The sequence below is a fragment of the Sinohyriopsis cumingii genome, chromosome 17, assembly GCF_028554795.1.
Source record: "Sinohyriopsis cumingii isolate HCF-2022 chromosome 17, ASM2855479v2, whole genome shotgun sequence".
Taxonomy (NCBI): domain Eukaryota; kingdom Metazoa; phylum Mollusca; class Bivalvia; order Unionida; family Unionidae; genus Sinohyriopsis; species Sinohyriopsis cumingii.
In genome coordinates, this window is record NC_142977.1 from 27,005,632 (window position 1) to 27,057,360 (window position 51,729).

Here is a 51,729-nt window from a genome sequence, read left to right on the forward strand (position 1 = left end):
AGATTATCATCACTTACACGTTCATAACAGGGCTTTAAAATACTAGATTTATGAAACACACTAGTTAATATTTTTTCAGGTAATTTTTCAGTTTTAATATTTCTAATATCTTTGACAAAACCTTCCTTCAATTTTTTAATCAATTTAATGTTTTCTCTTATTGGTTTAGGTGCAAGTTCTTTTCTCACGTCGGCGACTTCAGTACGAATTTTGCCAATACCTTCAAGTATTTCTTCATCGGCAGATGGAGGTTGAGCTGCAGTTTTTTCAGTTGGAAGTTCTCGTAAAATCTTGTTTGTTTTCTTAGTTCTCGCTGCTATTTTTTCAGTTTGTTCAGCGGTCTGTTTTGATACTGGAAGGAGATCCTCCTTAACAGCCGTTACGACTTTTTCAGTAACTTTAGTAACAGGTTTAAATAACTGTTCTGTACCTTTTGCGTATTCAACTTGTGCTTCTTGCCGTTCTTGTAGGTTTTTTCTGAAAGAATCTCTCACGGGGAGAAATTTCTTAATTGCTTTTTAGTCACTCTCGAGCTAACCGGGCAGTATAAGATTCCGGACGAACCATTATTTGATATAACAATTTTTAATTAATAGCAGCAACGAGGACGCGACCTCGATAATGCATCATCGTAGTAAAACTCACGTGTATACCCGAACCCCGTAGAGAGACTCACTCTCGGAAAGTTAGAGGCCTCGGTTTCACGCTTTTTTCTTTCGTTTTTGTAATAAGGGTTAGTTTACCAAAATAACGCTTATAAAATGAGGTGGGTTCGCCCCCTCTGCTGCTGCCCCACGTGTATAGAAGTACTTAGTTCGAGTTTCCTCTGACCCTTGCCACCCCATTTTTGATATTTGGACATTTATGTTGGGATGCAGGGTCAGAGCGCAGTCCCTATCGAAAAGTTGGATTTCGCCGACACCATTTGGTGTCGGCATAGGGTAGCCGCTTTCTAGCCGACCCAGCAAACTTGAAGGACCTTTCATCGAGATATACCTGCATGAAATCGATAGGAATATGATTTATTTTCTCAAAGATCGTGAGCATAGCGTTCGACATGTCTTTAATCCGCTGACAGACGAGACGAAAGTACGTCGTTGCTGAAATTTGCCCTGGATCTGGCCATTTGCATTCCGAGTCACATGACTATACAAATTAGAGAATTTTTAATTCGTAATCTACGAAGATTCGAACCCAGGTCCGCTAATAAAAGGCACCCATCTCCTTGCCTGCAAACACCAGCCCATATTCCACGAGTGCGAATAACACAGATTAAGTAGCATCATTTTTGGTGATGTGTGCATAGTCGTAATAAAGTATATATATATGGTTTCAATGCTAACTATTAAAAGTAAATAAACTCACCGTTGTTCACAGAAATGAACCGGTCTCCCTACTGACACAACTTAATCCAACTACAATATTTTTACGCGGTAAACTAGCTCAAACGATGGATTATTAAATGTTTTTCCTTTAACAGCAGGTTCCTGTATATGAAAATTCAATATGAAAGAAAAAGGATTCATAAGCGATAGATTTTCACCAGCAGAATTTAGCTTTTGGTACGTACTTGAATGTGGAGTCAAATGATCTGACAGACTTAAGCTTTTGATATGTACTTGAATGTGGAGTCAAATGATCTGACAGACTTAAGCTTTTGATATGTACTTGAATGTGGAGTCAAATGATCTGACAGACTTAAGCTTTTGACACGTACTTGAATGTGGAGATAATGATCTAACAGACTTAAGCTTCTGATATGTACTTGAATGTGGAGATAATGACCTGACAGACTTAAGTTTCTGATATGTACTTGAATGTGGAGATTATGACCTGACAGACTTAAGCTTCTGATACGTACTTGAATGTGGAGATAATGACCTGACAGACTTAAACTTCTGATATGTACTTGAATGTGGAGATAATAATCTGACAGACTTAAGATTTTGATATGTACTTGAATGCGGAAATAATGATCTGACAGACTTAAGCTTCTGATATGTACTTGAATGTGGAGATAACGATCTGACATACTTAAGCTTCTGATATGTACTTGAATGTGGAGATAATGATCTGACAGACGACAGACTTAAGCTTAAGTCTGATTTAAAAATTTCACACTCAAATGTCTTAATGCTCTTAAGGTGGGTCACACAAGTTTGGATAGTTGTATCCATGGTAATACGACACCCCAGTTGATTTGCCCTCTGCTTTCGTCATAACTCAACACATATCTCCGGCTGGTATTAACTACGGACTTCATCAGGACTATTAATCGACATAGTGTCCTTACAAAAGGCAATTAATGCAGGCGCATGTAACGTAGTAATTAGTGTCATGTTTATATGCATTTCAATATATAAAAAGCATTGTTGGTAGGGCTTTGTTGGTTTTATCAGCAACAAATAAACTTGTTAACCGGTTTTATGACCAGACTTTGACTACGTTCATATCTGCTACCGGTTTCTAATTTGTTCACTTTCAAAGAATGATGGAACTGCATTTTATAATTTTAAAGATTTTGCAATTTAAGAACAAAATAATGGACCGTACTTTTAAAAACGTTAACATCATAGACATATGAAGTAAGGGTAAAAAACCCAAACAATTTCTATGGAACACCTTTTACATATGATTTTCTTATGCTAGGGCATATCTTTCGTTCTAGAAATGCAGAGGGACATTGAGCTGGGAAGTGATATTACCATGGATGGAAACTATCCAAATTCTTGGGATCTGTCCGAGGAGTATTATGCGAATGAGTAACTTTTAGAAATACTTTCGGAAAACTTTGGACTGGTGTTCGGATGTGCACGCCAGGATCGTTTCGGTTTATATTCATTTAGCAAAAGTATCATCAATCGTTCTTATCTGTTTTAAAAAAACCATACTCTCCTTCATTTAAGGATACATGGCTTTTTCCAAGGAGATGACGAGGATATGTTTGATTGGGGCGGGTCCCAGCGGTATGTCAATGCTGTACAACTTAGCCAAGATAAAGGAACAGGGGAAACATATTCCCGATGTCGTCTGCTACGAGAAACAATCGGACTGTGGAGGACTGTGGAATTTTGATTGGAGAACGGGTAAGCTGAAGTTTTGTAAATATAGTGCGAGTAGAAATTCATAATATTCAGATACAGTCAGTAGACTGGCGACATCTTGTTAACCCTTTAGAATCTTTTATGAAGACAACTCCCTTTTTCTTATCAGCCATAATTACTACGCTGATGAAACGCTATGAAAATAATGAGTTTGAAAATAGACTGATTTAAATTTCTTTTAAAACTTTCAAGCACTTTTCTTACGTTTTACTTTTACCCATTTTAAAATCATATTGGAAGGTAGCTAATGCATTATTACTGGTTTTTGTATAACTGACATTGTCCGATATGGTATTTCAGGTCTCATAATATTTTTTATAACATTTCCGTATCTTCAGTTCAAGGAGCCCTGGTGACCGATTGGTCTAAATGCTCGCCTGTACAGATCCCTCACATTTCACCTCTGTCAGGGTTGGTTCAAGTCTCAGACTCGGCCAATGTGGGTATGTGAGAAAGCATGGCAATAGTTTCGTGTTGGTCAGTCGTTTTCCCCCGGGTTCTCCCGGGTTCTTCCTCGAACATATATAATGGCCGCCATGCATAGCCTATATATCTTTATATATCTTTGTATGTGTTGATTTACTGGAGCTCTAGATTGCGACAATTATTTTATCGTGTACACCTCAGATCCTTACCTTCGCGGAAGCTAACAAGCTTCGTCGTTAACTTCCTCCCTCCCCATGGTCCGAATATGTAAGACTTATTATGTTTAGTAATCCCCCACCCCCAGTTTATGTATGTATTAAGTGTAAATGCTTTTGAAATGCTAAATGAATTTTACTGAACTATTTTGATTGCAGTGATTTTTTTTCTCCATATGACATAGATCCCTGTCAAAGGTTTCCATTTTCTGTCCCTGTAGCCTTTGATGTATTTAATTTAGATTTGCATAGGTTTCTACTCCTATCGACCATTTGCATCCCTTTGTCGAATTTCCTAGCATTTCTTTTTTTAATAATTTAACTGTGATCTTTTCCAGACAACTTTACTTTTCGCCCCTTTGATCTGTTCCGATTTTCTAATATATTTGTGTATTACTTATTTGTACAGTTGCTAAGGGTTTACTCTTTCAAATGTATTACGCGTTGTTTACCTTAAGGTAGAAGTAAACAAAGAAGGAATAAGAACTTAAATATGTAAGAACTTTATTTACCCTAAGTATGCATGACAATCGTATTTAAGAGTTGCAATAGTATGCGCATGCTATATCCAATGTGATTTGATTCATTATGGAAAGTTTCCATGGTAATGTTCCTACTTTTGGATATTCCTCTGAGACGCTGTCTGCTTATAGTCTCTGTATATGGACAAACTGGGCAGACCCAGAACGGCTGTTATGCACCCATGTATCAGTAGGCCGGTACCATGCCCACTTCAACTCGTTACGAACGTAGGAAAGAAGGCCGGGTATCAGATTTTAATTATAATGAATTCTGTACAGTACAACCGATAGACAGCAATAGCCATGTTTAGTCCGAGGAAATGAGATATGGACTTTCTAGTCTACCCCACGATGGCATAATCTCTAACTTGCAACATCCGCTATTTTGTAACGAACTGTCTGACCTTTATAACTGCATCTTTAAAATTAGTCTCCATCCGGAATGACTGTGTAGATACATGAGAATTAATTACTAGGTCGTCATGCGAGTGTGTCTGCTACACACGAGTGCATATAACACCGACTGAGTAACATCATGTTTTGGTGATCTGTGCTTAGTCGTGAGAAAATATGGGCTCGTCTGTGCAGGCAATGCGATGGGTGCCGTTTACTCGCGGACCTGCCTTCGAATCTCCGTAGAACACGAATTAAAAATTCTATAACCTGTATGATAGTATCATTTGTATTAAAATATTATATTAATTCTGTCTACTATTTTTAAGCATACACACACACACACACACACACACACACACACATATATATATATATATATATATATATATATATATATAGAGAGAGAGAGAGAGAGAGAGAGAGAGAGAGAGAGAGAGGGAGGGAGGGAGGGAGAGAGAGAGAGAGAGAGAATTATAAATAAACACCAGACAGAACAGATAGTGTTATTCCTGGATTCTTATAGAAGAATGCTGATAATAGTAGGCAGAATCAATATTATTAACACAAATAATAATATAAGGGTTTATTCTTCATCTTTGACTTCTTTATTCATTATTTAATATTAAAGCACATTAGTTTTTATTTCGTTTTGCTTCTCTTTGTAGGTGCGATACGTTTGGGTTGCATTATTGAATTATAATCCTAGTGTGTCCCATTTTTTGATAACATTTGACCGTTCTTGCTCAAAATTATTTTTGAAAATTTTATGTATTACATTTTTGTACATATTTCTCATTATGCAAAAATATATTTATTGAGTTTCCAATGGTCTGAGATCTTCAATTTTTAAATATGGCATTTTTTTCTTACCTATTACATAAAATGTGTCCAAAGTAATGCTATTATTTGTATTATATAGTTGTATGTATATGCAACTTCCAATTATTATTCTCTATATGCATCTTTTAACCGATTTTTTTATTACATTGCGCACTACGATGAAAATTCCCAACTCATCGTGTCTAGACCTGTTACTTCTATTTCTTAACTATTCTTTATATTATATTTGTTTCTATGCAGGGTCTTAAACTAGTAAAAGCAGCTCCCACAACCGAACGTCGTCCTTTAGATTAAGCGAGAAGCAAGGAGGATTTGTTCATTAGTTTCTATCATTCTATTTCATTTTCATCTATATGTCTTCCGTCTTCTCATATGTCTGCTCTCTCCGTCATCAGAAATGTCTCCTACCAATACCTCATTTTCTTGTTTGGGATCTGTTTTGGGGCGTCCGTAGCATATCTCGGAAATTTTTGTTTGTAGGGAACCGCTCCGGTGGCCTAGTGTTTAGAGCGTCCGCCTCGGATGCGGGAGGTCGTGGGTTCAATCCCCGGCCGAGTCATGCCAAAGACTTACAAAAATGGTACTAACAGCTGCCTCGCTTGGCGCTCAGCATTAAGAGGTTAGTGTTAGGACTGGTCGGCCTGGTGGCAGGATAATGTGACTGGGTGGGACATCATGCTGCGGCATGATGCCCCAGTGCAAAACATCACTATAAACTGCCACACTGTAGACATCGTAGCGATATGACTGAGAAATTGTTAAAGCTACGTTAAAAAGATCCAAAAAATCCTAATCCTTTTTTTGTAATTTGTGGATTAGGGCAATCCTTGCCCGCACGTCTTGTTTGCGTATATCTTGGACAGGATTCATGGTATATGTTACCAAAATATCACCTCTGTAAGAGAAATCCAGTTAAGTAGCAAGAATGTTAACAATTTGTTTGGCATCGATGCCTAATGTGGTGAGTTGAGCAATTTGTTTGGCATCGATGCCTAATGTGGTGAGTTGAGCAATTGCCATCAATACGAAAAAGCATTTTGTTAGAATTGATGAATATATGCTGTGTATTTAATATAAAGGACACTTCCTTCCACGCAACACATTTATATTAAATGTTTATCAAACATCAATTCATTATCAAATATTCATATAATTATGAACATCGATCACGCTGGGATTTGAATAAATAAATATGGAAATGCTAAAAACTTTTTTATTGCATAAAAGATAGTGTGACCAGCATAAGTTTTTCTGTGTGTTGTTTTTACACATAGAACTACTATCTACGGAAGTGTCATTAAGACCATCTAATATCAATATAACAACATGTTTACTGTCCTATATTATAGGACTAAGTTTAGTTATTTAAGGAAGTAAGATTTTTATATAGGTTTTAAAGAGAATATACATTTGTATATGATTCTCTACATTCTCTTGTTAAATTTATTAATTGTATGTCTATGATAAAGGAGTTCATTTTTATTCACAGTTAAAATTAGTGGCTGTGATTCCTGTTAAATATAGTGCTATCTTTAACCACTCAGGCCCAAGTGGGGTCATCTTACAGTTTAGTCTGACTGGTCAATGAAACAAAGCCGTCATATTTGTTGGGTTGTGTGTTTATAGACTTACAACGGCATAAGTAGAGTTTGATAGTTACAGTTTAATTAGGAATTAATTAGCTCATAAAGATACATTTTAGAAGTAATTTCCTTCTTAACGTAACAATTTAGGAAATTCCGATACATCGTAGATGTTGCAAAGGAGTATGTGTGGATAGTAGCTATAATTTTGTTATACAACATAAGTTTTGTGCATTTTGATATGTAGACAAGGGTTAGAAAAGGGGTCTGCAGTTAGCACAATCAGACCATAAGTTCACTTCTTGAAAAAGTAAAATGTCTTCAGGGAATGCTTTCACTGAAGTCCGCTAGGATCCTTTATAAACTAGGCTCATAGTGCAGTGAATATTCAACGATTGGTTAATTTTTGGAATTGGTGTACACTTTGTACACCAAATTCAAACTTGAATGATTCAGTAAAGAATGTTATTAACTATATTTGATTGGCCTAATTGTACACATTATTGGCAATAAAGACCACTATTATGATAACTGGGGTAGATTTGACAATAAGTACGACCTTAAGGCGTTCAGCGTTCTGGTCGATGTTTGTAGTTTTCCCAGCTCGTACTTCCAAAGACGAGTGTGTGGGCCGATTCCCATTCGTCTAGTCATCAGGTGCTCCGAAGAGCATGTAAGAACGGAACCGGAGTGACATCGCAAGGGCTGTGTCCAATCACGCCTGACGTCTCGTAATGCAAGAGGATACAGTATTATTATGAGTGTGTGTTGGTACGATTCCCACTCATTAAATTATACAGTCGCTTTAGGCTTCATTGCCCCGAATATACGACTGTATTAAGAAGTATACCTCGAATTCCCTCCCGTACAATTAATGAAATATCCCACTTTGTGGGAATTAACTCGTCGCAAATGTACAAGAGTGCGAAAGCGATGTTAATTCAAGATGAGTAGTGAAGTGATATTCGCGTGGAGTAAAAGTCAGCGTGCACGCCGCGGTAGAAGCAAGCACTGCAAAACAAAGCGTAGCCCCAATATGGCCGGTGTAGTGTTAAATTTTGACCCTCGTTGAATTCTGACCCTCCGGGTCTGCTTTTAACGTTGAAAGTTGACCCAGGGTCAGTTCATAACGTTGAATTTTGATTTTCGCAGTCGTTGAAAACTGATCGCAGCGTTGAATTTTGATCAGATTTCCGGGTCATTTTTTAACGGATATTGTTTTAAGTTATTTCATACATGGGCTTATGAATCGTCAATAAGGAAATGCTTATATGTATAAAATCAACAAAGGCAATGTAATGCAGTACATGTAGCAATGAAATTATGAATATAGTTATCTTCCATATTTGAAATGGATATAATGTAATTTTGTTTGTACTTCGCCTGCTGCGTTCCATCAAACAATCAATGACCCTCTTCGAGCCTTAACAAAACAAAATCAACCATGAGAATGGAGTGAAAAACGATAAAGCGTTTGAAAATCTCAAACAGAATTTAATAAAATAACGCAATAATAGCGTAATTCGATCCTAATAAGGAAACGCAATTACTTGTACATGCAATTCCTGTCGGTCTAGGCACATTATTAACTAATAATGGAATGATTATTGCCTACGCCTGTAGAACACTTTCAGATGTAGACAAACATTTAAAGAAAGACATCAGAGTAGTATAGTGGGACGATATGGCGATAATGGGAATTAGCATTACAAACCACCCTGGGACGATATGGCGACAAGAGTTATAGCGACAATGGGAATTACCATTACAAGGTCCCGTGGGACGATATTGCGACAAGTACTTTGAAGTACAGCCTGGGCCTGTATAGCGTCAAGGGAAAATTAACATAGGAATATATCATGGGCCTGCCTAGCGTCAAGGGGAAATAAACATGGGAATATATCGTGGATTATAAACACTGATACCACATTTAAAAAATAATTTTTTGGGAGGGTTAGGCATGAAAGTCATTTGGTTCTTCTGCTTTTTCTTCTTCTACTTTCTCCATTTCTTTACCCATCTCCTAAATTTTCCCAGTATTCCTTTCTTTTTCTGTTCCGACTCAGGAATCCAGTCTGGATGACCTATCGCTCTACATTTCTCCTGGACATTCATCCAGTTTTTGTTCATTCTCTCAAATGCTTCTTTTTTCTTTCTGTTCTCTTGTTCTTTCCTATCTTTTGTCCATGTGTCTTTAACGTTCTTGACTTCTTCTTCCAAGACCCTTTTCATCATTTCTTCTGCTTTATGGACTTGGTCCCGTCCCCTTTTGACAAAAGCCCACTCTGTCAAATTGAAGATATCAACCAAAAAATACCTGACTTTGATAACAATTTCAAGAGACTGCTTCAATGTTCCGACTCTTACATATTCAGGCGAGATGAAACCTCTCATCTTCTTTACCTCTTCTTCTATCATCCCTTCCATGTTCTCCCTGGCTATTTTCAGATTGTTTGCAAAGTCCAAGCTGCCTGGGAACTTCCATTCTCTTTCAGGTCTTTCCACTACATACTCTGGATCTATCATCCAATACCAACTCTCCTTCAAATGGTTAAACAAGTCAGATACTGCTACCATCTTCTTTTCGCTTATTCCGCAGAAGGGCGCGAATGACGGGCCTTTTTTACATTTATATCTAAAGCACGACGGTGAAGGAAAACATTCCCTACTTTTGTCTTCTCATATTATCTACTATTCACACAAAGGTAATAAGACAAAACCTAACCACATTATATACTATCCACACATGTAGAGATGCCAAATCAAACCCCAATATCTACCATCTACACACGCCAAGAAGCAGAAACAAACCCACCATTTACTATCCACACACGCAGAGATGCCAAATCAAACCCCAAAATATACCATCCACACACGGGAGAAGCTAAAAACATAACCACTATCTACTATCCACACACGGAGAAGCAGAAACATAACCATAATATACTATCCACACACGCTGAGAAGCCAAAACATAACCACAATATACTATCCACACACGAGAAGAAGCCAAATCAGACCCAAAATTTACCATTCACACACGTCAAGAAGCAGAAACAAACCCACCATTTACTACCACGCAGAGATGCCAAATCAAACCCCAAAATCTACCATCCACACACGGGAGAAGCTAAAAACATAACCTTAACATACTATCCATACACGTGAAGGTTTAAAAAACCATACTCTCTACTATCTACACAAACGTACTTCAGCGCTTACAAGACCCAATAATATATCATCCACACAAACGTACGTGAGCGCTTACAAACACACACACACACACACACACACACACACAATTACACCAGGAAAGGAGGGAGTGTTTATATAAACACTACTCCACATTCTCACATTGGCAAATTGAATAATGTTTTTTTTTTTTCTAGAGTTTTTGGTTAGCCCTGAAAAGGGCTGTTTTTTGGAACTTCACAAACACCTGTTAGTAATGGCACTTTCCAGGTCCTGCTCCACAAACACATCTTCTGCTCCAGTAATTATCCAAGTTGACTGTAGTAGATGGGAGTGCAGAGGCTTGATGATTAGCCTCAGCATCATAATCTTCTGTCTCTGGGATAATCTAAACTTCCCTCTCTCTTCTTCTGTGTCGCAGTCTAGGATGTTGTGGCCTCCTTATTTCTTCTTCCAAGCTTTCAGATGAGCGAACCACAGGTAATTGTACTACTGGTGGAAGAGTCTGTGGCTGTGGTTGACGTTGTGGTACTGTTACTGTTGTTTGTGGAGGCGTCCTCGCCTCAGGTTTCACCTCACACTTAGGTCTCATCATAAGGTGAGACCTGATCCCTCTCTTCTTTTCCTCCTCTTCTTTCTTTCTTCTCTGCTCCTCATCCTCTTTCATTCTTCCTTCTTCTACAATGGCCTCCGCTGCCAGCTCATTCAGGAGGCGCCTGGCATATTACAGGTGCATCTGGAGTTCCAACAGTTTGCTTATTCTGCTACTCATTCTCCACTGATGTCTCGTCGACAATGGGTAGCCAGACTGACGAGTGTTTCCGTATATACTTGAAGCACGGACGTGAAGGAAAACATACCCTAAGACCCAAATCTTACATTACCTATATGATTACAAAAAAAAAAACAAAAAAAAAAAAAAAAACGCTCGGACCTAAAAGAAACACTCAGTTTTTTCTACTAATAATTACTTATTCAACATTCCAAAAGGAAATCAGACAGGAACCTCATAGCGGTATTCATAGATATTGAAAAGGCATTCGACCTAGTGTGGACTAAATGCTTATTAGCGAAATTAAATCACCACGCCATAACAGGACGAATGTACAACTTCATCGAATACTTCCTAACGAACCGCAAGATAATAACCAGAGTCGGTGACACTCACTCTGATTTATAACCCTTAGAAAACGGAACTCCACAAGGGAGTGTACTCAATCCCTCTCTGTTCAACCTCATGATCAATGACCTAGATAAGAACTTGGCATCTGACCTAACTGAAATATCGCAATTTGCGGACGATAGTGGAATATGGAGAGCGGGAAACCTCTCCAACCACAATATAATTAAAGACTTACAAGATAGCTTAAACAACATAGGAAAGTGGGCTGACAAACGGGGTTTCAAACTAGCACACGAAAAACTATAGCCGTAATATTTACCCTAAAACGTAAAATAAACAAACATCTCCCTACACTGACAATACAAAATCATGAAATTAAGTACGAAAAATTTGCACGATTCCTGGGAATGTATTACGATGAGCACTTAAGCTGGGGACACCACATCAAAGAATTAATTAAAAGATGTAATAGGGACATCAACCTCCTCAAAAACCTTAAAGGGACCGAAAGGGGATCCAATCAAGAAACACTGCTAACCCTATACAGGGCACTGATTAGATCCAAACTAGACTACGGATGCCAAATATACAACTCAGCACCTAAACAGCATCTTAAAAAACTAGACAATATACAAAGAAAAGCCCTCATTACAATCACTGGCGCGCTACAATCAACTTCTCTAGCAGAACTCCTAGTACTAACCGGAGAACTCCCGCTCTGTCTCCGACCACAAGAACTGATTCTAAGATACGCAGCCAGATTAACATCCCACCCAAATTCCCACCCCACTAGAATAGCGATAGAACAATGTGACAAACCATTTTTCAATAAACTGCAACACCTAACCCCTACAGGGAAATTAGTGAACGAACTTATAGAACAACTCTACATTGGAAACCTCAAACATAAAACAAACAAGCACTTCGGAACCGAACCTTGGACCAACGAAGAGCCAAAAATCGATATCTCCCTCACCAAATATAACAATAAAAAGGATCAAGAACATCAATTACACACCATGGCAACAGAAGAAATTAACACCACCTACGCAAATTTCCTTAAGATATACACTGATGGATCAAAACCTAAAGGACCAGACAAAACGGCAGCCGCATTTGTCATCCCTGAATTAAACATCAAAGTAGGACATAGACTACCCGACCACTGCTCAATATATACGGCAGAATTCTGGGCCATAAAAGAAGCACTTAAATGGGTCGAGACTAACAACACTCCGATGACAGTAATTATAAGCGACTCACTTAGCGTCATCTCCTCAATACTTAACAACAATACCAGATACGGAGAAAATGTTCTGAAACAAACCAACTTAACGCTAAAAAGCTTAAACAACAATAAACAGCACATAGAATTCCTATGGATTCCAGTCCATATAAATATACCAGGCAATGACCTAGCAGATTCAATAGCTAAACAAAAACTTAACGAAATAGCCACGTCCAATTAGACTACAGTGTTAGCGAAATATACAGCCTAACAACATCATTAATGACAAAAAAAAATATCAGCAAAAAAAATGGAATGACAGTACCCAAGGTAGGAAACTTTACAACATCATTAATGAAGTCAAAAGAAACAGTAAACCACCCGTACTCCAAAGTAAAGATCAAAAGATAGCTAACAGAATAGATACAGGTCAAACCAAACTGGCTACCAGTTATGACAAGCACATAGGACCATTCCCACACAATCCTAATTGCTATTATTGCCGGGTGCCTGAGGACCTACCGCACATATTCAATGTATGCCTTAAATTTAAAAAAAAAGGAGATATGCAAAACAGATCAAAATAAAATAGGATCCCCAGTTACCTTCCCAGAAATCCTAAACAAATCCAACCCTAACCTGACTAGTACCTATGCAAATATAATAGCCTACTTACGTAAAACAGGTTTAGATAAATAAAATATAATAGCCAATCATCGATATATCAATATCAGTAAAATAAGGAAAACTCAATAGGGACCAACCAGATTAGATGTCCTTGAACCCTCTTAGAAGGTTCGATTAATCGACAAGGATATCTATCTGGGACTAAAATAATTCTGATCAATTAACTTCCCATAGGGCACAATTAAACTATATATCAAAACCTATTTTTTTTAAATAAAAAAAAAACAATTTTATCATACAAAAATACTATAAAAATACTATATAAAAAAATTAATAACTATTCATATCCATTGACATAACAATACAAAATAAAATAAAGAAAACGCAATAGGGACCAACCAGATCAGATGTCCTTGATCCCTCTTAGAAGGTTCGAGTAATCGGCAAGGATAACTATCTGGGACTAGAAGTAATCTGACCAATTAGCCACAAATAGGGAAAACACATATTAATACCTAAAAATAAAAACATCATAATAATAAACAACATAAATAGGAATCAGGACAAATAGATAGAGGCTACCCAGATTTAAAGATAGGGAACCAACTTAAATATATATATATATATATATATATATATATATATATATATATATATATATATATATATATATATATATATATATATAATCACGTTGAAAAATTACCGACCGGGTCAGAATTCAACGAGGGTCAAAATGTGATACTACATCTGGGTCGTTATTTAACAGGACATTTAAAAAAGGGTCAGATTTTAACGTGAAATTTTGATCACGGTCGTTGAAAAATGACCCGACGGGTCAGAATTCAACGAGGGTCAAAATTTAACACTACACCGGCAGCGTATAAAGTGATACCTACCGCGGCACTACGAGCCATTAGGGCCCTATGTAAGGCTCAATCTACAAGTTGGAGCCTGAGATTCAATATGGGAAGAAACGAGTGAGGAAGTGGTTCAAGATATCGTCGGACTGGAGATAGCGGTGAGACTATACAAGAAACAGTAATAGGAAACGTAAAAAGAGGAGGATAGCAGCGCTTCTGAGGGCTAATAACAACTCAGCTATGACGCCTGGACCTTCATGCAATACACGAAGAATCACAGAACACTCCACCATCTGACTAAAACCTCCGTGGCAACCCAGACCAAATCAAGGCAAGACAACATGAGGGACACGGAGGCTCAAACTCGACATTACAAAAGTTTGAGAGTGTGCCCAAGCAGAAGCTGAAGCCATGGTTAAACCAGAAGCAGAAGTACATTCTCCAGCTCAACAAGATAGAGATGAAGAGGAGGATGAAGATGAAGGTGAGACAGAGAATATAGTTGAGGAAGATGAAAACTATCCCGACCGGAAACGGCTTATGGATCTTGCCCTAGAGCAAGCACTTCATAACTCTAAGAAGGCCCACCACTTTGTAAGTGCGGTGAAGTACTTAGCCTGGAGTCAGTTAAAAACAAGGAAGCCAAGACCTCAGCAATGACAATTAGGGGTACGTATTCTCACGCAGTATTATGAGGAAGTGTACCAACAATATTCCCTGACCACCCTTATTGAAGTCGCAGAACAGCTTACCCATATCTTCAAGGGTTTGAGGCATTCCCGTAACAGTGGTTCACAGAAAACCACGGAGTGCAGCAAAGATTAAATAAGAAGACCACTACCAAACTTTTGGACTGTCGTCTTAAAAGCCCTTCTTAGGACTATTAACAAACTGAATCAGTTTGGCTTGAAAACCCGACCTGATAATACTCTAATACACTAATTAGTTCCTTTGTTCACCGTCCAAATGTTTTTGAATTTGTTTAATTTATATCCTAACATTGGCAACAAAATTCAATAGTCACTTTGACTCATATCGTTTTTGGGTAATTTTTGGAAGAATTATGTACGCTTAGTTCACCAAATTGAAATTTAAATTGAACAGTAGGAACATTTTCAACCATGTGAAGGCGAGTCCAGGGACGAAAACTAAACGCAACTATCATCCTAATGAGTTGACTATTTTCATCACCAACAGAGACCTACAACTCAACAACACCAGCAATATCGGGGAGAACTAAGAATAATTAGAACCCAAAAGCCAATTATATCATCCTCTGTTGTAACAACAGCAAAACTAATGCAACTTAGACGAATCGGACGAAGAAGTAACATTAAGTAGACATTCAGCTTGATAACACAGGAAATAAAAACATTTGAGAAAACCAAAACAAACCAGCAATCACAACCGGGAACACCGAATCCCCAATGAAATTCAAGAAGGTCCTCAAGCTAAAAGGAATATCCCTGAATATGGACAATATCCAGATAACAGAAGAACTCAGATACTATTGAACCATCGTCTCCAAAGCGTACCGCCTACTCAATAGGAATGGCTACGAATCGAACGTAGCAGCATTCGAATTTAGATCCACTCTCCTATTAGCAAGGCTAGGCCAGTGTGGAAAATCATACCAACTTGAGGAATACAAAACCAAACCCAGATTCTGCAGTAGGTGCAAGTGGTGGGGATACTAAACAGTCAGGAGTAGTTACAGACCCACATGTGGAAAATGCGGAGGCAATCATACTGGAAAATGCAATTAAGATGGACAAAAATGCATCAACTGCTTAGGACCTCACCAGCCGAAGTCATGGGATTGCCGCATCTCCATAAGATGATTCAAAATAGTCAACGTTATGACTAAACACCACCTAAATTACAACAGAGCCAAAGACACACAGTAAAAGACTAAGCCCTCAAAGAAGAGTACCAGGACCATAAATACCAATCCAACGATAATAATGTCAACGGGCGACTGAGTTCTAAACAGTAGAAATATTCAGGAAACCAAAGAAACAGAAGATCCAAAGATATCATCACCAACGAACAACAGCAAGGATAACAATAACCGCAAAGGTAATATGATAGACAGTTGCTAGAGCAATAGTAACAAGAACAGCAATAATAACAGCGATAACAATAACGGTTACAGTGAAAACAGCGATAATAACAATAACAGGATCAGCAGTAGTAACAGGATAGGGAAAAGCAACCAAAGGTTAAATAATAAATATACAGGAAATACATAGATCAAGGACAAATGAGGAACAACAGGAAGAAACGAAAGGTACAACCAATTCATCAACTTGAGTAAGCACATGCAACAAGGATCAACCACAAAGAAGAAACTATAATAGGACAAAACATCAAGAGTCAGAAGAGAGAACGCAGATAACTACAAAGACGTTTTTATCCAAACAGAGAATACAACTTGCGAGAGTCTGGAGTCGTCTTTATCAATATTTAACTTTGTCTCACATATTTTAGATTTATTTGATGGCGTCCTTAAACTCATCGTTGATGACAATATTCCAGTCTTACAGGCTTGCAAACGTTTAAGCCATCTGTTGAACACATACATTATAGATACCAAACAGGTACAATTACGCCTCAACATAACGAGTAAGTATTAATATCAAAAATTGACAAGGAAGACAGAAAGCAATCTCATATTTAAAAGTGGAACTGCCGGGGACTGATAAATTAATCATCAAGCTAAACAAGGCAGCAGACAAACGAGATATTATTTGCATTCAGGAAACTCACCTGACTCCAAATAATCATGATATCCCCAAAGTCCCTAGTTACGCAACATCTTTCATTAAATACAGTTCTAACGGGGAAAGGTAGGGGGTCTGGTTATATTAGCCAGTGACACATTAGCTTAATATAGTTCAAGGGCGAGCTCCAACACAGAGTGAGCCCTGTGATTCACTTCAATACCAGTCAGTCAAGTTCAAAATAGGAAACACGGAATGAGAAATTTTCAATGTTTCTGACCCGGAGGGGGGATTCAATTACCATTAACACCTATATATCCATATTAAGCACATCCGGTTGCATACTATTATCAGCGCCAATAGCGACCAGTGACAATTATACAAGGCAAGATTGGTTAAAGATAGATTGAAATCTGGTCCATAACATTAGATGTAATAAGGTGATTACAAGCCCCAAACAATCAGATCCAGTCGCACAATGTGGCGCAATTTGAAAACAAGCAACTTAAAACTCCAAACCTTGTCAAAAGTAAACAGCTTACCCATTTCCATAATTCCTTCTTGCCAGCAACCGACGTTAATCCAAAATCAGTCAGTCAGTAGTGCAGGGAGTCAGAATGTACAAGAAGGAGTATTAGAAGTTAATTAAATGTAGAAAAGAAAAACCCTCTCTGGTGACTAATTCCCCTTAGCGCAGTTGCATCAGATTATGTGCTGCAACACCTATATCTCACGCACAACGCCTGACGGTCAGGAGATGGAAGATACATTTTCGGAAAATTACACTATCTGCAGATATGCGTATTAGATGTCGATTATATTTTCTTAGCATGTTGTTTTAAATGATTCCATGGGAAATATACAGCTACAAAAACTTCTCTAGAGCATGATACTACTAATACTACTACCACTAATTTTCAGGTGTGGATGAGCATGGAGAACCTATACACGGCAGCATGTATCATCATCTGTGGTCCAATAATCCCAAGGAATGTATGGAGCTTCCGGACTATACTTTCGACAGACATTTTGGCAAAGCCATTCCGTCATTTCTTCCCCGTGAAGTCATCTTGGATTACTTGAGTGGTAATTCTCTAACTCGCACGTTTGTACATACGATATTGATTCTTCAACTTATCATTATCTGATTATTCAATCATGGGCGCCGGTACATAATGGCAAGTGTTCCCCTCCCCCGATTTCAACACTGAACATGTTTTGGCCCAGATCCGTAAACTTAATGGCTGACCACTACATGTTTGCCCCCCTCCCCAGAATTTTCTTCGCCGGTGCCTTTGTATTCTATGCTTGATTTAACTAAATACTTTATATGAACCATTTGTTTTATTCAGTATTTATTTTCTTTGCAAACCTTCTCCATTAAAGTTTTATTGTACCATATTGTTTTAAAGCCAGCATTTATTTGAAACGCTTAAACATATAAGAAAGACAAGAAAACAATGGTGGTCAAACGTTTTGATTGGTGCTTGTACATATTACTGATAATTATGAAAAATGACGTAATGTTACAATAATCCATCAGATTGAAATTTTGTTTTCTGTATTGATCAGTTGTTCTTACTTGTAATATTTGGTTATGGATAAAAATTGTTTATATTGTTAACTCTTTGGTATTCTAATTTTACGAGAGAGAGAGAGAGAGAGAGAGAGAGAGAGAGAGAATGAAAACCCAACATTAATTTTTTTAACTAAAAAAGTAATCGCCTTGTAATCTCTTAATAACTAGGCAATTTCAAGGTGAACCCGATTGAAATTCTCTAAACAAACTTTAATGAATTAAAATGTATTATTTTTCCGGAGATGAAATAGTTCTGATCAGGTATATGACATTTTAGATATCTTGCATGTTTTGAGCAATCTTTCGATTATTCAGTTAAAGCAGTTTTTTATTCGGCGTATATTTTCTTTCGTTTTCCATTCCTTTTATGGATAGTACTATGTTTACTGTTATCTTCTTTATGTTTCCATAGGGCGATGGAAGACGGTCAATGCAAGAAAGTTTGTTCGCCTCAATACTATAGTAAAACACGTGGTCTACAATCCTGACAAAGATAATTTCACTGTCTGGGCTAGGGACCAAGTTGAAGAAAAAGACCTACCCCAGGAGCAGTTTAGTCATATTGTAGTGGCCACTGGACATTTTTCTGTCCCTAATATTCCCTACTTTAAGGGGGTTGAAACCTTTCCTGGAAGGGTCCTACACAGTCATGACTTCCGAGATGCGCGCGAGTTCAAAGGGAAACAACTACTAGTGATAGGATCCAGTTACTCCGCTGAGGATATTTTACTCCAATGTATAAAATTTGGGGCTAAGAGTATCGTATGCTCCTCTAGATCGGGACCCATGGGTTTCAAATGGCCGGCACAAATTCAAGAGCGACCGCTTCTGGAGAGCATAGAGGGACCAACTGTTTACTTCAGGGATGGTACCTCGACCGAAGTGGATGCTATAATTTACTGTACAGGGTACAAACACACTTTCAGCTTCTTGCCAGACAATCTCCGTCTGCTAACGGAAAACAGATTCTATCCACCAAATCTGTACAAGGGAATTGTTTGGATCAAGACTGGCAACAAGAAGTTGATGTATATCGGTATGCAGAATCAGTTCTACTCCATGACCATGTTTGACATCCAGAGCTTTTGGGCTTGCCTCGTCATTTTAGGCGAGAAGACCTTGCCGGACGAAGAGATGATGGAGGCAGATATAGAAAGATGGACTCAGAAATTAGAACGTGTGACGTCCATCGCTCAAGCAGTCGACTTCCAGACAGAATACGTGATGGATCTCTGCCGAGATAGTGGATATCAACACAACTTGGACGTGAAGGATATCTTCAGTGACTGGGAACAGAAGAGGAGGGAAAACATCATCACATATCGGGACAATGTGTTCAAATCCAAGTTCACAGGCACGATTTCATGCAAACATCCCCTGCCATTCATGGCTGCTTTTGATGACTCATTAGATGCATTTTGTAAGTTAAATCTACTGTAATTTGTCTAAAATGTCCCAGTTAGTGAAAAATAAATATCTGCAATGCTATGAATTAGAAATGTACCTTGCTACCTTGTGATAGGCTGCACAAATGCAGGGACGAAACCTATCTGAAACATCCCATTGGTCAAGATCTCGTGAATATGGGAAATAAATGCCGTAGGATTAATGTGATAGAAACGTCTCACAAAACGAAATGATACAACATGCCACCCCAATATTAATGGGTTACGTGATCCGGGGCAATTTACTGAAATTGTATAACTATCTGAAAAAGAAAACATTACAAAATATGGAGTCTTTAAAGCTTCTTTTTTATTTGAAAAAAGCAAAGAAATTATTATCGGTTGTACTCATAAAAATGAGCATTTATAATAGGTTAGTTTCAAGAGTGTTGTCATGCCAGATGAGAAAGCATATAGTGGATATGTAACAAAAAATAAATACTAAAAATTCCCAATCTGTGAATGCTAGCCATCCCTCTCGCATTACAATCGCTCAAAATATTAATACTTCACGTGTTAAACTTGAGAGTTTGTTTGCTTTTGTGCAAATGTCAATGAATAACTGCTTTGTACATTACACAGTTTTAGCAAGAGCAAGTTTTTCTGAATTCCTTGAATGTACGTAGCTTAATACTGAACCACGTTGATATATTATGAATTGCCATATTCTTTTCAATATTTCCTCAACATCGCAGAAAAAAAGGCTGGTGCTCTGTTTCAGTTCTTCCACAAAAATAGTATGTTGAAATTAATCTTTAATTTTCTTGTCTTTACTAGACAGACATATTAGATTACCTGCTATATATAATATATTGTCTGCCACATATATTAGATTACTTGCTATAGACATTAGATTACTTGCTACACATAATATATTGTTTACCACATATATTGATTACTTGCTATACACATTAGATTACTTGCTATACACATTAGATCACTTGCTACACATAATAAATTGTTTACCACATATATTGGATTACTTGCTATCTACATTGGATTACTTGCTACACATGGTAGATTGTCTGCCACATAGAATACTTGCTGTACACATTAGATTACTTGCTACACATACTAGATTGTTTACCACATATATTGGATTACTTGCTATACTCATTAGATTACTTGCTACACATAGTAGATTGTCTGCCACATATATTACTTGCTATACATATTAGATTACTTGCTACACATAATAGATTCTTTCCCGCATATATTAGATTCTTTCCCGCATATATTAGATTACTTGCTATACACATTCGATTACTGGCCACACATAATATATTGTCTGACACATAGATCACTTGCTATGCACATTGAATTACTTGCTACACATAATAGATTGTTTACCACATATATTGGATTACTTGCTATACACATTAGATTATTTGCTACATAATATATTGTTTGCACATATACTAGATTACTTTCTATACACATTAGATTACTTGCTACACATGGTATATTGTTTGTCATATAGATTACTTGCTATATACATTTGATTACTTGCTACATATAATAGTTTATTTCCCAGATAGATTACTTGCTATACACATTAAATTGCTTGCTATACACATTAGATTACTTGCTACACATAATATATTTTTGGCCAGATGTTTTAGATTACTTGCTACACATAAAAGATTGCTTGCAACACATACTATATTACTTGTTATACACATTATATTACTTGCTATACATATATTAGATTGCTTGCAACACATACTAGATTACTTGCTACATATAACAGATCGCTTGCAACACATACTAGATTACTTGCTTTACACATTAAAGTTGGTACTTTCATCAGTAATTATGAGTTCTGTTTCTTACTTTATTTAATATTTCCTTTCCTTTGAGCTTGATGTCCTCACGTGTTGTGAAGCCTTCATTGTACTTATCATGGTGGAAGTAAATTTCATCTGCATCACTAAAATCATCCAGGATTACACGAAGACACACGTTTTGCGGTATTTCCGTCTCGAGATTCTGACAAAACCATGAAAGAGAACATTTGGAAGAAGAACGCTTGGCATGTGACAACTTTAATAGAATTTGAAAACATTGCTCACGTATTTTAATTGCATCTTTAAAATGAAATGAATAGTCTAATGTAAATTACACACGAGAGAAAGACAGACAGAAAGACCGATATATATATAAATATATATATATATATATATATATATATATATATATATATATATATATATATATATATATATATATATATATATCTCCAGTTAACGTATTCTTGCACCGAACATGGCTTCACATGGCTTATCTTTATTAAGTACTAGTGACATGACCTACCTAAGATTTGCTATACGTGGCCTATAATGTCCTTCTAAATATAAGTGACATGAAAATAAAAGTCTTTATGATCGCAGCGTACACACTCACCCGAAAGTTTGAAGTACAAAAAACCACGTCCTACCCATAATATATTCCACACCGTACTCATATGATATTCCACACCGTACCCATACAATATTCCACGCCATTCTCGTACAATATTCCACCCATAATATATCCCATACCGTACCCATACAATACTCCACGCAATTCTCGTACAATATTTCACCCATAAGATATTCCACACCGTACTCATATGATATTCCACACTTTTCCCATGCAATATTCCACGCCATTCTCGTACAATATTCCACCCATAATATATTCCACACCGTACCCATAAGATATTCCACATCGTACCCAATACGATATTCCACGCCGTACCCATACAATATTCCACACATAAGATATTCCCACTCCCATCCAAGTATTCAGACCTCAGTGATATTTTTTCCTACTGCCTGGGGTGAACTCATATAACGTCTTCACGTGACGGCTGTTGACCAATAAGAACTTGTTAGAGTTGGGGTAATCTGTCATTTTCCTTCAATCGAATGAGATCAAACGTAAGACTTTTTGCGTCAGCTACTCTTCTGTATGGGAGGTAGAAAATAAATGAGTAAAATTTAATTATAATAGGACACTTTCAAGATATTTACAAAGGATGACGACGAAGATGATAAGGACAGCACTAACAATATAATATCTCCGAAAATATAGGGCAATCGATGCCTTAACTTATTGGCCATATTGAATGAAATATAGGTATCATTTCTTTTTAAAGAAGAGAGGTGCATGTCTCTGTGTAATTGTGTGTGTGTGTCATTCATGATTTTGCCGTGCACACCCATTGTCAGAGTTGCCACTATCAGAGATGCAGCACCCTCTCACCTTGGTCCAAAATAAAGCCTCCAAACGACCCGTTCAATACCTTTACGCCTTTAAATAATATACAAATTTTATCCAGTTGTTTTGGTTTTGGTTTTTAAGAAATCAAGATTTTTATCCTTTAAAATCTGATTCCCCCCAAACTATGCAGTTATCTTGGCTGCTTAAATGGGAAAACAGTGATGTGTGTGTGTGTGTGTGTGTGTGTGTGTGTGTGTCTGTTTGTGTGTTTGTGTGTATGTGTGAGTGTGTGGGGGGGGGGAGAAAGAGAGAGAAAGATTGTCAGGGAAGTCGATGAATAAACATGATTAAGTCTGAAGAAAAAAATCATTGGTGCTACAACATTCCCACCTTGTTTGTAGGTCCGCCAAACTTAGTAATAAATTACATTGTATACAGTAGGACGTAACGTATATCCGTTTTCGTTAAATTGGGAGATAGTCTCCAACTTATCTCTCTCTTTCTCTCTCTCTCCATATATTCTCTCAACAGGATATTTAGTTAATTTAGTGAGCTTATCTAAATAATAAGCTTCGATTATAAAACAACAAGCAGTTGTAAAATCTTTTATTTAAATCACAACACATTAATGCAAAGAAATAAAATTCGATACACTATTGGGTTTATGTCTCCAATTATTAGATTGAGATCCGTATAAACTATTAATTTTATCTTCCTCTCTACTGGACCTACCTCGCTTCTTCGGATTATAAAAAAACGAAACCGCGAAAATAAATGAATAAATAAAAAAATAAATAAATAAATAAAAAAGTGAAAGTAGCACATATACCCAGCATCAAATACAATAATTTAAATCAGATGACTGTTCACTGGAGTACACACACACACACACACACACACACACACACACACACACACATTTGTGTGTCCTGTTTCAATTTTCTGTGATAAGAAACATTTCAGCTTCCCAGAGTATGCATATTCCATCCGTAGATGGAATATTATTGCGTTAGCTTGGATGTCATACAAGATTCATTGTTCGTTTTCTTCTTTTTGTGTTTTACCAAAAAGGTATCATTTCCATTGTCAACCAGAGCACTTTGAAGACAAAATTCAAATATGGATCAAATGTCATACTGTTTCGAGATGTCTGAATGTCCTAACTGAAAAATCTGCTATTCAGTTATGAAAAGAGACATTATACCGACTGGTACTAAAACACTGAAGTCAGTTCAGGAAATAGCGCAAGAAAATTACAATTATTTATTTGGAAAAATGTAAGAGCACAATTCTTCTGAAAAGATCTACGAACTCGAAATAGAAGCCTGAAGACAATGTAATTAAGCTATCGGTATGATTAAAGTTTTCACTTTATTTAAACACATTAATGCTTTACATTTTCTGCAATTTTCCGTCGCTGTTTAATGATTGTCACTCTGTTTAATCATCAGTAGTACCAGAACTAGCTATTTCCCTTCTTAGGACAGTAGTAATAAATTCTGAAGATAAAAAAGTAAAAAGAGTTAAAACCAAACAAACAGAATTGAATTGAGCGAGTTTAAAATACTGATTCAAGATAACAATACCAAACAAAAGTATAAAACAATGTTGGAATGCCGTCGTGAGTTTTCAAATCGCGACCTCTTGTTTGGCAGCCGGGACACACACATGTGAGTGTTTACGTATAAGATCATTTGTACTCGAGGTAGCAGTTATCTGGTTTGAATTTTTGCAGTTAAGTTTGATATCAGGCACTGTGCACCTTATGGTCAAATTTTACCTGATCTACACATATGCAGCTTATAATTTCCTATAATGCTAGTTTGCTAATGTTTATATGGATGCAGCCAGTCATTACAACATCTAATATTATCCGTTAGTATAACATCTAATATTATCCGTCAGTATAACATCTAATATTATCCGTCAGTATAACATCTAATATTATCCGTCAGCATAACATCTAATATTATCCGTCATTACAACATCTAATAATTCCATCTTCTTAAGGATACGACCATCTGATTATGGTGATAATGAAGCTGCTGATGACGATGATAATCGTTTTCTGTAAGGACTGTTTGGATTGTTATTTTCTTTACCTTTATTACAAGACAGTGGAGCCGTGGGTGGCCGAGTGATCTAAGGAGCTCGCCTTTACGGATCACTGCCATCTCACCTTTGTCTATGTGGGTTCGTGTCTCGAGCTTGACCAACGTGGGGATGTGTGAAAGCTTGCCATTAGCTATCCGTAGGTCGGAGGATTTTACCTGGGTTTTCCCGGGTTCTTCTTCCATCATATATTCTGACCGCCTTGTATATCTTATCATACGCCAAAAATAGTGTTAAACCCGAAACAAGAAAAACATGAAAGACAAGTGCTATTGCCATACAGAATGTAAATGTTGTCATATTCACAGGCAAACACGCAGAAAAGAAAGTTTCTAACCTAATGAATAGAAGCCATAGAAGAGAACTTGACTACTGGTTTACACTTTATCGCATTTTCATTTATCTCTTTACGAACACAAATATATTCTATATCACATTGAATGGGAAACTCTCTGAAAATCAGCGCTTCCAGACCCTAACATGTCATATATACGACTGTAATTGTTTTGTCCATATTTTAAACAGAATTTCATTAAAATTTTGTTTAATGTCTCGCTTGATTATATTTTTGCGGGCTAATGAACAAAGTAAAATGCATCTATTAGGACAGAACTTTTAAGTAAAAGTATTAAGATTGAAATTTTCTCTAAATTGTATTAAAATTAATATGTCATTAAATTATAAGATATATTAAGATAAATTTTATCTATTTGTGTAACATATCTGAATGCTATTTTATAAAGATCGCGCTTTACGAGCTGGTGCAGAAATCTATGAAATACATTTCGCTCGTATCTAAATGTCAGCAATTGTCAGCATAAAATACCTTTCGCTCGTATCTAAATGTCAGCAATTGTCAGCATAACATACATTTCGCTTGTATCTAAATGTCAGAAACTTTGATTGGGGTGGGGGAAGCTGCTGAACAGGCAAATTATTAAATCAATAATGGATGAGTTACGCAGATTGTTCACACGATGGCCCTGAGAAAGATCAAGAGTCTTGTTCTGACTGGACTGAGCGAAAGCAAAAACTGTATAAATAGAGAAGTGGGCTTACGAAGGGTCAGTTCGTTCATCGAGTCAGAACAACTCTGTCTTTTATTTATAGGTAAGAATCGTCTGTGTTCGTAAACTTCTTTAAAGAATGGGCAATTTTTAATATTTAAGACTTTAACAGTAAAGTTCTCATTTTTCCAACATTTGTGTGAGTTCTTTATATGTTATATTATAATAAAATGGAATGTTTAATTGTATTTATGGTATGGGTTATTGTAAAAGATGAATTCGCTACCAACTTCATATTTAGATTTAATTTGGAAATAAAAGATTCTTTAAGTAATAATGAGTAATGTTTACTAACCTATTCCAAATTAGTATTCTATTTTAAATTTAGTAAAATACATTTCTTCAAAATGATTATTGCATTAATCGCAACTATTGAATTTTATACTCATTCGATATAATGAAGTAATCGAGAATGAACTGTCTGTATTACATTCTAAAATGTAGAAATTATACAAATGAAGTTGGTAAGCTCAATGGGAAAGTGTAATTTTATATGCATTTCTTGTATTTTAAATACAAAGGCTTTATAAATATATCTTTAGAATGTAGCATTATATATATCAATAAAAAGTTCGTTCCTCAAGTCAGAACAGCTCCGTCTTTTCCTTACAGCGATTCCGTATCTCATTCCCCAAGATGTAGCCATATCTACACGGTTATTACTGACACCCTTGTTAGAGAGCCTGAATAACTCTTTCTTCTCTTTCTCTATCTAACCATGGGCAAAGACATTTCTTAACTTATGAGTAATCCCTTCTCATAGCAAGAGACGAGAAGAAGGTTATGATGCAAACCATATCATAATACATCATTAACCTTTACGTATTGTTTTGTTACAGTTGCCGTTTGTAAATATGTAAGCTCTGCTAGAGCAAGGTGCACCATACGGTATATACTGGAATGTCGGGGCGCATCGCAATGTTACCCTTTCTCTGTGGTTATCGCTCTCCGCAAACACACTTACGAAAAAACTTATCACTTACGACTATCTGTTACTTGCCGACAAGCTACGTACAATTTTAAGGGAAAGTTAGGAAAAGCCGTACGTAATTTTCGATAGTGAAAAAGTGAAACACACGTAATCACGTACAGTACGAATCTCGTAAGTAAAAGCATATGAAAATCATGGGCGTACATTCTTTTGTGAAACGGTGCCCATGACTTGTAGATCGTATTTATAACGTTATGGATTCCATGACTGGACTATATTTATAACATTATTGATTTCAGGACTTTGTTAAAACATGAAATTCACTTTCAAGAACAATATAGCTTCTTGCTTGTGCCATTACCAATCATTGTCCGTGAATTTAACATACAGATTAAACTCTGTAGGTGAAATAATTTTGGTTTATTTTCACCGTATCTATTGCCCTTGTAAAATTATATCTTTCTCTTAGTTACAAATTATTTGAAATAAAGATCATCAAATGTGAAAAGAAATGTGTAATGCTTTTCTGACCTATATTTCAATTCAAAACATGTGTCACGTTGTGAAGACAGCCGTCATGTATACAACTTACCTGGGGTGGAGAATATCGCCATGACCTTGGCGACTGACCTTTGTTACTCAAGACTGGGGCTTGAATCGGCACTGGAGTGAACAAAGCGGCAGTTATCTTCAAAGAGACGAAGTAACTGGTACAACCGGAAGAAGTTGTTTTTTCACATCAAAGCCCGACATGTACGTGAAAAACTAGGTAGACTACAGTTCAAGAGACCCCAGTATCCAATCAGGGCTGAGTTAGGGGAATACAGGCGGAGCATATGTCCGAAGCAGACCCTTATTCCACAGGTCATTGTACGATCACTTCAGTATTCGCAAGGAATTTGACCACCGCAGTGGTCTAGTAAGTTAGGGAGTGAATTTTATTAGGCGTACTCCGAATGTCCGGCATTCGTAAAAAAATAGGGCGGGAATTCAGACTTGAAAAGCTTCTTAAACATAAGAATTCTTCGCCCGAATTTGTTGAACATTCCATTCTGACACTCATTCTTGAGAAATAAGGTCTGTCATGGCAAGAACTAAACAAACTGAGCGCAAGTCCACAGAACCATAAATACCAATTCAGGAAACAAAGACTTAAAGAACAAAATTCTACAAATCTACGTATCTACAAATTTACAGATATAGACGAAGGTACGAAAGAGAATCAAAAAAATGGAATTGCTTGGAAAAAACCTCAGTGAGTAACACGAGCAGCACGCGTAGCACGGAAAAATGGCGTCCAACAAGGAACTTACTGAGCTTGAAAAATTTTTCACTACAAAGCGGATAAAGACAGATAATGGAGATTTTCTGGAGTGCGCGTAAAATAAGGTACACAGGAGATCGATCTATCAGAGAGATACCCATAGAAAAAAAGACCTAGCATGACATGTATCATGGTAGCACTACAACTTTAGAATAAAGATTTTGTGGATCTGGCAGACTAGCTAAATAGAAAAGGTTTCAAAGGGTGGATCCTACGGCATAAGGGAAACAAGCCTATATTACCATTTGGGGAAATGACAATAGGAGCGAAGAATTTAAAAAGAAGACAACAGAACTACACCTATCTGATATACCAATGGAGACACCACCCCAGGCAACAATCAAAAGATTTGAAGAAAAACTAAAAGTGAAGGAGATGAATGCAAAAATGGACATAATCCCTCACTCGCATAAAAATGGGATAAGAATTCTAGAAATACAAAAAGAGGTAGTGAAGATCAAACCAGCATTCTTCCTACATGGATTCTTAACCAAGTCATGGTATAAGGGCAGCATATACCACAGGACATGTAACAGATGTGGAAATACAGATGTGGGAATACAGGTCACACACCACACAACTGCCCAACAAACAAAGAAGAGAGGAAGAAAGAAGTTTCTGGAAAGACATGCTATCCAAACCAACAAAAACGGGATCAGCAGAAACACAATCAACAACTACAGGAAAAACAGTTGCAAGAACAACAGAATATCTAACCAGAGAAGGAAACAAGTGGGACAAAATCTAACAGCAAGGAATATAATTAAGCACCAAGCTTAACATTTAGACAACCAAATATACAAGAAAAACAGGACTGCAAACGGTACAAGAATTAATTACAGAGGCCACAACAACAACCACAAAAGTACCGAAACTGGGAAAAGATTTAAATAAAGCACCACCACCACCACCAATAACAATGACATAACCGCAAACGAGAGAGGAATCTAACACAGCATCAGGAACAATAATAACAAAGACAGTATCGCAAAGGACATAAGAACCAATGCCAGCACCAAGAAAAACAAAACCAACAATGATGGTATCGAAACCGCTAGAAGAAAATACTCAAGCAACAAGAACAGCACCACAAATGGAAAGGAAAAAAAGAGACCATACCACTCAATGAAAGAGAAGAAGAAAAGAGAATGAGAGAATGGAAAGATTCAGAAAGAGAGGGAAAAAAAGACGCAGAAGACAAGAGGATGAAGAGATCTTTTCCATCGTAACGGAATGTATTTACTCTGACATTCCCATGACTGTTTGCTCTTTTCCTTATGTCTGTTATATATACCCTTATATGGGTTTGCTTCATTTGTTTTGGTTATTTAATATTAAAACACTATTTTGTTATTTATTCTATTTGCTACTTTTGGTGGTATGGTACGCTTGGGTTGGAACCTTTTTTCATATTTTAATTTTCTATATTTCTATATTCTATATTTATGGAGTTTCCAATGGTATGAGGTTTTAGATTTCCCAATATGACATTTAGCTCTGATAAGTAAAATGTGTCCAATCTACTGCTATTATTTATATTCACAAATTTTATTTAGATCCAAGTTCCAGTTTTATTTCTCTTTGTGCATCGATCAAATTATTTTTAAAAACCGATTGCATACTAGCATGACAATACAAAAAATAGATTGCATACTAGCATGACAATACAAAAAAATAGATTGCATACTAGCATGACAATACAAAAAGAAAACAGATTGCATACTAGCATGACAATACAAAAAGAAAACAGATTGCATACTAGCATGACAATACAAAAAATAGATTGCATACTAGCATGACAATACAAAAAGAAAACAGATTGCATACTAGCATGACAATACAAAAAGAAAACAGATTGCATACTAGCATGACAATACAAAAAGAAAACAGATTGCATCCTAGCATGACAATACAAAAAAATAGATTGCATACTAGCATGACAATACAAAAAATAGATTGCATACTAGCATGACAATACAAAAATCATCGTGTCTAGACTTGTTACGCTGATTTCTTTACCTGGCTTATTAATAAATGTACAATTTCTATTACACGTTGGGAGTTATAATACGTCATCCATTAATATTTATAGGTAACAATCTGCCTTTATAATATTCAACTGAAAGGATAATTTGTCACGATTTCTAAAACTATTTTTATGTAAAATTACTGGGTGTTTTAATGTTGATCATGTTGATTTGTATTGTTTGTTGTTGATGTTATTGCTGTTGTTGCTGTGGATGCCACCCATTAGGTTTAGTTTTTGGTCTGATGACAAATATATCTTTTGATTTCATTTTTGGAATTGCTTGCATATTTCTTTCGTCCTGATTAGAGTTGAAGTCAGAGTTTTATGTATTATTCCAATGTTTTTTAATATTTTCATTTCTAAGCATTCCTTTGTGGGCCACGACCTTTTTCTTTGTGCTGGTGTGGGCTGAGTTGGGTTTTGCTCCAATTACTTACATTCAATCTCAAGGATGTGTAAAGAGAGTAGTTTGGTTTCTTCCTTTATCAAATCCACCCCCACCCCCCCAAGTTATATATCTGTATTTTTCTTCCACATTATTTCTTTTTATCGTTAGAGGTGCCAACTATTTCGGTGGCTGAGTTTCTCCATCATCAATACTGGGTTCCTTGATTACGAAAGACTAATTGTTTCTTGGGCACCATATTTGTATGTGTGGGACGGGGGTTAGTTGACAGGGCCTTAGGGGATTATTATCTTTCCTTCTAAGGGGTGTATGTGTGTGCTGTACATTTCAAGTCAGCCTCCAAAATGGAAAAGTCGTCCCACAGACTAATGGTTAGCATAATAACCTTTTAGTTCCTCTATTCTTTCTTAACTAGCATCAATGTGTCTTTCCCGCATCTGTCTGCTCTCTCCGTCAGTAGTAGTTTCCTCTATCGTTAGCTCATTTTCATTATGTTTGAGATGTGTTTTGCTACCTCTGCCTCCTATCCTGTTCGCGTACGACTGGAACATGGTTTATGATGTATGCAACCAATGCACCAAGTCGTTTTGGAAAACATTCACAAGGTAGAAGAACGTAGACAATGTGTCAGGCAGCTGTGTAAAAGGTGGCGGTTCTGATGCACGTTTGGATTGAGGGACAGCCGTTTAATATGGCCTCTCAGTGTAACATTCAGTGTGTTCTCAGATTTAAGCAATACGTAAGCCATAAGTATTTGAAGTATTTGAAGAGATGAGTCCCTGATATGCACCTTATATCAACTTTATGTCAATAGTTCTTTTTATTGTAGGATTTCATTAGCTTCTATTTGCTTCCCCCACTCACCTGTCCTATTTTGATAAGCCTCCTGGGAAGGAATGTATCATCTTCCTTGGCCTAAAGAATCTACCTTTCCTTATTCAAATTTTCAGCGTTATTATATTCTCTTCATGGATCATCCATGCAATAATTATACTGATGATTTCTGCAGGTTTTGAGCGCTGTTATGAGTTGGATTACATGTCCACTTTGGGCCCTGATGACCTCTCCAAGGTTAGAGCGCTAGTTTAAGTCAACATATTCAAAGATGATGAGTTGGATTCCTTGTCGTCTTTGGGCCCTGACAACCACTGCAGGTTATGAGCACTGGTTAGAGTCAAATGTTGATGACTTGGATTACATGTCTTCTTTGGGCCCTGATGACCTCTTTAAGGTTAGAGTGCTAGTTTAAGTCATCTATTTAGAAGCTGATGACTTAGATTCCTTGTCCACGTGGCGCCTTGAGAACCATTGCAGGTCATGAGCGCTGGTTAGAGTCCACTGTTGATGACTTGGATTCCTGGTACTCTTTAGGCCCTGATGATCTTCGCAAGTTTAGAGCGCAACATTAAGTCAACATATTCGAAGTTGATGACTTGGATTCCATGTCTTCTTTGGGCAACGAGAACCTCTGTAGGTTTTGAGCGCTGGTTTAAGTGAACATTTTACATGTTGACCTTGGGTCCTGAGTTCCACGGTTATTACTTTAGTTTGAAGAATAAAACACTGAACGCATTGCATTTTGAAAATTACAACGAACGAAATCAACAGTCAAGTGAAGAAAAGAACAGTACGGATCTTACCCACTTGACATCACCGTAGTCCAATCCAGGACAAAAGAAAATACGAAAGCAGAAAGAGCAAATCAAAACAATAGACACGCAACAGTTGTATTCAGTTCAGTAGCATTTATTTTCAACTGTATATATAAACAATGGCAATGGCAATGCTGCATTACTTGAACCTTCTTTGGCGAGGTCAGAGCCAAACTATGGTTTTCTATTTATTTTTGTTTTCATGACACATTTTGTATACATATCAAAATCCTACTACTACTAGTGTTAATAATAATAATAATAATAATAATAATAATAAATTTAAATATACAAAGACTATACAATAATTTCAGTTATATTTTAGATATTTTCCGAAGAGATTGTAGTATTTTAATGAAATTTATTTCTCTGGTGTTTTTAGAAAAAATTTTAAATTGTCAACTATAAAATGTCACACCTGTACAACTCAGATCGGTTGTTTTTGTATACTCGTAAAACTATCCATGGACATCTGATTGAAGAATAATTTTGATGCCATTCAGCAATAGTTTAGCTACTCTTTAATTTGTAAAGTCAGTTTTATTCTGCTCAGTCGGGGATACAGTATATAATTTACCATCAATACGGAACATGCATATAGTATTGCTAATAAATTTGGGATACAGTTTATCATTTACCATCAATAAGAACAAGTATGTAGTATTGCTTATCAGTCTGGGATACGGTTTAACATTTCCTATCGATAGGAAAACGTGCGCTGTTAGAACTGATCAATATATGCTCTTTGCTTAAATTAATTTACATTTCCTCCCACTCAGCACCTTTAAAAAACATTTATAGAGCACAAAGCCATAAGAATATATACATAATGACCGTATATGGCAAGGTTGTCTTCATCATGCTCACTTTATTGGCGGGCACTCATACATCGACATAAAGAAGATTAGAGTTCGAGCTTCCTTTACGGGTGTGTCACTCCTGGCGATGTTGACTTCATTTTATATAGTTGGGGTGAGGAAAGGTACAATCTTCGAACTGTAAAGAGAAGGAGTAGCCCTATAATAAGTCTGGCAGCTGTCTTTTTTTTGTTGAAATCACACAACACTTGATATAAAATACATGTAAAATTATTATAATTATTCAAAGCTTACCAATTTCACATAATTCTGGAATATCTGTCTTTTAGAATAGAATGTAAATAATTACATGTGGAATGAATTAGAGATGGCCAAGATACTTGAGAGCAAACCACTGAATATTTGACCTTAAATTCTGAACTATCATGATATTTTACATTGATGTTATTTAATTTCTACATTATTTTTTATTGAGCATCAAATTGGTGGTGACGTCGTTTCTACAATGGTCAATTCTAAGATTACATTTACATACATACTCTTAATGAAGTTTATACAATTATTACACATTATGTTCCATAATTACAAAGCATCGGTTAAAGCAATGGATGCATTCTGCTCTTTGGAGTTACAAACATAAACGAAATTCGTTTTCATGAGCTTACGGATACATACGAAGTTGATTCGTATACATTCCTTTCCCAAAACCTTTAGCGGAAGAATTAGGTTGCCTGACTCAGACATCACGACCGTCGCGATATCTATTTTCTAATTTGCAAACGTTAACATACACACATGTCCTGCGAAGCAAGCAGCAGCAGCACTGAAAAATGTGCTGTGTTAGCAAATCCCTCAATGTGGCATGTGTTCTGTGTAAAGTTACGTAATTCAATAATGTATAATAGGGAGAAAGACTGTGTTATATATTTGTATAATATTAAAGGTATAGCGATATACAGCTGACAAACACTGTCTTTATCAAACTTATACAAATTTGAGTTATAACAATAAAATTACATTTTGTGAAAATTCCAAGAAAATTCAATCGTAAATGTATGTTACAAAAGATGCAGAAATTATTAAACAGAGAAACTCAGGTTGTATCTCAGGATGCAACTTATGTTGCATTTCAGATCGTGTCACATATTGCTTCTCAGGTTATATCTGATGTTGATCTCTGACTGCATCTCATGTTGTATCGCAGGTTGTATCTCATGTTCCATCTCGGGTTGTGTCACATGTTGCATCTGAGGTTGTATCTCATGTTATATCTCACGCTGTATCTCGTGTTGCATCTCAGATTGTGTCACATGTTACACTTCATGTTGTGCCTAATGTTGCATATCAGGTTGTATCCCATGTTGCATCTGATGTTGTATCTCATGTTGCATCTGATGTTGTATCTCAGGCTGTATCTCATGTTGCATCTTAGGTTGCATCCCATGTCGCTTCTCAGGTTGTGCCACAAGTTTCATCTCAGGTTGTATCTCATGTTGCATCTTAGGTTGTGTCACATGTTATACCTCAAGCTGTATCTCATGTTGCATGTGAAGTTGTACCTCATGTTACATCTCAGGTTGTGTCACATGTTGCATTTCAAGTTGTATCTCAAGTTGCATCTCAGGTTGTTTCACATCTTGCATGTGAGGATGTATATCATGTTGCATCTCAGGTTGTATCTCATGTTGCATCTCAGGTTGTGTAACGTTTGCATTGTCACATTTGCATCTCAGTTTGTTTCTTATGTTACGTCTTAGGTTGTGTATCAGCTTGTATCTTATATTGTATCTCAGATTGTGTCACATGTTGCATCTCCGGTTGTGTCACAAGTTGCATCTCAGGTTGTATCACAAGTTGTATATCATGTTGCATCTTAGGCTGTATATCGGGTTGCATCTCATGTTGTATCATGGGATACAGACACCTTACGAATAAGAGCTTAGGAATTTAAAACACAAGCATGTAAAGAAATGACTATAGTAGATGGCAATTCGTGAAAAGTTGAGCATAAACAGTGTTTCAAAAAGAACAACTAGTCATGGAAATGGTAAGGAAAAAAGATTCCTTTATGACGGTAAGTGGTATGTACCACCACTTTGGGACTATCTTGTGGTACATGATTTTGTGTTTTTGTCTTTGTGTTCAGGTAAAGTAGTTCGATTCATTATCTTTTAATATGAAAGCTCAAGTAAATCTGCAATTGATAATCTCTTATTATCTATTACCGTCAGGATGTGACAAAATGATTTCAAGGGACCAAGTGACCATACCGTTATTGCACCCGACTGTCTACCATAGGCTAGAACTGACCAACCCCATATAATCAGTGTTGCTAATAAGACCTAACTAATTGCAAAAGTCTAACACACAAAGACACATAACAGTGATTCAGTTGAATCATAGTCGTACACCCCCCTATATATATATATATATATATATATATATATATATATATATATATATATATATATATATATATCTGTGTGTGTGTGTTGGTCCGACTCTGTCAAATTAGAAAGTGTCGGTAAAACGCTGTAACAACCAAAACTATGAAGTAAGTTGCTTAGCTGGGATTTGAACGTCATTTATAGCAATTATAGATATTATCACGGCGACGAAATTGACGCCAATATTCACACCTAGGCAACCGACAAAGGTTGACCTTTACAAGTTTCTAACTCGCGACCAATTATTTAATGAATCTTTCACATTCTGAAGTAGGAGAAGATATAGATCGTCTGAGTTAGGGTCAATTTAAAGCATATATATGCGAACAGAAGACTGACCGAAACATTTTAGTAGACACGTCAAAGTGCATAACAAGCGACTGGGGGTGTGGCTTGGGGTGGGGAACAAGATACACAACGAATTTGTAGAACTGATTAACGTCTTGAGAACGAAAAACATCCATATCTTGTATGTGCTTTTAATTTCGAAAAGCGCTTTTATTAGACCCAAGAATAGTAGCTTTTGGAATTTCATACCCCATGATACTGCTAGTCGACCTAACTAAAAACATTTTGAATAGCTAGACAACACAGATATGTTGTTAGTACAGACCTGGGATTAAACACAACTTTTGTATATGTGTGTGCAACTGGCTTATCGTAAATTTTGAAATTAAAACCGACATCGAGTTCCTGGATCACGTGATCATATTCTACGCGACTGGTTAGTGTACATCAGTATCAACGATTCTCTTGAAGCAATCGAACCGTTACTTTATGGTTAGCTCGTACCGGCTCTAACAGCTACGGCGGATTCCGTTTCTCTATTAGAAGTCTGTTGGTGAAAATTATCTTCATCTTTGATTGCTTCCTATTGGTAAAGAATTTAAGCGTACAGAAGGTAAGAGCATGCCATGTAACGAGAATGCGGAATACTTCGGCTTTATTGTAGTGGCTTGATGTCCCGGATTATGCTCCAGAGTTTTCACAAAATTGTCACGTCATCATCTAACCATACTACTTCACGAAGGTGTGGTTTTGTTTGTTTATTTCCTCGACTCAAGTTTGGTTGTCAGTGTGGCACATAAAACACTTGTTTGCCTAGCTTGGGCCCCGACGTTCAATTGGTAAGATCATGCGATATAATTCATGCACCACTTTATTTTAGCCTATGCAGTGTTACATGTATGTTATTTCATTTATATTTGATTTAATTTGTGTTTGATTTGATTTGATTATTTTGGGGTTTTGGAATCTTTATATTTTCTCTACATGTCAATATAATGCAATTTTGTTTAATAGGAATGTGATATTTTCCAGAAAGTTCAGATTGACCTGTGTTACGTATTTAGGCTCGAATAAACAGTAACACAGAAAGAGTGAAAACAACAAGCTTTTTAAAATTTAACAAGTAATTTATTTGTTAGAAAAATTCTGTAAAAATAAAAAAGGAAGAACTTACGGTTTCAAGAATCAACTCCAAAAGTAATCTAAGAATAATCCACGAATTAAGTTGCAAAAGTCATAGTAAAAAAATGTTCTAATAATTTCAAGTTCGAATCCTGATGGAAAATCCAAGATGGATGACGATGCTGTATGCTGTAGTCAGTACTGTGCTTATTTACGGTTCCTTGTAGAAATACAAATAATGGCATTCCAATGTTGAAAATCCAAATTAAACTTGTAAGCAATGTCTTTCCCTAATTTCTGTGTGAGCACTCCTCAAAATATTTCCAGAGAATAAAGAATTAATCCTTTTGAAATCCAACTGATCTGAAGAAAATTATAGCTCAAGATCTGACTACAACAAAAAAACTTGACATCAGTATAAAAAGCCCAAAACTGAGAGATCTCTTAATAAAACAAATGTATACACTATTCTAAGTCGCAGTTTCGAAATTCCCCCAAGTTGCGAAATCAGAAGGGGGTCACGTGATCGTGTTTATATCACGTACACCAAAAACGACCCTGATGACAACCAATTATTTTTACTCCACGAACAAAAAAAATTAAAAACAAATTGTTTACATCTTGAATGTATTCCCATCATGACCTTGGAAATAACCAATCATTTTAAAATAAAATAGAACCTGTTTATGAAAGTAGCTACAAGTTCTGAAAACAAGGTCAGAATTTAGATCAACACCTGGTGTTTATAAACCAACAGTCAAGGTTGAACAATTTTCTGAAAAAGTATCATCTCTAGTGAATTAATTTAGATTATAAGAGCATATAATAGAATATATAAAAAAATACTGACAAACAATTAAATGAAAATAAATATGTATTATATCAGATATACGTAACACCTGACTCTTTCCATAAATACCTAACAATAGAACAATTGTTTCCATTTTTGACATAGTTCCTGGACTTGATTGAGGGTCAAGTAAACAACTTTTTTTGGGAGTAAAATGATTGGTTCTTATCAATGACATAGAGGAGCTATGTGGCTTTTACATGTAAACATGATCACGTCATCCTCTATTTTGCAATTAGGCATTTTCGAAATTGCGAAATACTGAGTAGTAATAATGATCTTTAGAGAGAGAGAGAGAGAGAGAGAGAGAGAGAGAGAGAGAGAGAGAGAGAGATATGGGAGAGTCCGGTCTTTAAAACACTTTATGTCAAGTAGTTTTCTTCAGTTGCAACCTGTATTGACGTATTGAAGATTTTGAGTTTTTGAGTTATATGTTAATTTTTCTTCAGATTATTTGGATTCTAGATGATTAATTCGTTTCATTGGAAATATTATTGTATTCATACAGAACTCTTAAACAAGGACATTTCTTGAAAATTTTATTTGGATTTCCAAAACCGGAGGATAAATTATTGTGTTTGTACAAGGAACTGTAGACGTCAACACCGTACAGGCTACAACATACGTCATCGCCTTCCATCTTGGATTCTTCGTAGGGACTCGAACTTGGAATCATTAGAACATTTCAATATTAGGACTTAAAAAATTGTATTCGTGGGTTATTCTTGTATTATTTTTGGATTTGATTCTGGAAACAGTAAGTTCTCATACTTTTTCATTTTAACAGTATTTTACCAGGGAAATAAATTATATGTTATATTTTTCAAAGCTTGTTGTGTTCACTCTTTCACGTAACAGTAGTCTTTGCCAAAATACCAACCCACGATGAACAACTGTGAACTAAAATCCGCAATAGCCATGTTTTATTCGCCTGTACATATGTATAATCGGATGCATATATGTATAACATGATGCTGTAATCCAGCGTTCGTATAAAAATGCTCGACCAGTTAAAATTAACTAGAACGTACTCAGCGCGATACATCCTCAAACCTCTTTTGTTATACGTGTGTGATGGGGTTTTGACGTATATAGCAATATAAAAATGTATATCACGAATACTCTTCCTGAAACTTGGACCGCATTGGTAATTGTTTTCATTGTAAATGAATGAGGTTGATTTAGTGTAAGTTTAGGTTTTACGAGACATAGATAAAATCCTGACACGAAGTTTTGTTTGTCAAAAAGAAAACGCCCCTCCATTGTCAACAACTCGAATTATAACCCAGGACATTTATGGTTGAGCATGGACCATGCGTTTTATTCTCATCTAGCTTGCGTTTGCAGTAAAGAGGAGTTGTATCTAGCATGAATATCACGCATTTTATTCTCATCGAGCTTGCCTTTGCAGTAATGACGAGTTGTATTCAGCATGAATATCACGCGTTTTATTCTCATCGAGCTTGCCTTTGCAGTAATGACGAGTTGTATTCAGCACGAATATCACGCGTTTTATTCTCATCGAGCTTGCCTTTGCAGTAATGACGAGTTGTATTCAGCATGAATATCACAAGTTTTATTCTCATCGAGCTTGCCTTTGCAGTAATGACGAGTTGTATTCAGCATGAATATCACAAGTTTCATTCTCATCGAGCTTGCCTTTGCAGTAATGACGAATTGTATTCAGCATGAATATCACAAGTTTTATTGTCATCGAGCTTGCCTTTACAGTAATGACGAGTTGTATTCAGCATGAATATCACAAGTTTTATTCTCATCGAGCTTGCCTTCACAGTAATGACGAATTGTATTCAGCATGAATATCACGCGTTTTATTCTCATCGAGCTTGCCTTTGCAGTAATGACGAGTTGTATTCAGCATGAATATCACGCATTTTATTCTCATCGAGCTTGCCTTTGGAGTAGTGGCGAGTTGTATTCAGCATGAATATCACGCGTTTTATTCTCATCGAGCTTGCCTTTGCAGTAATGACGAGTTGTATTCAGCATGAATATCACGCGTTTTATTGTCATCGAGCTTGCCTTTGCAGTAATGACGAGTTGTATTCAGCATGAATATCACGCGTTTTATTCTCATCGAGCTTGCCTTTGCAGTAATGACGAGTTGTATTCAGCATGAATATCACGCGTTTTATTCTCATCGAGCTTGCCTTTGCAGTAATGACGAGTTGTATTCAGCATGAATATCACAAGTTTTATTCTCATCGAGCTTGCCTTTGCAGTAATGACGAGTTGTATTCAGCATGAATATCACAAGTTTTATTCTCATCGAGCTTGCCTTTGCAGTAATGACGAATTGTATTCAGCATGAATATCACGCGTTTTATTCTCATCGAGCTTGCCTTTACAGTAATGACGGGTTGTATTCAGCATGAATATCACGCGTTTTATTCTCATCGAGCTTGCCTTCACAGTAATGACGAATTGTATTCAGCATGAATATCACACGTTTTATTCTCATCGAGCAGTAATGACGAGTTGTATCCAGCATGAATATCACGCGTTTTATTCTCATCGAGCTTGCCTTTGCAGTAATGACGAGTTGTATTCAGCATGAATATCACGCGTTTTATTCTCATTGAGCTTGCCTTTGCAGTAATGACGAGTTGTATTCAGCATGAATATCACGCGTTTTATTCTCATCGAGCTTGCCTTTGCAGTAATGACGAGTTGTATTCAGCATGAATATCACGCGTTTTATTCTCATCGAGCTTGCCTTTGCAGTAATGACGAGTTGTATTCAGCATGAATATCACGCGTTTTATTCTCATCGAGCTTGCCTTTTCAGTAATGACGAGTTGTATTCAGCATGAATATCACGCGTTTTATTCTCATCGAGCTTGCCTTTGCAATAATGACGAGTTGTATTCAGCATGAATATCACAAGTTTTATTCTCATCGAGCTTGCCTTTGCAGTAATGACGAATTGTATTCAGCATGAATATCACAAGTTTTATTGTCATCGAGCTTGCCTTTACAGTAATGACGGGTTGTATTCAGCATGAATATCACGCGTTTTATTCTCATCGAGCTTGCCTTCACAGTAATGACGAATTGTATTCAGCATGAATATCACACGTTTTATTCTCATCGAGCAGTAATGACGAGTTGTATCCAGCATGAATATCACGCGTTTTATTCTCATCGAGCTTGCCTTTGCAGTAATGACGAGTTGTATTCAGCATGAATATCACGCGTTTTATTCTCATTGAGCTTGCCTTTGCAGTAATGACGAGTTGTATTCAGCATGAATATCACGCGTTTTATTCTCATCGAGCTTGCCTTTGCAGTAATGACGAGTTGTATACAGCATGAATATCACACGTTTTATTCTCATCGAGCAGTAATGACGAGTTGTATCCAGCATGAATATCACGCGTTTTTTTCTCATGGAGCTTGCCTTTGCAGTAATGACGAGTTGTATTCAGCATGAATATCACGCGTTTTATTCTCATCGAGCTTGCCTTTGCAGTAATGACGAGTTGTATTCAGCATGAATATTACAAGTTTTATTCTCATCGAGCTTGCCTTTGCAGTAATGACGAGTTGTATTCAGCATGAATATCACGCGTTTTATTGTCATCGAGCTTGCCTTTGCAGTAATGACGAGTTGTATCCAGCATGAATATTACAAGTTTTATTCTCATCGAGCTTGCCTTTGCAGTAATGACGAGTTGTATTCAGCATGAATATCACGCGTTTTATTCTCATCGAGCTTGCCTTTGCAGTAATGACGAGTTGTATCCAGCATAAATTTATCATCCGGTATATGATTCTTGTTATGTAGAGCTAATTTCCTGATTTCAAGCAAGTACTTGTCATAAAAGTATGCACTATACCATTTTTAACCAAACCAAACCATTTTAAACCAAACAAATGATACTGCGAGTTTAGGGTGTGGACAGTTAACATAGCATTAGCAATGTCAGTCCAAGTTATATAACACCAACGGCCGAGTGGTTTGATGAAAAAGATTGCTGTTTCAGTGGTTTCGTTAGTTACTGTTTCATTTGTGGGAAGGGTTGTTAACTGACCGCCCTTTGGGGAAAAAATTGACTGCAACTTAAAGTGGGAATATGTGTATGAGTATAAATGGCGGCATTTTAAAAACCATCCACCAAATCTGCCATGTGAGATTAAATATTTTTTTGTAGTTGAAATAACTGAGATTTTGTTTCTTAAATCGCGGATTTTCAGGCTCTTGTTGGGATAAAGTACATTACTTGAAACCTTGTACAAGCTGTTGTCTAGAATTGATATAACCTTAATGCTTAATGCTAGAGGTCCAGTCGATCGGTCTGATGGGACCCATATAAACTATGGCGACGTACCTTACATGTTGACTTGTACAGAATATGGTCAGGAAAGAATATATCCCATAAATGTGTACGTACCCCTGACTATATTGGCCTTTTAAGTTTACCTGAGTTTGCTACTTTGATGGGGACATTACGTGCTAACAGCTGTGGATCCTGAAGATACCAGGGTGGTTGTGAGGTTAACGTTGTTTGTTAAGGTACCCGGGTCAGTCAAAGGACTGTGTACCAACACTGAAAGTGATTTCCACCAAAACTTCTGAGCATGATGAAACAAGCACTGGCATGTGCAACGCTCAGTGTAACTTCATTGGGCTGCCCTGCTTACGGGACAGAGATGGTCAAGTCGCTGGTACACTGGACGACGAGCGTGCCAAGCGTTCAAATCTGATGTGCTTTTAATTTCGTAAAACGCTTTTATTGGATTATAGCAAAAATATTTAAACTTAACATGATGTATAGTTTGGAGACATGATTTTTTCTATATTTCGCATAGAAGTATTATATATCGATATGTATATTTAATTTGAACTTTGTGGTTGACTTTCGTCCATAAATGAGGGCAAAGGTTTGGTCCTACGTGACAAATGTCTTTTTGTTTTTTAAACAACGTATTACACATCTATTTTTGTCTCTGATTGTAGATTATATTTTAAAATTATTATTATCTGTACGTAAACATGTTTACTTGGATTTGAGTTCAGGGCATTGGTTTTTACATCGGGAATTTCTGGTATACATTTTCATGATATTTACCAAAGTATTAGTAATAAACCAGACCTTTTTAAAACTGAGAATGTTCTGGAAATGAACTTCTTACCTTCTTCCTAGTCCTTCTATTTTTTCTCATGTTAAAATATGAAGAGGAATCAGTCATTTAGTTGCGATCAGTTCTAATTGTTTAGGATTTATTCAAAGTAATCATTAGAGATACAAAGTTCTCATTAATACGTTCAGACTAAATCATAATTTGGAGTTATTGTGAATTTATTTAGAGACATTTTGGGTTTCATTAATGTGATGCATGAAGACTGTTAGCATCTCAACACTAGTCCAGGTATTGGTACATAAGCACATTCAAGATTGAACTCCATTCAGAATATCACTGGAATTCATTCGGAATATTCTATACTTTTGAACTTGTGATAGAACGTTTAGGAATATTTGGGGTTTAATTCACAATGCTGTAGGTTCTTGTTAAATATTCATAAATAAATTATTGTTGAATTTTACTAAATTCTTTGGTTCTTGCTTGCTGTGACATACTTTGAGACCACAGATTCGTAACAAGATATATGGATGACTAAGAAATTGTCATAGAGTAACACCTGACCCGTATACCCTTTCTGAAGTGCGATCCTGACGGGGGTCCATGCCTTGCTAATGTCAGTTGACAGTGAGGCAGAATTAAATGAATGTGACATCAATAAAAAAAACTTTTAGATGTTATTCTAAATAAGACAATCATGGATTTTGTAAAGAATCAGATTTATATTTTATAAAAACAAAAGCATTTAGACCCGATATTTCAAGTATTTTACTTTATTATATTTACATTATCTTACCATTTTAGACAAGTAAAAGACTGCAGTAGTATTATCATTGGTCTTTTACATTTGTTTGAAATAGTTTATCTTCTATTTAGAGTTTGGTAACTTTGAAGTTATATTTTCAGAACTGGCTTTTAAAGGGCATTGTTTGGCCAGGATTGTGCTGTTGTGCCTTTGAACTTCATACTTAGATGTATTTGCATGCATCTCTGTAAGATACATTAGACAGAGGCATGGAACAACAAGAGTCTACTTTTCAAAATTAGTGTGTTTTCATCTCTGTCCTACTTTATAGTTTGTCATCATAAATTCCTTTATCCTGATGATCGTACTTGCAGTTGCCCGAACCATGTTCATCTTCTAATGACATTACGACTGTGTTGTTATATTTATAGTTTATTACATGCCCATGAAATTTAAATATTTAAGCAGTAGGGGCGGGGGGGGGGGGCGAACAGACCTTTTGCTGAACTATAATTTGCTCAAATCATAACCTCATACGAAAAGAAAAAAGGTCACAAACATCTTAGGGGTTATTTTATTATGTTGTTGTGTTTTTTTTTTTTCTGAAATTCGCATGTACTTTGTTTATATATATTATACTTTATTGCGGTGGCCCCCCCCCCCCGCTGCTATTAATTTATCAAGACCCGTTCTGGATGTGGGTTAACTGTGCTCGTAAAAAGAAGTTTTTAATCCATGTCACCGCTGCAGAATATTTCTCAACGTATGTGTATCAACTCCTCCAAACACAGCTAAAATATTACAGTTATCTCTGATAATTTGTACATCGTTGAGTAACATAGATCACGTGTCTACCTCTGCTTCGATTCAAGTATACTCATGGGAGTTTCAACATATTTGATAGAACATTTATTTATCAGTCTGACACTTCGATTCAGAGAGATGAAAATCCCGTAAACACACACACACACACACACACACACACACATATATATATATATATATATATATATATATATATATATATATATATATATATATATATATATATATATATATATATATATATATATATATATATATGTGTATATTATAGGAGTTTCAACATATTTGATAGAACACTTGTTTTCGAAATGAACTCAGAAGAAGAATTGAAGTATATTTCTGGATTTAATTATTTTGTCCTTCGTGATTATTACTCAATATTTGATGTATCATCGCTTGATAAATCTGTTTTTGTTACGAATAAAGCAGATGCGATAAAAGCATTACGTAGCAATAGTCATTACGATTACATCCTTAAAGGAATAATAACACACCACTTCAATAGGTTTTATTTATTCGCGTCTGATGATGATTTTGAACGAGTTGTTGATAAATTTAATAATAAATCGTCAGTTACTGAGATAATACCGAGATTCAGATTGAGATATCCAATCCTCGATATTGATTCATTTTACAAATATCAGATTGTTCATGAAAGTTACGATGATACGCAGGGTACATTTACACAGACTGACGAAAAAATGAATCCTGACGATATTATTGATTACTTTGGAAAACTATGCGATTGTCCACGTGATCAAATTTATCTTTTCGAAACTGATTCGGGTTATCACATCCATGTTAAATCCACTCCTGTATCATTTCAACGACAGATTGAATTAACAGCGAAGGCTAGCAAGGATAACAAGGAATGGAGCGTAGATACACAAGACGGAGTACACAGTATAAAAATATTTAATACTAGATCGCACAAGCCCGGCACGAAGACTCTATGTAAAAAAACTGATTTCACACAAAAACGTTTTACCCCGTGAACTATTAGCCTGTCCAACGAGTATTCAGCATGATGAAATAAAATATACTATCGAAGATGACCGTAAACACGATTATCCTGATGATCTTGATATTTCTGATAAAGATCTTGAACTGATTTCAACAGAACTGACGGAACAACCAGATCAATTACTAGGTATTGTATCATGCACTCGAAACACATACAATGTTCGACGAAGACCCGGTCATTGGTGCAATATTTGTCAACGACAACACGGTGTTACTGCATCAGGACATGTCATGAATAAATGTAATAATTGTATCGTAATAGTCAGTCAGCATAGTTATGTTGTTATATGTCCGAGTTCGATGAATGACCCGCGTATAATACTTGATCGAGGATCAGTCCCAGCCCCCGTACAACCACAAGCACAAACATAATTACAAAATCCTGATTATGCCAAATATTTATCGCGGCATAAACAAACCAGTCCGGGGTTATTTATTTCGAAGACACCTAATTACATGTTTACGTCAGCGCCTGTTCATGAAGGTGGTTCTGGATGTAAATCCATCTACGATGACTACATCGACGGATCAGCATGTGGAATTGGAAACTCTGAAGCAGCATGGAGATCAATAAAATCGCATCAATCAGTATGTTGTATTTCGTACAGAAAAACATTTACCAAAAAAGCGCGCGTAGATAATAACGCAGAATCATATTCTGATATTATCGGTGAAATAGTTTTCAAACCTGGTGATGCACGACGAGTAATTGTGCAAGTCGAATCACTTTATCGTATAAAAGGTGCTCCTGACGTATTAATGATTGATGAATGGCATGGTATTCGAAGACAGATCTTCAAGAACATATCATCATACAAGAAACATTGGAATGAACTATCAGCACTAATAAACACATCAGGACGTTTAATCGTCCTTGACGCAGACATGAACGATGATGATTGGAAAATGTTCAAGTTATTCAGGCCTGGAATAAAATTTGTCATTAACGATTATAAACCGGATCATGATAAGAAATTTATCGTTGAAAACTCGCACAAGGACAATTGGATGTTATTATTGGATCAGATAAAATCTGAAAAAATAGTGGTATTTTCACATTACAAGTCCAACATATATTATTCCGTGGAAGGTCTTGCAAAAATAGTACAGTCACGTGGATATCGAGTGAGATATTATCATGCTGATACCGATCCTGCGCAGAAGACAAAAGATTTCTCTGATATCATTCACGCGTATGAAGATATTGATGTTGTTATCTATAATCATACCGTCGAAGCAGGTATTAGCATAACTGATCCGAGATTCAAGAAAATGTTTGTATTCTAGTATGAGCTTAGATCTGTCGAAGCAACGAAACAAGCACTACATAGATTTCAATGTGTTGATGAGATTCATTATTCATCCTTGTCAAGATCATGTCATGGTAATCTTCCACCAACTTGTGCTGATGTACGAAGATTGATAATCAACCACGAAAAATTCCTCATTGATGAAATAAAACCAAACAGGGCCCCAAAACACAGATGAGTTATCAAGACAGTGCGGATTCACGTACATGAGTGATATTGTTGAAGAAAAAAATTCGAGGAAGTTTTTTTACCGCACGATTAACTGCATCAATGTAAGGATGTGGCTATTCGATAATACAACAACCACTAGATGATTATTATACATGGTTGTTGAAGAAAACTACGAGTATAAATCGTAACGATAATATTGATGAATTTCTGAAAACAACGATTGGAGAACGAATAAAATACGCCGACACCGATAATGCCGACCATGTCGATGAAGAAAAAGAAAGTACATTCAACACAATCAAGAATAATTCAGTCGATCCAGTCAAGGATAATTCAACCGATTCAACGATAAAATATTACAAATGCGATCCTGGCGAAACTTTTCCTCCGTACGTAACAAAGAAAACATACCTGAATAACTTATTTCAGTGTAATGTTGAAAAATTACCATCAGAAGAAGTTGAGCGTCTGTACAAAGTATCAAAAAATCTTATACTGCTTCAACAGGTTATCGTTGATAAATTTAACAACGGCACTGCAATAAATAACAAGAAATTCCGATCCGATAAAATTAGTCCTCGTGAAAAGATCGATCTGATCAGGGATTTCCTAACGATGTTTACCTTACCTGATATTGTTCAGAATAAAGATCTCACCGAAACATCTGTCGAAGTATCGCGTGAAGATCTTAAAATACACATCGAGAACATGCTGCACGATCGAGATCAACTTGCCAAGTATAACAATCTCATGAAAAATTGGTACAGTATATTTCCTGATATAAAGATTCATTCGGGTAAATTAACGACGAGAAGCATCATAGAAAAAATAAAACTAGTTTACATGGGGTTCGGTGCGACATTATCATCGAACGATAAAGAAAATCCTAGTCGAGGTGATTTTATGTTACATTATCCTGTATGGGTTGAATCAGATTTTATTAACGATAAAACATGGAGAAGTTCAATCGTTGAATACATCGATGCAGGAGGTGGTAAAGATATCCCGATAACCAATAAAGACTCTGAAATATTACAATTTCATGTATGGAGCGTTAACAGATGGTTTAGAACCTTCGATGTAGAGTGATAAAGTGGAAAGTGCAACATAAATTATAATAATATATATTTTATATTGCACTTTCCACATCGACAAAAAATATTCGGTGGAACAATTATTTTGTTATTTTGACGCTTGTATTGCACTTTCGACATATTCGATGAAACTATTCTGATGTTTGTTGAATATTTATGTGTCACTTTCCGCATCATTTATTTTGTTATTCTGATGTTTGTTGAATATTTATGTGTATTAAGCGTTAACAGATGGTTTAGAACGTTTGATACAGAGGGATAAAGTGACTGCGGAAAGTGCAACATAAATTATAATAATTATATAGTTTATGTTGCACTTTACGCATATTCAATGGAACATTTATTTTGTCATTCTGATGTTTGCTAAATATTTATGTGTCACTTTCAACATATTCGATGAAACTATTTTGACGCTTGTATCAGAATATCTTGCACTTTCAACATATTCGATGAAATATTTTATTTTATTGATCTGATGCTTGTTAAATATTTATGTGTCACTTTCAACATATTCGATGAAACATTTTATTTTATTGATCTGATAATTTCCCATCATTATTCGGTGGAACATTTATTTTATCATTCTGATGCTTGTTGAATATTTGTGTCACTTTTCGAATCAATTATTTTGTTATTCTGATGCTTGTTGAATACTTATGGTATTTCCCATCATTATTCGATGTAACACTTATTTTGTCAATCTAACACTTGTATTATTATTCGATTGTCAGTCTGATACTTTGTAGAGTGATAAAGTGACTGTGGAAAGTGCAACATAAATTATAATAATATATATTTTATGTTGCACTTTCCACATCGACAAAAATATTTGGTGGAACATTTATTTTGTTAATCTGACACTTGTATTATTCGATTGTCAATCTGACACTTGTATGAGATTTTCCTCACCTGATATAACATTTATTTTGTCAATCTGACACTTGTATTATTCGATTGTCAATCTGACACTTGTATGGGATTTTCCTCACCTGATATAACATTTATTTTGTCAATCTGACACTTGTATTATTCGATACATCTACGGACGGTTTTTCTGCATCATGATAAACAAATTTGTCTGTAATAACATAATAATTAAACCAAAAACACCGAGTATAATGACTGAATACATCAGCACAATGATTCTAAAAAACAACCTGTTGCAATATGTAAAATTACTTTTAAAAAAATCAATGATGATTTGATGTTTATGCGAATCGTTGATGTATGTTCTAGCGGATTTTCGCAGAAGCAATCAATGAGGTATTTATCTCGTGATGAGATTGCACGACGTAGATTGCAAAATAAACTTTTGAAAAGAAATAACTCACCATAAATAACGATTATTTCGGATTATCACGGATTATTTCGGATCATTATTATTTCGGATCATTATTATTACGGATCACCATTCTTATTATTTTGGATCATTATTATAATCAGAAATAATCTGAAACAGTCAAAAATAATTATATTCAGAAATAATCTGAAACAATAAAAAATTATTATAATAACCCACCGACGATTGAGGAGTTTTTAGCGTCAAATTTGAATCACAAGTACTACAAGTACATAGAATAAATAATGATACTATGTATCAATGGCAGTCTGAAAAAGTGATGAAATTCACCAATTACTTTGATATCATGAGAAAGTTTAAAATATCTATCGATGATATTATTGAGGGTTATTTTAAATCATCTGGTTCATTCTGGTTTATAATGAATGATAAAGATTCTTGGTTATCCACTGCGCTTGATGATTCGGGCAGTTCAGGTAATTCAGGTATTGATACAATCTGAAATAATTTGAAATAATCTGAAATAATCAGAAATAGTTATAATCTGAAACAATCTGAAATAATCAGAAATAATTATAATCTGAAACAATCTGAAATAATCAGAAATAATTATTAATTATTTTGCAAAATTTTGTTAATTTTTTTGGTCAATTAAAATATATATCGCCGCTTTTTATTATTATTATTTTACCAGCATTTATGTAAGTACTAAGTTTATTGAAGTGTAAAATAATAATAATAAAAAGCGGCGATAAATATTTTAATTCACAAAAAAAATTAACAAAATTTTGCAAAATATGTCAAAATTATCAGAATGATAAAATAAATGTTTCATCGAATAATGAGGGGAAATTATCAGATCAACAAAATAAATGTTCCACCGCTGATGAAGGAAGCATAATTATTATAGCTCATCAGGATAATCGTGTTTACGGTCATCCTCGATAGTATATTTTATTTCATCATGCTGAATACTCGTTGGACAGGCTAATAGTTCACGCGGTAAAACGTTTTTGTGTGAAGTCAGTTTTTTTACATCGAGTCTTCGTGTCGGGCTTGTGCGATCTAGTATTAAATATTTTTATACTGTGTACTCCAGCTTGTGTATCTACGCGCCATTCCTTGTTATCCTTGCTAGCCTTCGCTGTTAATTCGATCTGTCGTTGAAATGATACAGGAGTAGATTTAACATGGATGTGATAACCCGAATTAGTTTCGAAAAAGATAAATTTGATCACGTGGACAATCGCATAGTTTTCCAAAGTAATCAATAATATCATCAGGATTTATTTTTTCGACAGTCTGTGTAAATATACCCTGAGTATCATCGTAGCTTTCATGAACAATCTGATATTTGTAAAATGAATCAATATCGAAGATTGGATATCTCAATCTGAATCTCGGTATTATCTCAGTAACTGACGATTTATTATTAAATTTATCAACAACTCGTTCAAAATCATCATCAGACGCGAATAAATAAACCTATTGAAGTGTTGTATTATTATTCCTTTAAGGCTGTAATCGTAATGACTATTGCTTTTATCGCATCTGCTTTATTCGTAATAAAAACAGATTTTTCAAGCGATGATACATCTAATATTGAGTAATAATCACGAAGAACAAAATAATTAAATCCAGAAATATACTTCAATTCTTCTTCTGAGTTCATTTCGAATAGATTTTCCAAGATAAATTCAGGATCGCTTTCCAAACCACAATAATTATTTTTATTTAAAATTTTGTCTTTATTATAGATATAATCAGCCGGGATCACATGTGTTTGTATCAACAATTTTTTCTGCCATCAATATAATATTATATAAATAAAATATATATTTAATTATATAATATTATATTATATGCCATTCAGACTGGTACAAGCAGATGTAAATGGCTTCCAGAAGGATCGATTGAACTTTGTAATAAAACATGCCGTGGTGAATGCTGCGGATATCATAATCAGTATATCAGGAAAGGTTCTACTGGACCCAAACCGTGTTTAGGATGTAAAAGAGGTTTACGAGGCAACATAGAGAT

General features: G+C 35.9%; 2 protein-coding genes across 3 annotated transcripts in view; both read left to right on the forward strand.

Annotated features, from left to right (window-relative positions):
* The first annotated feature begins 2,778 nt into the window (after positions 1-2,778).
* Positions 2,779-21,678, forward strand: LOC149778296 (uncharacterized). Its single transcript, XM_089938300.1, has 3 exons — positions 2,779-3,086; positions 17,763-17,927; positions 18,833-21,678. Exons 1-3 carry the CDS (start codon positions 2,912-2,914, stop codon positions 19,858-19,860), a joined length of 1,368 nt encoding a protein of 455 aa, XP_089794426.1. The 5' UTR covers positions 2,779-2,911; the 3' UTR covers positions 19,861-21,678.
* A 14,884-nt stretch (positions 21,679-36,562) lies between these two features.
* The window catches only part of LOC149778297 (uncharacterized), a 36,460-nt gene continuing 21,293 nt past the window's right edge, over positions 36,563-51,729 (forward strand). The window contains exon 1 of one of the 2 annotated variants that reach the window (XM_089939112.1): positions 36,563-36,756. The gene's annotated coding sequence lies outside the window, so the exon portion shown is untranslated. Of the gene's footprint in view, positions 36,757-36,789; positions 36,983-51,729 lie in introns of those variants that run through there. The other variant, XM_089939113.1, reaches the window with a different exon arrangement.

Bases quoted from the DNA above. Each gene is read 5' to 3' on its own strand.
- LOC149778296 (XM_089938300.1), top strand. From the start codon at position 2,912: ATGGCTTTTTCCAAGGAGATGACGAGGATATGTTTGATTGGGGCGGGT. The intron at 3,087-17,762 runs GTAAGCTGAAGT...ACTAATTTTCAG, and splicing joins GAATTTTGATTGGAGAACGG to GTGTGGATGAGCATGGAGAA. The intron at 17,928-18,832 runs GTAATTCTCTAA...ATGTTTCCATAG, and splicing joins CATCTTGGATTACTTGAGTG to GGCGATGGAAGACGGTCAAT.